Source organism: Malus sylvestris, chromosome 9, assembly GCF_916048215.2.
Source record: "Malus sylvestris chromosome 9, drMalSylv7.2, whole genome shotgun sequence".
Classification (NCBI taxonomy): Eukaryota; Viridiplantae; Streptophyta; class Magnoliopsida; order Rosales; family Rosaceae; genus Malus; species Malus sylvestris.
This window is the reverse complement of record NC_062268.1, coordinates 14,614,941-14,680,470: the sequence shown is the minus strand read 5'-3', so window position 1 is coordinate 14,680,470 and position 65,530 is coordinate 14,614,941. Positions and strand designations below refer to the sequence as shown.

Genomic DNA, 65,530 nt, shown 5'->3' with positions numbered 1-65,530 from the left:
CCCCCAAAATTTCATGGATTTTGAAATTTTATTTCCCAAAATTCAAAACCATCATCTTTTCCGCGCCAACCTACCTGAAGATAAGGAGGGCGGTGAAGAAAGTGGGCAGCTCCAACTCCAAGATCTAGAGTTGGACCATAGCCAACAATCTTTGAGCAACTACCTCCACCCTATCCTAGCCAACAATCTCATCTTCCCATTGCAACCACCTTCATCCCCCACCCATCGCATCCATATGGTTACCTTCGCCCCCATAACCAAAAAATGACGAACCAGTAGTGGTGTTGATGAAATTTGAGGCTATGGCAGGACCCCAACCCACTTCCTGCAAATTGGTTTCCAACCACCACCAAAACCCCAAATCCCTAGAATCCCCAAATTAGCCAGGGGTCATTTTTAAATTTGTTTGAAGTTTGAATGGGTGGTTTAAATGGAAAAAGAATGAGGAGATTGAGGTGGTTACCCTCAAACCCCAACCACCACTAACACCGGCTACGGCAGCCAGCAGTTAAGATCTGTGGTGCTCACTCTAGGTGGGTTCCGGCGGCTTCACGCCCACTACAGTTGGTGTTAGTAAGGTGAATAGGTGGGTGATGAGTGATGGGAGATGGGAAAAGGGGGTGGGCTCGGGTAAGGGTGGGTGATGGGTGATGGGTGATGGGTGATGGGTGATGGGTGATGAGGGATGAGAGATGGGAGATGGGGGTGGGCTCAGGGTAAGGGTGGGTGATGTGGTTGGGAGAAGAGGATGGGCTCGAGTGGGGAAGAATAAGGGGATTTTTGGTTTTTTTTTTTTTCCAAAAGATTCAAGTTTTTAAAATAAATTTTTTTTTGCCACGTGGCACACAGGTGGTAGCTATGTGGTACAAATGTGGCAGCCACGTCAGTTCTTAATGGATCAATGGATGGAAAATGTAACAGATGTACTATGTTGAAATATAATAGTAGGTGAGGTATGTAAGTGAAATGTTTTAAAGATATTGTATGAGATTGTAATAGACCTCAAACTTGAGGGGGTATTATGTAATTTACCCCTTTTTTTTTATAGACAAAACGTTAGTGGTTTTATGATAAAATTAATAACTCATACAAATGTTAAAGAAAACATTCACTATAACATCCAAGAGGTCATCAGTTCAAACAAACTTTAACAAAATATAAAAGGCTAACTTGGCAAAACTAGTTGTCACCGTACTATACTAATGGATTTGAGGGCGAGATACCCCTAGAATAAACAAAGGAATGATCCAAGTCTTGATATCATTTACACACAAACTCAAATGACTAAGATGACACTCCAAAACCAAAGGAACTTTATTCTTGATGAAAAAGTCAAGTACTTCATGAATTAGAATTTGAGAACTTCTACGCACTAAACTATGAATATAACAAACAAGAGGACACTATTTGAGAATGAGCAATGCTCACTCAGAATATAAACTGACAACAAACTAACTAGTGTCCATACTAACATTTTGGGGAGCTACCGTTTCACAGCCGCTCCTCTACAACTACTTTTCACCCAACATGATCACAAACGAAGACAGAAAATTGCATACTCGTGTGCAACATAATCAACAAAGGTATCAATTTCAGCAAAATAGACTCAGAAGGAGTCGATAACAAACCAAAATAAACTTAAAAGACTGATAAATAACTTCAAGCACTAATTGACGGAGATATTAAGACGAAAAATTGATATGCAACAATCCGTGAGAAGATGAAGAAAAAGGCTTGAAATTTGGGAGAGAGGTTGTCACCGGTCCAAAGTCAAAGCAAGGCCCTATGGAGTTTGTAGATTTAGAAATTGGTAAGTGTGACGTCTAGATTTTGTGTTTGGCTTTCTTTGTCAAAAATTGTAAATGGTACCACACATGTTGTAGTTAGATCTATGGTGCAATGTCACTACGAGATCATATTGCTGGAAATAATCTCTCAAGAGTTTATCTTCTCACCTCAAAGGTTTGTTCATGCATATGCATTTCATTCTGTCTAGTGGTTTTGTCTCGTCAAAATTTCTCACTGCTTTCCAAATTTATGGGCACACACTTTAAGACAGCTCACATGGGTCAACTAACACCTTTTTCCTGATAGTGAATTTTTCACCCGAGATCTTTGTAGATTGCTTTTGCACTTAGCACGTGTCCGTTGGTCATTTTTGTCTAAAACATTCAAGCCTTCCATAAAAATGTGGCTCTAGAGTTCATTTTGGAGCAAAGAGAAGGTTTATAATTTAGAGGGTCTTTGTTTTTCCTCTCTATCTCAGATCTCTCTAGGAGCATCAAGGATTTTCTGGGTAATGTTTTTCATTGAATATTTATAAAACTATCCATGAAAATGGTTGCTTAAATCTTATTAAAAGCTCATGTGTTTTTAGCTAGGAAGTTTATATTTTTCTCAAGAGTATTTATAGCTTTGAGCTGCCTTTTGTGTGCTTCATTAAAACCTAGCCACAAAACCATCTTCATGCATTAAACACCTAATTATTTCATAATAGGGTTGAATTGTCTTCATGGTTTTACATTAAATTCGTGGTCAAGTTCTTCAAGTTTTAAATCTGTTTATTGACCCCTTTTTGGATTCTCGTTAGTTTCTTCTTTCAACAGTTTGACTGGAGAAACTGATTGGCCATTGATCCAGACTTGCATATCATCATCATCATAACATCTTCTACATGGGTTGATTTGGTTCCAATGCACAAGGTGAAGAGTTCAAGAGGAGTTGTCACCTTGTGAAAACCGAAGGGATTCTCATCTCGTGCGAAGTAAGGTTGGACAAAGGTAAAATTGCTTCGTAGACTAGGTTTAAGAATTGAGTTTTGCTTGGTACTTTGTAAGAACCTTATTTGCATTAGTGGATTGGACTTAGTGGAGAGGCCCCCGGTTTTGTAACCCAAAGATGGGTTTTGTTTTTTTCGGTCAAAACTTGTTGTGTTTACTTCTTTATAACTTGCCTACATATCTCGTATTTTATATCTCAAGCTTCAATTGTTGTTTGATAACTAAACAGTTGTGTGATAATGCATTTGCTTGAGATTTTGTATTGTGAGAGATATATGGGTAGATTTTGACCTGTCAGACGTACTAGTCAAGTAAGTTCATTTTATTGGAGTTGTGTTTCTCGTAACTGGGAAACTCATATCTAGTTGACTGGTTCTATAACAAGTCAACCTTTCAGAGTTTAATTTCTTTGTGTTCTTTGTTACTTACAGTTGTCCACATATCATATTTATTGCATGTGTTACATGCATCATATGGATTGTTATTTGATATGTGTTTAAGACTAAATTTACACTGCATATTATGAGTAATGAACTGAATTCTTATTCATTCAAATAACTTGTAAGAAACTAAGTTTGATAGATTTGTGATTGGTTAACTAATGAATCTGTACTTAGTTGACTAATGAGTTTGACTAATCAATCCAACATACTTTAATTCACAATTGTTTTGTCATTGTTCTTTGCATAATGAACAGATATGTAAATGTGTTCAAATTTGGAATTTGTTGTTGTGAGACAAACCTAAGCAGTCTCTAACTCATTAGACGTACTAGTTAATTAAATTTAGTTCTTGCAACTGTACCTTCTGTTACTGACAAACTTGTAACTAGCTGACTAACTTATTTGACTAGTCTACTTTACAAAGTTAAAATTTTAATTGCAGAATATTTCACATGGTACCAATTTCAATAAGACATGAATTATTAGTCTTATTAGATGAATGACAAACTACAACTTGTCCGTTTCTTTTTTCTTTCTCGCGTCCAAAGTATTTGGTACGCTAATTCAAAACAAAGCTCAAAACCAAAACCAAGACCAAAACCAAGACCAAAACCATAGCCGATGATCAAAACCAGAATCAGACCTAAACCAAAGCTATACATATTTTATTATTGTTTAAAGTCACACGCTGATCAATTATAAATCTCATTAATTGAATGACTAACTACAAATTGTACGTTTCTTTTTTCTTTTTGGCGTCCAAATTATTTAGTATTCTAATCCAAAACCAAAGCTCAAAACCAAAACTAAAACCAAAGCCGATAATCAAAACCAGAATCAGACCAAAACAAAAGCTATACATATTTTATTATTATTTAAAGTCACAACGTTGATCAAATGACAAATTTAACACATAATCACATGATTAGTTTTTGCCCAACTCGGCATAATCCCTTTTATTTGTTTATTTTATTTCTTCATATTGGCACCACTTGAAGACAACTTGCATACCCAGTTGAACTATTATATATTTCGAATTGTCCTCTTTCAATATTTATACAACAGTGAATTGAAAGCCACCATGTGATCGGAGTCATGTTAATTTGGGAAGGTTCTCTCTAAAGTAACTAGTTTTTTATTAGATTTTAGGTCTTACCAACTTAATATAACCAATAATATGAGACCACCTACGTTTATAGTATACAAAAAATATTATTTAACTTCTTTTGTTCAATAGATGTTTTATTCACACATCCGAAGATAGTATCAAACTTAAGTGGCTATTAAGAGCAAAACTAAATTAAAAAACACGGAATTTAGTCACTTGTTGTTACGGTTTAGTCGTATTCTTTTTCACGTATAAGTAAGAGATCTTAAGTTGAATCTCGCGGATCGCGAGTTTGAGATCTATTTATTCTTTCCATCTTTTAGAGTAACTATATCATTGTATTAGAAAAAAAAAATTAAGGACCTATTTGGAGTTGCTTTTATAATGGCTTAAAGTGGCTTTTGATGAAGATGTTTTCGGAAACAATCTTTAGTAAAAAAAATGCAAGTGAATCATCCAAAAGCACTTAAAATACTTCTTGCAAATGAATCCTAATATTTTCTCTAAAATTTTTTTCAATTATTTAAAAAACACTTATAAATGAACTCTAAAACAAAAAACACGGTGACTGAAATATCATCACAGACAAAAACAAAACAGAAGTGACACAAAACACTGTCAATTCTATCTTATACAACGCCTACTAAAGACAAAGAAAACACCAAGCTATAGGTTTCACACTAACAGTGGCTCTTAGTAAAAGAAAAACACATGAAAAAAACTTTGCTTCTTTCTTTTTTGTAAAATGAAAATAGGAACCAATAACTTCAATTCAACGAAATAAGAATCAATTTAAGCGAGGGCATCCATCTTTGCCACTGACTAATATTCAGTAGGTCGGCACTGATTGGACAAATATACTTCACATATTATGTTGTATGTATAGATATGTGTAAGCCTCGTCCACATATGCTACTTTATTTTAAGGCAAGTGCATCCAAGTTTGTAACAACCATGACCAATATTAGTTCATCTTCTTGCGACTGCAACTCCCATATGCCACCCGATTTTCCTGCAACTGCAAGTTAAGTTGTCATCCCCCGAATACCATGCATATAAAGGGAAACCAAATTAAAAGATACACCTTACTAGGACACAAATTAGACAGACTGTTCATTTTCTTTTTCATTTATATGTCACGTTATCATTATTTTAATCAGTATGTTGGTTTATATAAAACATCGTTTGTAATATCAGATGTCTTAAATTTAAATATAATATGATGTTTAACTTACAGATAATTAGTACATGCATCTTGCATTTTTTTTAGGAAACTTTTATGAGAAGGGCTTGAATCAAGTTTATTTTAATAAAAAAACCATGTTATAACTTTATTTAATGAAAAAAATTTAAATTTTAATGAAAACTCCTTAAATTTTAATAAAAAAGACAAAAGAAATTAAATTTTAATGAAAAAGGTATAATTTTAATAGTAAAAAAAAATCTAACGCTGACTCATGCATCCTCATATTGTTTATGAAACTTCTACACTGTTTATGAAACTTACTGCGTTGTTTATGAAAACTTACGACACTATTTATGAAACTTACAACACTGTTAATTCAAACCTGCCACACAGAGTCTTCCAAAACATGGACATGGATATCATTTTGGGTCGTCGTCACCTTCGGTGATCACAAAATTGGTATGCGCTTTTGACAGGGGAAGAAAAGAAAGGAAAGCCTGTCGTAGTAATATTGGTGGGTGCACCTAGAACCGGCAAGTCGACCTTTTGCAAACTTATTTGGATTGTCTGCCCTCCTATTTCGGTACCCTTCCCGTGCCCTCCTGTTTTGTGTGGTCACGGTTAAGCCACGTCAATATTTTATATTATTTTTTTATAAAAATAATAAAACAAAAAGAAATAGTAATATAAAATGTTGACGTGGCTTAACCGTGACCACAAAAACAAGAGGGCACGGGAGGGCACCACAAATAGAGGGCAGACAATCCAAGTCCTTTGCAAACATGTCATGCGCTCCTCCTCCACTCTCCCTTTGGTACACGTTTGCAGGTATATCTCAGTACTTAGTATGACACTTCTCATTTCTGTTCATTTGGGTTTGTTTATACTGTTATATTTTTGTAGGAACTATAAAAAATGGTAAAGCCGAAACGAAAGCGCATTGTATAGCAAGAACAAAGGGATGAGTTTGTGAAGCTTGATGGTAGTGCCCAGGTTGATGTTCATGTTGTGGTGCTTGATCTGCCCGCCAAGCTTTGTATTTCGTGGTCTGTGAAGGGAACGGGCCATGAAGGAAACTTGCAAGGTGGGAGAGCTCCTGCGGTTGCTTAATCCTAATTTCGACCCCATCCACCTAAATCATTTGAATAAAAGATTTGAAATTGGAACAGAACTGAGGTCAAGATTCCCAACCCAACAAAATCCCTAAATCTAGAAAGCCCTAATATAATTTTCAATCCTAAATCCCCAAAACATAATACCTTAAAAAACTATGAATCTGAGTTAGACGGAGATGATGGATGATTAGTTCTTCGACTTTGTCGTTCGTCCCTTCGAGTTCGACAGAGGGACTGATTTCGAAAGAGTGAGTGAGAGGAAGAGACATAGAGCAGAGGTTTAGGGTTACATTAGAAATCAAGGAGCACCAGATCATCGACCATGATTGCATTTCCCATCTAAATTCAGTGCATGCATTCAAAAATTAAACCCACAAAACACGAAGAAATTCGCTATAAATTGATAGAAAAAAGAGGAGAACGGATTTCAATTACCTTGGATTGAGGTCTGATGATGATGGCGGCGAACGGAACTGGGATGGTGAGAGCAAGTCAGGAGGAGAGATCGCAGTGTGAACTGGGATGGTGAGAGCAAGTCAGGAGGAAAGGGAAACCAAATGACTATGTCTGAGCCTCTGCATTTGAGAATATTGAGATTAGGATAAAACTCCAATCCAATTAAATTCTAAAAAAACTAATGAGAAGGGTTTGAAAACTTTGAGTTTTAATGATAATGACAAAATAAAGGGTAAGGTGAATAGTACCAGGATTGACTTTTTAGTGTAAAAATGTGGTTTTTCGTTAAAGTGAACAGTATCAGGTGCTTTTCGTTAAAGTTCCCTTAATTATATGCTAAAAACAGGTCAGGGCGGGGGCCCGTTCCCTTCTATTTTTAGAACCGCCCCGCCCTACTAGTTTCATTTACCCGTCCCGCCCCGACCCATTTTGTGTTTTGAAATTTAGGACCCACCCCTTACCTGCCCCAAATAGCAATGGAGTTTTTTGGGGGTGGGTGGGTAACGGACGCGCGCACAGCGAAATTTTTATTTTTTATGTTTATTTTTTTATCTTTTTGTCCTTATTATTAAATAAATTTTGTGTATGGTTTTTTATTAAAGTGCAAAGATTTGAAACTATTTTCATTAATTTTTTTTTTATTTTTTTTATGGCCTCGATGGATAAGAGAGGAATATATATGATGGCGATCTTTTTTGTTATCCGAAGAAGGATAGAAATTGAGTTTACGCATGCGTCCCTGAAAAGCTTGGCCTTGTTATAGCTAGTAGTAGTTATGGACCACTCGGATGTTGGAGATATGTCAACAATCTGTGATAAAAATAAATAATAAATGCGAACAACTAATTAACATTAAATAATATTAAACAGAATTATTGAAGATCGAGGCTTGTATACCGCAATGTCCTTGAAACAAAAATTTCGTCCCTACTTAGTATTTGTAGTTCTACGGACGTTTGCTTCACCAGAATTCAACGATCAAGTCAGAATTCCAGCACCGAAAAACTTGACTTCTGGCGAATTTTTGTGTGGTTCTTTAAAAAATGATATTTGTGATTGTAGAAGAAGAATGTTGATTTTCTGTATCCTAAATGTCATGCAGATTGATGTATATATAGTAGGTGAATGCATGTTCGCAACAAGTATCAGAAATAGATGTGTCTGTTGGGAGATATCTTCTCCATAAGGGTGCTTTGCTCTCTGCATTCTTTCATCACTCTTCACAGACTTCATCTGAAAGAATGAGTTTGTTAATAAAAACTAATTAATTAATTAAATTTGAACATCGCATTCCTCGTAGTTCACACAAATGGAAAAGGTCTTGTTGAAGTAACAAGCATGCATGCAGAAATATCTATGTCAATTTCTTTGCATTTGGCAAAGGCTCAAAACCGACGTCAAATGTTTACAGGTGGGAGGGAACTGGTGCCGAAAACGACGGTACACGTCGTCATCTTCTAAGTGACAAGGTTTACAGTGACCTCCTATGGCTAGGTGGCCTGCATTTTCAATTTTTCAGCAAAGGAGAAGATGATTAGGCGTAATTTTGATATTTTATCATAGTCTAATCTTAATCAACAATCTAATCATATGTGATATGTCAACTTGGAGACACTTAGAACTTGTCCGATGCCTTTTGAAACCCTTATCATGTGGAATCGAGATCTTTCAGTGTCGAAAGGCGACAATGTTAGGTAAGTACCAAAAAAAGAAGGGAATTTTAACGAAAAGCACCCGGTACTGTTCACTTTAACGAAAAACCATATTTTTACACTAAAAAGTCAATCCTGATACTATTCATTTTACTCTTTATTTTGTCTTTATCATTAAAACTCAAAGTTTTCAAGCCCTTTTCATTAGTTTTCCTAAAATAGAAAGCCAGCTGCCGCCGAAGATTTAGATCTAATTACGTGGTCTTTTGCTCTAACGGTGAACTCTCTTTCTCTCTAGTTGCTCTAACGGTGAACTCTCTTTCTCTCTAGGATTCGTGCGATCTCTAGAAATTTCGTGGTTAGATTCCAGAGATACGGGAAGGGTTGTAGCGTGTAGCTCAGAGGATTAGATCTCATGGCTACGAGCGGCCCAAACTTGCTAGTACTACTATTATTACTAATTGAGCAGAGAAACTAAGTTAAAACACATCACTGGAGGAAGTTATTTAATTCTACTTAGTGAACCTTTTGCGAGTCCAGTTTGGCCCTTTTTCTGGACGTGTCTGGCCATTCTGAAATTGAAGGAAATTTGGGATGGGCCTCCAGGATGTTTTTTAGGCCGAAGTAGCTGGGTCACAAAATTCGAAACTGCTTCACATCATCACCTTCCGTCTCTTGAACTCTCTTCCCTCCACAAATAGAATAAATTCATAGGCTGGATTGGAGTATGATTTAAATTTACAAATTGTAGTGCCAATCTATGTTCCTGCACAAGTAGATTCAACATGTAGAGATGGTAATGACCTACCTAATATGGTGTACAAAATCATTTTATAACACAAAGAGCTTGGAACTCAAATTACTAAGAATATTTATGTTGCATTCAAGTTTTAAGTTCGATTCTTCATACCTCAATATTGCTTTTAAATAAATAAATAAAAAAGAACCATTTTGGAACGACGTAGTATAAAATTACTTGCAGATCAACATTGGTATCAACCAGGTCAATTGACCCTATGGTGGCCTAGAAATATTATTGGAGCATGCCTCCGATGACCCCCTAGTCGTCTGGGTGGTAACTACTTTGTACACATAAGGTGTTCGACCAAATGTTTGAGTGAGACTCGACAACATTCGACATCGCTTTGTGTGCATTGTTGTTGGCCTCTATCGACGTACTTTCTTGCGTATGTCGACACTCGTTCGGAAGTTGTCAACATCTGTCAACATACTCCCTCGGAAGAGTTGGCAGCATCTGTCAACAATCGCGCAATTGATCGACAAATCACTATAGCCCACCAATCGTTCGACAAAAATATGGCATTGAAAATTTACGTGTCATTTTCGTCCAAAATGTTTGACACCCAAGAATTTTTCTGGTAAGTGCACGTTACAAATGATTTGCTATGTTCGAATAGTTACCCAACCAATAATAGAACAATAACAGTCACGGATAGTGCTGTTCATATTCCTCTTGCTCCCATTAGGTGTAAGGTCTGGCGGGAATGGCGGGAAAATTGCCATCCCAAACAAAGTCACTTTGGTAGTTCTCCAAAAGACAAAGTCGCATTGGTCCAAAAAAACAACAAACACAGAAAGAAAGACTAAGTTGAAATGACAAATGCCTTGCAGTTGCAGAGACCTAGTGAGACATGTGAACCATGCCCCACATTTATATGGTATACCTGTCTCAATGGGAAATGCCTCTGTGCAATTTATAGACTACCCGGTCTACTGCTAAACTCCTGAATTCTAATTATGTGGGAAGCTTGGGAAGGCATTAAACGTGGATCCGGATTCTCTCCTCTCCCATTTTTCCTTCTTTCCAGTCATCTCCTGTTTGAACGCTTATGATTAAGTCAAGTAAATATCTTGTTGATTTTTTTATAGAGAGAGACAAGAAAAAGTGAGAAAGGAGGAGATGGGAGGGGGTTAGGTAGCTTCAGACTCTCTGTTCGTGTAATTTGATGACCATTATCTGTCTTTGCCTTTCTAGCTTGTGCATGTATATCTCTTCAAATATGTATTTTTTTTTTTTTGGTGAACTGGGAATAACATTACCAGGCAAACGCCAAAGGAATAACGAAGGCCCACAGAGTGGCGAACAAAAAGAAAACTTCAAATAAAAGGCAGTGCAGGGGTTACAACTGGGAAGGACGTTGCAATGATTGCTAAGACGTCACCCCATGCACCACCAACTGAAAATTAAGGAGGACATGGCAGCCTATCATTGTTGAGAACATGAACCAACGAGGATGGGAGCCGATTGACCCAAGTGAAATCGCATATCTTCATATTAGTACGTGACGCCAAATGATCCGCCGCCATGTGGGATGATCTCGGAATCCAAGGCAAGCCACAAGCTTGGAAAGACTCCCTAAATCGCAAGATTTTAACCAGGGTAGGAAAAGCCTCCCAACTGCCATTCAAAGGATAACCACACAAACATGAGATAGTCTCATTTGAGTCAGACTCAATTATCGGCATGCCAAAGCCCAGCTGCACTTCAGCTACTGCCACTCCAGGTGTCTTAATTCTTAACCTCTTAACCGCAACAAAACACCCATCTTGATCCCTTGCAACAACCCCAACAAACCTAATGGTAGTGGCCGGATCCCAGCTTGCATCAACGTTAAACTTTACAAAAAAGGTGTAGGGAGGAGTCCAACGAGAAGTTGGGGAATTTGCAACCTGCACCACTCTTAGTCCCACATGCACCTCCCTGTTGGCTTCCAAGAAAGCAGCAGACGAGGATGAGATCGCAAGAAGGACATGATTTGGAGAGATGGACCCATGGTTAAAAAGGAAATTACACCTGGCCTTCCAAACGTGCCAGCAACTGAAGGCAACATGCGAAAGAATAATCTCCTTATCCCGAGTGGATCCCAGGTCCAAATTAATAAGAGAGAGCAGCTAAGTACCCAAAGCGGTAAACTTAGCATGATCCATTCGAAAGTTAAGGATGCCTCCATACCATACAGGCTTCACCCAAGGACAAAGAAGAAGCATATGTTCCACAGATTCCACATGATCCAAACAAAGAGGGCACATTGGGGAGAGAGATGGTCTTTTTGGAAAAGGCCTGCCATGGCAGCCAGGGCCCTATGCAACGCCCTCCACATGAAGTGACGAATTTTTGGAGGTGTGTGAAGCTTCCAAATAAATTTCCAAACCTGATTGAGGACGAAGATGGAGGAAGAGGGCCGACGTCTGATAATGGCCTCTGATCAGGAATGCTTCCAGTGATAACCAGATTTGACAGAGTAGATGCCCATTTTTCTTATCAGGCCACTCCAATATATCCAATCTCATGAGCTCACCATTACCAATATGGGTATCAACAATCATAGAGAGCTCACAGCCGGAGATGAAGGGCCTTAGGAATTCCACGTCCCAATTCCTAATGGTCTGGCAAATAAGAGAGTTCACCCTCGTGTTCTTGGTAACCGACCCATCACAGATTGGCATAGGGTGACCACGCGAGAGAGAAGGCTGCCATTCATAATTTGTCAGTGGGCGCCCTCTAACAAAATATCTCTACGGGCTAGTAATCTCGTCCAAACCCAAGAAGCCCGAGAACCCCGTGTTGCATTTAGGAATGAAGAGTTGGGGAAGCATCGAGCCTTAAGCACTTCAGCCCATAGCGAGTTGGGCTCCTGAATAATCCTCCAACATTGTTTAGCTAGGAGAGCATTGTTAAATGCCTGAAAGTTGCGAAACCCCATTCCACCACTTTGCTTCGGTAAGCCCAAGATTTCTTCGCAAACCTAGTGAATACGATTCTCTCCATTACTTAGCCCCACCAAAAACCAGCAATAAGAGAGTCCAAATCCTTACACACGACAACAGGGAACTTGAAAATATTCATAGGGTATGAAGGGATTGCTTGCTCGACAACTTTTATCATAACCTCCTTACCGGCTTGGGAAATGGTACTCTACTTCCATCCTTGGATTTTCTCCAAAATTCTTCCTTTCACGTAGGCCAAACCTTGCCACTTGGACCTTCCCCAGATTGCTGGCAGGCACAGATAGGTGCCGGGGTTCCCCATCTTAGGAATACCCAACGTATCCCCAAGCTCTGCAGCAAGATCCCGTGGGACGTTAGCCCTAAAAAAGACACTAGATATTTGCATGTTTAATTTACTTGTTGGCCTGAAGAGGTGTAATAGGAGATGAGGATTTGGACAAAATCGCTACAGGAATGGTTGTCAGCCCGAAGGAATAGCAAGGTGTCGTCAGCAAAAAAGATGTGAGAAATAGTAGGTCCATTGGGAGGGAAATTTTTTAATTATGACGGGAACATGAATGGTACATCACGTGTTTTTATGTAAGTGGTGGAAAATTTTAATTTTTAAGTTATTAACTTTTTAACACATATTCAACCATTTATATCGAAACACGTGGTGTACCGTCTCGTATGACGATCACACTGAAAAATCTCTCTATTGGGAGTTGGGACTCATTTGAATCCCCTCGAGTTGTCTCGACTCCGCAGCCCCCTGAATGAGCCTTGACAAAACCTCGCTAACAAGGAGAAAAAGGTATGGCATTAGTGGGTCACCCTGTCAAAGGCCCCGCGAGGGGTAGAATCTTCTTCCCGGTTGGCCGTTGACAATAACCAAGTAGTCAACTGTTTTTACACAGTTCATCACAAGTGTTGTCCAGTTGCCATCAAACCACATCCTCTCCATCACTGCCTCCAGAAAGTTCCATTCGACTCGATCATAAGCTTTTTGCATATCAAGCTTGATTCCAAGCTTGAACTTCTGTTTAGTCTGAGCTTAAGAAAGTAGAATACCTCGTGAGTAATGCCAACATTGTCATAAATCTGTCTTCCTGCCACAAAGGCATTCTGCATAGGAGAGATTAAACTTGGCAGGAGAGGCTTGAGACAGTTTGCCAGAACCTTAGATAATATCTTATAAGAATAATCTCTTAAGTAACTAATACATATATTCCATACAATTCACATGCCTCTGAGATAAATGAGATTCATTGAGGCTTATCATATTGTCTGGCATTCTATGTTCTTCTTTAACTAATACTTCATGCACTAACTAGCTGTTATGTCCCTAAACATAAAAAGGAAAAAAAAATTTGCAGGATAGGGGCCATGACTATTATGGTCCCTTAATGGCTCTGCGACTGCATGCAAGGTTTCTTCCTTCCCGATATAGATTCATATTCTCAACCCAATATGTTCACCAAAACTCACACCTATTTGCTCTTATTGATATTGCGAATGGAGAATCAAACACATGACTTCAAATCAGAGACGAAAAATGCCATTATTTTTATCACTTTAGATAAAAAAAATTTCGGGGGCACTATGATTTTATGAGGCACGAGAAACAAAATAACCAGTGCTAAGAACCGCGCTATATCATCCCCATGGGTGCAAAGCACTTTCCTAATTAGTGAAAGTTTTCCAGCTAAGTTGCTTTTATCAAACGGATTAATTACCTGAGTACATAAACATTGGTTATGCTTCAGTTTTAGGCAGACGGATCCTCATCGTGCTACTGCTTTTTGGTTTTATGTCTAGAAGCATCGGCTAAGATACGTCAATGGATTGAAATTCAAACAATCAAGAGGAAACTTTACAATGGATCAAGTCAAATTGATCATGATAAAAGCCAAGACAACTGGCTTGCTGATATTCTCATTAGGCTTGCATACATGTCAATGTATCAATGCATGCGACATTTTCTTTTTCTTTTTCAAATTAGTATTTAAGTTTAAACGATCTGAATGAAACAATCATATCTTACGGTCTAAAGTAAATTTATGCATGCGATGGTTTTTGGTTAAATATTTGTTGGTCCAATCCCTTTTCATTAAAGTTCAATTTTCAATATGATTTAAGGAAAACGAATACCACAGAACAATAAATACAAAAGAAACAAACATCAAAGTCAAAAAGACATGGCAGACTATGGAGATGGTTTCTAGTGACACTTAAAAACATTTTTGCATCCTTTACAAAATGAAATGATTAAGAATTTGAGACGACATGTCATTGGCATGCCATGGTCGACATTTTGCGAGGCTTGGCATGTCATTGGCATGCCATGGTCGACATTTTGCGAGGCCCGGATAAAGGAGGAGGGGGAGGGTGTCAGGTAGTCGACAGCCGGCACTCCATGATCACGTCGAATCTTTATGAAAATGAATCCAGAACGAAATCGTGCTAAAGCTAGGGCGTCACCCGTAAGTGGCGCGCTGTGTGACCCGAGCACAGTGATAAGTGAGCAAGGGTCGCTGTATCTCCATCGGCACCCGGATGCAGTGTTAAATGAGCAAGGGGGCTATAGAAACTTCTTTTCGAACGACTCCACTCAAAGTTGTTTGGGAGCATATGCTCCTATCAACTTTACACGGGACACACAAAAGAAGTACTTTGATCCTATTAGACGGGGAATGGTGAAGAAGCTAGGACAGAAGGGTAGAGTTCAAGAGAGCAAAATGCGTTTAGGAACGTGGAATATAGGAACCTTGACGGGAAAATCTATGGAAGTAGTAGAAGTTATGGTGAGGAGAAGGATAAATATTATGTGCCTACAAGAAACTAAGTGGGTTGGTCGTAAGGCAAAGGATCTAGAAAACTCAGGGTTTAAACTATGGTATTCGGGCACAAATAGAACGAGAAACGGTGTTGGCATCATCGTGGACAAGACCTTGACACAAGATGTTGTAGATGTCAAGAGGGTAGGAGATAGAATCATGGCAATCAAGATTGTAATAGGACAAGAACTTATCAATGTGATTAGTGTGTACGCACCTCAAGTAGGGTTGGATACGAGTTCGAAGGAGAAATTTTGGGAAGACCTTGGAGACTTGGTGCAAGGAATTGCTCAGACGGAGAAGTTATTTATAGGAGGAGATTTAAATGGACACGTGGGCAGGGAGACAGGCAACTATGGAGGTTTTCATGGTGGCCATGGTTTTGGGGAGAGAAACGAGGATGGGGAAGCTATCTTGGATTTTGCAATGGCATATGATCTCTTCTTAGCCAATACCTTCTTTAAGAAGAGAGAAGAACATGTGATCACCTACAAGAGTGGGTCGTCAAAAACACAAATAGATTTTCTTCTAATGAGGAAAGGGGATCGTATAACTTGTAAGGATTGCAAAGTTATACCAGGAGAGAGCGTGGCTAATCAACATCGCTTGTTGGTGATGGATGTACATATCAAAAGAGTGAGAAAAAAGAACAAGACTTGGAAGTGCCCAAGGACTAGATGGTGGAATCTAAAAGAAGAAAAACAAGCCATTTTCAAAGAGAAAGTAATCACCCAGTGTGTGTGGGATAGAGAGGGGGAAGCTAACCAAATGTGGGATTCCATGGCTAGTTGTATCCGAAAAGTAGCAAAAGAGGTATTAGGAGAGTCCAAGGGCTTTGCCCCACACCAAAAGGAATCTTGGTGGTGGAATGAGGAGGTACAAACAAAGGTGAAGGCTAAGAAGGAATGTTGTAAAGCCTTATACAAGGATAGGACCGATGAAAATGGTGAAAGGTATAGAAAAGCGAAGCAAGAGGCGAAGAAAGCTGTGAGAGAAGCTAAGTTAGCGGCTTATGACGATATGTATAAGCGATTAGATACCAAAGAAGGAGAGTTGGATATCTATAAACTAGCTAGAGCAAGGGAAAAGAAGACAAGGGACCTAAACCAAGTGAGGTGCATCAAGGATGAGGATGGAAAGGTTCTTGCTACAGAGAACGCGGTTAAAGACAGATGGAAATGTTATTTTTATAATCTTTTCAATGAAGGACATGAAAGGAGTGCTTCTTTAGGGGAGTTGAGTAACTCAGAAGAGTGTAGAAACTACTCTTTTTATCGTAGAATTCGGAAGGAAGAAGTGGTTGTAGCTTTGAAGAAGATGAAGCATAGAAAAGCAGTAGGCCCAGACGATATACCAATCGAAGTGTGGAAAGTTTTGGGAGAGACAGGTATAACATGGCTCACTGACCTTTTCAATAGGATTCTGAAAACGAAGAAGATGCCAAATGAGTGGCGAACGAGCACTTTGGTGCCTATCTACAAGAATAAGGGCGATGTACAAAATTGCATGAACTATAGGGGTATTAAGCTAATGAGTCATACAATGAAGCTCTGGGAGAGAGTCATTGAGCATAGATTGAGGCAAGAGACACGGGTTTCGGACAACCAATTCGGGTTCATGCCAGGGCGTTCAACCATGGAGGCAATCTATCTCTTACGAAGATTGATGGAAAGATATAGAGATGGGAAAAAGGATTTACACATGGTCTTTATAGATTTGGAAAAAGCGTATGATAGGGTCCCAAGAGACATTCTTTGGAGGATTTTAGAGAAGAAAGGAGTACGAGTAGCATATATCCAAGCTATACAGGATATGTATGAAGGAGCAAAGACTGCCGTAAGAACTCATGAAGGACAAACCGAAAGCTTTCCCATAACTGTAGGATTACATCAAGGTTCATCCTTAAGTCCTTACCTTTTTGCGTTGGTAATGGATGAGTTAACAAGACATATTCAAGATGATATTCCTTGGTGTATGCTTTTCGCAGATGATATAATGTTGATAGATGAAACTCAGGAAGGGGTAAATGCAAAGCATAACCTTTGGAGAGAAGTGTTGGAATCTAAAGGTCTTCGCCTAAGCCGATCAAAGACAGAATATATGGAGTGCAAGTTCAGTGCAAATGGAGGCCAAAACGAGTTAGGGGTGAGGATCGGAGATCAAGAAATAACAAAGAGCGACCGTTTTCGTTACCTAGGATCTATCTTGCAAAAGAACGGAGAATTAGATGGAGATCTCAACCATAGAATACAAGCTGGATGGATGAAGTGGAAGAGTGCATCAGGCGTGTTGTGTGACCGCCGTATGCCACTAAAGCTCAAGGAAAAATTCTATAGGACGGCAATAAGGCCGACGATGCTGTATGGCACAGAATGTTGGGCGGTGAAGCATCAACACGTACATAAAATGGGTGTAGCGGAGATGAGGATGCTTCGTTGGATGTGTGGGCACACGAGAAAGGATAAGATTAGGAATGAGGATATCCGGGGTAAAGTAGGAGTAGCCGAAATTGAAGGAAAGATGAGAGAAAATCGGTTACGGTGGTTTGGACATGTGCAAAGAAGGCCTACTGACGCTCCGATTAGAAGATGCGACTATGGGACAGAGGTTCAGGGCCGAAGGGGTAGAGGAAGACCTAGGAAAACTTTGGAAGAGACTCTAAGAAAAGACTTAGAGTACTTGGATCTAACGGAGGACATGACACAGGACAGAACACAATGGCGTTCTAAGATTCATATAGCCGATCCCACTTAGTGACTTGGATTTTCCAAGTCTCCAACCGAGAAGTTTTCCTCACTCGGGAAATTAAGGGAACACTACCTCAACCTACATGCTCCACTCACAAAGCTTCAACATACAAGCTTCAATAAAAGAAAATTCAAAGAACTTAGCGAAGAAGGCTTTGGTGTATTTAACACAATACGTTGAAATGAAGGAAAGCTTATTTATTGATATCCCCGATAAGTTACATATATGTACATATACTTGAGTCAAAATAAACAAACAAGAGGGAGCCTTCACAAAGGTTGCTTAGGAGAAGTCTCAGCAGTCGGTAGAGCCCCAGAAAGAGAAGGCACCGGAGGGGGATCATTCGGAGCCTCAGTACTGGACAAAACCCTAGAAGGAGGAGGCATCAGAGGTTGATCATTTGGAGCTTCATTAAGCGGTACAGCCCCAGAAGACGAAGGCAATAAATGCCTTTGGAACAAACCCACAAATCTCTGATGATCAAGTAAAACCTGACCATCAGATTCCTTCATCTGGTCAAGCTTCCTCTTCATGTTTGTAGCATAGTCATGTGCGAGCCGGTGCAACTGTTTATTCTCATGCTTGAGCCCTCTAATCTCCTGTTTGAGACTCATCACTTCAGCCGCCAATGATTCAACTTGGCGGGTTCGAGCAAATAGGCGTTGGGCCATATTAGACACAGAACCTGCACACTGAACACTGAGAGCCAGAGAATCCTTAACAGCCAACTCATCAGACCGTTTGGAAAGTAGTCTGTTATCTTTGGGAGTGAGAAGGTTTCTGGCCACTACCGCAGCGGTCATATCATTCTTCATTACGGAATCCCTAACGGTAAGAGGACCAGTAGGGGAGACGAAGGATGGGCGCCATATGTTGTCTGGAGAAGGCGAGGCTGCCTCTTCAACAAGGTTCAAGTCAAAACGACGGTCGGAGGGGCCAGACATTTTCAAAGGTCTTGAAGAGAGAAGAGGTCGGACAAATCAAGATCTTAGAAGTGCAAGAATGGAGCTTCTACTGGTGGATATTCAAGTGTGCTTTGGAACTTAATGTCAGCCCCTATAAAAATCTGCACTCGACGAAGCTTCAGAAATCGAAGAGGCGCCTGCTCAGAAATAGAAGAGGCGTTTGCTTTCTCAAAAGCTGGGCTGCTCAGAGACCACGAGGGTCGATCTCAGAAATCGAAGAGGCGTTTGCTCTCTCAAAAGCTGGGCTGCTCAAAGACCACGAAGGCCGATCTCAGAAATCGAAGAGGCTTGCTTTCTCAAAAGCTGGGCTGCTCAGAGACCACGAGGGCCAATCTCAAAAATCGAAGAGGCACCTACTTTTCCAGCATTGTCAGCACCTGTCACACGCACACTCAGCTTTGCGGAAATTATGGGCATTCTGTCGAAGACTTCTGGCGAAGTAGAAAGCACATGAATCGTACTGTTCAATCACCCACTTCCCACACGCAACAGTAGCTCATGGGTACCACAGATAACTTTGCCAAAGTTCTCTGACAAAGTTGAGACACGTGAAGCTTGCAGCTCCCACTACATCGCTCTGACCAAGAAGGGTAAAAGAATAGCAAAGAAACAACACTAACAAAGTTTAGACACATAAATTTTGAAGGTCTAGCTACCATATTATTACCCACAAGGGTAAAGGAACAGTACCACTGCTGGATAATTGGAAAGTCCCGGTGTGTCAACCTCTAGCAAACATGCCCAACCTTTACTCACATTCGAGAAAATACTCCCAACAAGATTGCTTGCTCCAAAATCGAAGAGGCACCGCCCTCCGAATCTCGAGAGCCAGACTCTCAACATGATTACTTTCTAAAAAATCGAAGAGAGGGTAAAGGAACAATACCACTGCTGGATAATTGGAAAGTCCCTGTGTGTCAACCTCTGTGCTTCGTGGCAAGGTAGACTAGCAAACATGCCCAACCTTTACTCACATTCGAGAAAACACTCCCAACAAGATTGCTTGCTCCAAAATCGAAGAGGCACCGCCCTCCGAATCTCGAGAGCCAGACTCCCAACATGATTACTTTCTCAAAAATCGAAGAGACACCGCTATCCGAATCTCGAGAGCCAGACCCCCAGCAAGATTGCTTTCTCAAAAATCGAAGAGGCATCGTTCTCCGAATCTCGAGAGCTAGATCCCCGACAGGATTGCTTGTTCAAAAACCGAAGAAGCACCACTTTCCCAACTTCAAGAGCTGGATCTCCTTGGATAAAGCTTGTCTGTAATCTTCACACGCAACATCAGCTTTCGAGATACTACAGAGCACTTTTTCAAAGTGCTCTGACAGAGTTAAAACATGTGAAGCTAGCAGCTCCCACTACCGTGCTATGACCAAGCAGGGTAAAGGAATAGCATTATTACTTGATGTTAGGGAGACTCCTATATATGTCGACCTCCATCCCCAATGGACAGGCAGACCTACAAAAATGCTCAACCCTTCCTCTTATCTGAGAGGGCACTCCCAACGAAGCCTTTCGAAATATTCAGCTTTCTTTCCCCCCGATAACACCTCTGTAAACAAGCTATACTAGAGCAAGAATATCTCATATCATCAGGGTTAAAAGCAAGAGTATCCCATATCATGCTTTTTCCCTGTCTTTTCCTTTAGCCTTGTTCTTACCTGCAAGACAAGGAGAATGAGAGCAATCAGTCAGCACTTGGAATCAAGCTTCCAGCCAGGAACTGACTGCCTGGAACCCCTTACCTGATTACTTACCTGGCATTGCTCTCGAGTACTCATCTTCAACATCTTATGCTTCCAGGGAAGATACCGCATCTGCCTAAGGAACAGATAGGGCAAGTGAGAAGGATACAAGGAAGCATGTGGAGACAAGCGTAACAGCACACGTGCCGATACATCCACTACTCTGTCAAAAGCAAAAGTATCCCATATCAGCAGGGTCGAACGTACTCTAGATTTGATGGACTTGTTTTGACCCTCAAATTCTTCAGTCGGCCTTATACTCTGGAGGAAACCAGAAAACCCTCCAGCCCAGTTCAAGAATAAGCATGTGGAAAGTTACTTCTTCAAAAGCAAAAGTATCCCATATCATCTCTTCTCATTTTTCTTCTCTTTATCCTTCATGCTGCCTGCAAGATAAGGAGAATGTGAACAATCATCCAGAGCTCTGATTGCTTACCTTGTCTGTCACCTCTTTCAGCAGATCCCCTAGCTCGGCGACTTGGGGGACTCCTACTACATGGTTTGTATCGCGCTTGACCAAGCCTGAAACTACAAGTAAGCTTCAAGTGAAATTGATACATTACCTTGTGCATCTCCACCAGTTACAGATACCACCCCTGGATGGAGGAAGAGTACTTCCAGAGAAGATGCCACATCTACCTATGAGACAGATAAGGCAAGTCAAGACGATACCACACTCCGGTACTTAGAAGTTTCGTGGTTACGAGATCATTCTCCCACAATATTTCCTAATGTCATTTGTACTAAATCATTCACTTGTACTCACTAAAGGAGAGCTTGAACCTATGTACTTGTGTAAACCCTTCACAATTAATGAGAACTCATCTATTCCGTGGACGTAGCCAATCTGGGTGAACCACGTACATCTTGTGTTTGCTTTCCTATCTCTATCCATTTATATACTTATCCACACTAATGACCGGAGCAATCTAGCGAAGATCACAAAAAGTGACCGTTTTCGCTACCTAGGATCTATCTTGCAAGAGAACGGAGACTTAGATGGAGATCTCAACCATAGAATACAAGCTGGATGGATGAAGTGTAAGAGTGCATCCGGCGTGTTTGTGTGACCGTCGTAGGCCACTGAAGCTCAAGGTAAAATTTTATAGGACGGCAATAAGGCCGCGATGTTGTATGGCACAGAATGTTGGGCGGTGAAGCATCAACACGTACACAAAATGGGTGTAGCGGAGATGAGGATGCTTCGTGGGAGGTATGGGCACACGAGAAAGGATAAGATTGAGAATGAGGATATCCGAGGTAAAGTAGGAGTAGCCAAAATTGAAGGAAATATGAGAGAAAATCGGTTCCGGTGGTTTGGACATGTGCAAAGAAGGCCTACTGACGCTCCGGTTCGAAAATGTGACTACGGGACAGAGGTTCAGGGCCGAAGGGGTAGAGGAAGACCTAGGAAAACTTTGGAATAGACCCTATAGGAAAAGACTTGAGTACTTGGATCTAACGGAGGACATGACACAAAACCGAGCGCAATGGCATTCTAGGATTCATATAGCCGACCCCACTTAGTGGGAAAAAGCTTTGTTGTTGTTGTTGTTGTTGTTGATAATGTATACAATACCTTGATGTATTGCAAATTGTCGCTTTTTTATTTGGTCTAAAGTACATAGTTGTTTGTGGTTAGTGTACTCTATTTGCAAATACGGAAAATTATAATACACACACATATATAGGTGATCAACACATGTTTTTGACACACGTTTTTATGAAGTTCATGTTGCAATATATTTTAAAGATCCGAATCGTCTATTTTTTAGTATATCATTCAAAGACCATTCTTGCAAAAAAATTAGATCCAAAACCACTAAGACATTCATTTGTCTTGAAAAAAAAATGAACGAATATAGTTCTACAAAAAAAAAAAAAAAAAAAAACACTAAATTTAATCTAACATTCATATGGTATCCAATTTTGGTGATTTTGGTAGACATGACCTTTGAAGTAAGACATGAAAAATAGATGGTTGGAATCATTGAAATAAATTACAAAATAAGCCTAACAAAAACATGTGTCAAAAGCACGTGTCTCTGGAGCCTAAAAGATGCTAGGCGCTAGTTGGGCGGCGAGATGGGGCCTAGTGACTAGGCAGCTAGGCAGACTAGGCAAATTTATGTAAATCAATTATATTTCTTGTAAATAAGTGTCAGTTTATACTTAAAATATAAACAATTTCATCAAAAACTACAAAATAGAATGACATATATATTATGAAGTATTGGAACATAGTGAAAACATAGAGAACAAGCATATAATGTGTGTTCGTTTAAGTCTACAATAAGTCTCTTACAATTTATTGGAACATATAAAATGCAAAATGAAAGTTATCTATTTTCTATCTAAGTGAGTCGTAACCTAGGCAAGAGCCTAGGCGAGCTAGGCAGGCTAGGTGTCATTTCTTAATTTTCAAACGCTTAAGTATTTATCGGGTCTGTGGCCAGCCGCCTAGTGCTTAGGCGGCGCTAGGTGGGGATTTTTAGAACAGTAATCCTAACCAATATATATGTAGTTCAGAGTGTAGATATTTAAAAGAGCTTCAAAACTTTGAATTTTAACCAAAAGTCATGTACTAACTTTATTTAATGGTTAGGACAAAACCCAATACCAAACCAGCCCAATAAAGTTGGCCTAAGCAAAAAAAAATGGGGTTTTTGAACATTAGTCCTTATAAAAGATTAAAATTTTAAAAAAACCTGGTGCTAGATTAAATATTCAATTTAATCCCTTGAATAGTGTTTTTATCAAAATTTACATTCAATTTTTGTTATTTAATGTGTATTTTTATTTAATCTCTCCATATTAAATTTTAATTTTATTAATATGCACATATTTAGTTTTTTAATTATAAATGAACGTAAATGAGAAAATATTAAAAGACATTTGTGATACAAAAATATATAAATACATAAGTGTACAGAAATAACTATGCCGAAATATATAAAATTGACTTTTTTTGTACCGAAATATTTGTACCTACATGATTGTACCGAAATATATTATAATGAACCTAAATGTATGTACCGAAATGTATTATTGAATTAATGTACCTAAATGTCATTACAGAAATGTATGTACCAAAATGTACGTGCCAAAATGTATGTACCTAAATGTCAATACCGAAATGTATGTACCTAAATATCAATACCGAAATGTATGTACCAAAATGTACGTACCTAAATGTATTTACCGAAATATAATATATTGAATTAATGTACCAAAAAGTCAATACTCAAATATGTGTACCAAAATGTACGTAACGAAATACATTATATTGAATCAATGTAACTATATGTTTGTACCAATGGATATACCGAATTATTCAAATATATTAATGTACCTAAATGAATAACATACAAAATTGTAATCGGAATATATATTATAAAAGAATTAGTTACCTAAATGTAGACATTAAAATATATTATGATGAATGAAATAAAAATTAAATTTAAATGTAATTGATACATTAAAATAAAAATAAATAAATAAATAAAACATCAAAATAAAACTAATAAATGATATGATTAAATGTACTAGGGACTAAAATTGGATTTTAATCTTACACAAGGTTAAAATCTAAAACTCATATTTTTTAAGGATTAAAATGAAGTTTCCTAAAAAAAAATTATTGAGCTTCCGAATTTACCGCTAACGTCAAGTCTTGGCCTATTTATTTGGTTAGTTTCCTTTGCATCTTCTTCTCCGTCAAACTCTGAAACTGGCGGAACAATATCTTCTTCTTCGTCCAAATACCAAACCCTACCTCAATCATCCTTCAACCAACCAGAGCCACCTCAAGATGCTCAAACCGCAAACAAACCTTCACCAAATTTGCAACCCCCAAACTTAAGCTAGAGCATCTCCATCCCTTTCTCCGATATCGCAAAGGTAAGAATTTGCCATCCTTCATCTTTAATGTTATGTTTCAAAGAATTGGAATGAAAAGCTCAATATATTACTCATGCATGTTGTTGCTGTGTAGGACTTTGATTTTAGGCCATGGCTTCAAATTGGATGAACAAACAAACGACGGAGATCTCAAGGTTTGCGAATTCATGAATGAAAAAGGTAAACAGAAAAACTCTATCCCCTTCCTTCTTTTGTCGGTGTTGTAGCTTCGGATTCACTTTTGACTTTGTCATGTAATCTATGTCATGTTTATGGCTAAGAGAATAAATGCAAAATTAGTAGTGCTTCATTGATGTAAATTCATCCATGCTAATGAATTGTTTGTGGTCTCTGTGTATTTCTGCATCCATGTATTTTTTATTTTTTATTTTTTATAAATGGGGGATTGTATTTATTTATTTATTTTTTATGAATTGGGAGTGTATGATTTCTCTTTCCAACATGTTCATCAACAACATCATGACGGTGATATGCTTGGATGATTACCATTCCCTAGACAGGACAGGGAGGAAGAAGAAAGGAGTGACGACGCTAGACCCACAAGCTATCAACTTTGATCTTACGCTAGACCCAATAGCTTACTTGTTTTCAGTTTCATAAATAGGTAGTTTCAAAAATAGCGTACCCATTTTCAGTTTCATAAATAGTTAGTTTTAGAAATAGCGTACCAATTTTCAGTTTCATAAATAGTGTACTCATGTTGAGTTTCATAAATAGCGTACCCGTTTTCAGTTTCATAAATAGTATACTCATGTTGAGTTTCATAAATGGTCAATTTCATAAATAGTGTATCTGTGTTGAGTTTCATAAATAGTGTACTCGTTTTCAATTTCATAAATAGTGTACCTATGTTGAGTTTCATGAATAGTCAGCTTAATAAATAATGTACCGTGTTGAGTTTCATAAATAGTCAGTTCCAAAAATAGTTTATTACTTGTGTTTAGCTAACTAGATTAAAGCATTTGTGACTTTTGCATGTCTTTTTTCTTCTTCGGCATTCATTATTTTCATTCTCTTTTACTTTATTCAATATCAAAATTAAAGTTTTTTTTTTCCAGCATTTTATACTTTCATTCTTCTTAAATTTATTCAATTTAGAATCAGAGATAAAACCACAAAAGAAATTTTCCGATTAAAATAGGCTAAATAGCCAAAATGGTCCCTGAAATTTGCATAACTCATCACTTTGGTCCCTAACATTTCAAATCGATAAAAGTGGTCCTTGAGATTGTCCACCATCCATCATTTTGGTCCTTCCGTTAAAAAACTTTGTTAAGTGTCCTGGAGCTCTTGGCCGGAAGTTTGGGCAATTTTCAAAGCTTCGTAACTCAATCATTTCTTAACCAAATTCGACCCATAATATATCAAAATGAAGATAGGAAAGTGCAGAATAAGATTATACCTATTTGAAAGCCCAATGGCTGCTGGAGATGTCCGGAAAATAGCCTCAAAGTTGACTGGTCCGATAGAAAACTGTAAAATTCACCGGAAACTAGGTAAACTTTAAACGTTCATAACTTCTTCAATACTCAACGAAATCAAGTGATTCAAAAACAAAAATCATACTTCTCAATGAAACGAAGAGAATGATACCTTTTTCAATGGCTAACGCACCATGATTTGGCCGGAAAACAGCTCAAAAGTGGCTGTCTTGGTCTCGAGTTAGCCACTTTCAAGCCATGTTCGGCCAAACCACGGAAATTTAGCTGTCTAAATAGGTACCATTCTCTTCGTATCATCGAGAAGTATGATTTTCGTTTTTGAATCACTTGATTTCGTTGAGTATTGAAGAAGTTATGAACGTTTAAAGTTTACCCAGTTTCCAGCAAGTTTTCAAGTTTTCTCTCTGACCAGTCAACTTTGAGGCTGTTTTCTGGCTATTTTTGGCAGCTATTGGGCTTTCAAATAGGTATAATCTTATTCTACATTTTCCTATCTTCATTTTGATATATTATGGGTCGAATTTGGTTAAGAAATGATTAAGTTACGAAGTTTTGAAAATTGCCCAAACTTCCGGCCAAGAGCTCCGGGACACTTAATGGAGTTTTTAACAGAATGACCAAAACGATGGATGGTGGACAATCTCAGGGACCACTTTTATCGATTTGAAATGTTAAAGATCAAAGTGATGAGTTATGAAAATCTCAAAGACTATATTTTGTTATTTAGCCAAAAAAAAAAATGAGCTAGAGTGCCACACGAGCAACTAGCATTGCTAACCTTCTCTCTCTCTCCTCATTCTCTCTAGGTGAGTCTGAAGATAAACAGGAATAGTTGGGGCATAAGATCTTGGAAGCTCCACCCTTATTTTTTTAATTATAATTTCAAATGTTGTTAAACAATTATAAAAACAAAAAAAACAAAAAACAAAAAGCCAATCGTCTTTCTCCACTTACTGAAAATCTGGTTGTCTCCTTTGAGATCCACTGCACAATTGCATCGCGGACACACTCGGCAAAGCGGCTTGGCTTTCTTTAAAGCGGAAGCGGGAATGTCTGCGCAAACATCGGTGAGAACGGAGAGCTTATTGCGGGAGATCCATAACATACTGCAAACTCAAATCATTCACTCCTGCCATCGATCCTCCAGAGGGTCCCAATTTCCATTCCATGTAGTTTACTTTCATCCTCATCTAAAATCTTCCAGTCACAATTTTCATACCCTTTATTTTACTTTCCTCCGAATAGGATGAGCATGAAATCGAAACAGATTCGAAATTCCCTTTATTTCCATTCCATACGCTTCATCTGAAATTGCCCAGCTCCTGCATGACACCTCTTGGGGCTGGTTTGGTATTGCTGTGCTTTGAAAAAAAGTTGTTGTGAGAATAAGCGGTTGTGCTGTGAGAATAAGCGACTGTGAAATAAATTAGCAGAGTGTTTGATAAATTTTTTTGTAAAAGTGCTTTTGGAAAAAAAAAGCAGTCTAATAGTGGGTCTTTTCATTAAAGAAGCACTGTAGCTCCGAGTGCTTTGAAAAAAAACCAGTTTTCCAAAGCTGCAAATAGCAGCTTCAGCTTTTTCCTTTGATTTCAGCTTATTCTCACATCAGCTTCCAAAATAAGCTTTTTTTTTTCAGTTTACCAAACGTCTAAAACTCTCACAACTTTTTTTCATGGGTGCTTTTTTTTTAAGCACCTCACTCCCAAACTAGGTCTTGGTCTTGGGTTTGAAAGTTGGTGTGCTTCTGCTGCTCTGTTGTTGCCTTTGAATGTATCATTAACAAAACCAAAAAAATAAAATAAAATATTCTAACGGCATTGGCTGACGGAATGGGTTTTCCGTTAGGGGCAAGAGTTGGAAACTTATTTATTTTGTGTTAAGCTTTTAACTCAGCCCATGTGTGTGTTCAATGTTTGTGAGGCCTTAGGAAGATTAATTTTGTCCTCATAAAGATTAATTTTGTCTTTACAATTAAATATGAAGTCTTTTTGGTTAAATAATATTATAGAGTGGTTTTTGGTTAAATTAAACTTAGCACAAGTCCATTTATTAAAGTTCTCTTAATAAAAGTTAACAGGGTAAAGGCTAGGTTAATGTGTGGACACCAAATTGGGGACAGAAGACTTGTGGCTCAAAACACCTCACCTCCAACCAAAAAAAATAAAAAATAAATAAAATTACCTAAAACACATCTTAATTATATGATTCATAACCAAATCACTGATTTCTTACCATTATATTTACTAGCATATGGGTACATACAAATGTGTGAATTTTTTGTTTTTGAAGTAGAAAGAGAGAGAAAGAGAGTGATAATGTGACACACCCCGACCTGGAAAGGTCGAAGCATGCTGGCCATCACCGTGAGGTGACGTAACCATAAGGGTAAGTTATGTAAAAAGTGAATAAAATTAAAACTAAACAGTGAAAGAGTGCGCAATTCGTGGGTTGAACCCACTACAATTATTCAGAGCATAATAGACAGTGAGACTACGAAAAAGTAGTCAAAGCAACCCAAAGTACACTTATTACATAGTAGTGATAAGTTCGTACGTCTAAACAGAAGGAAATGTCAGAATTGCCGTGATTCCTCGATTGCCACTGAGAGTACAATTATTTAGGTCCTGGAGGGGCGAAAAACAAAGTTGAGTGGGTCAGCAAAACAATGCTTATAAGAAAACCTTTATCTTTGAATATACTAACCCCTCGCCGTAAAACAAGTATAGTTTCCTCAAAACATACTACGTAAGTATGAAATCCAATATATATATATATCAACCATATAACCAGAATTATGCCAAGTCAATGATGTATCATATGCCACAATAATAATCAAGTGATAATCAATATAACTAAGTGCTCATCCATCTAAGCTGACACACAAGTTCGGACAGATGGTTTCTGACACGAACATGACTGGGTGTAATCAATATGCTCTAGTACTACGATCACGTGAAGACTGGTGCAAAAGCACATCACATACAAGTCGGATTGCCTGATGCAATCTACCCGACAAGACTGGCACCTAAACTTGGATCCAAGGTGAGCAAACGGTGCGGATGTGAACATACACGTGAAGGACTGGCCCTGGCCCTGGGGCGAGTACTAACACCGGGTGCAGCAAGATGAGCATGTACACAAGTATGTATGAATGTCATGACAGTAATATCACAACCATATGGCAGTATTTATCACAATTTATTTCACAATAATGATACTAGGCAATATAAGCGTAAAAATGAAGTAAATACGCATTTATGGAAACTATAAATATATATAGGTATAAAACAACTGCCCACTCACAAGTACGTCGTTGGGTCGTAGCCCCCGAGCCTAGCTTGGCCTCGAAAATCCTCGGAATAAGTTTCCCCTATATGTGAAATAACTAAATATCATTAATTAACGTACATAACGGAAACCTACATAAAATGCCCATAGTTTGCTCAAAACTAAGGTATAAATATATGGAATCGATCTACTCGACGACACGAACGCGTACGTACCAACCACGCGCCGGTCAGAGGCTGGACGCGCCCCCACGCGCCGCCCAAAGTGTCGGTCCACGCGCGCCCACGCGCATCTTCTTCCTCGGCTCGCCGGACTGGTTTCGCCGGTTTCTGGGCAGTTTTTCAAATTGCCATAACTTTGTCATTTCTTCACCATTTTCAACGTAATTTATATAAAAATGAAGATATTGACGAGACGAACACATATATACATGTCTTGACCCTTAAATCGTCGGGAATTCACCGGAAAAAGCCTCGAAAGCCGTCGGACTCGCCGGAAACTGGGTAAGATTCAAATGAGTATAACTTCTTTAATAATCAACTAAATTGGGTGAAACAAAAACAAAAGTTGTAGTTCTAGAAGAGACGAAGAGAATGATACCTCACACGACATCTAACTCTCCGTGGTTTGGCCGGAAAACGCCTCGAAAGTTCCGGCCAAACTTTGAACTTTCCGATCTCTGTTTTTGCGTCCAAAACTTCCAACGAAGCACTCCGAGCTTCCTAAGAACCTCCTTAAGCTCACTATGAGCTTAAAAACTCCTAAAAATCAACCAATAATTATTGTATGAACAGTGACTCAAACGGAGGTAAGTGGTTCGACGTGAAAACAGTGGAAATCTTACCTGAAACTAGTATGGATGAACTCGTATTGACGAGATGAACACGATGATGTAGTTGTTTTGTTCGATCTATGAGTTTTGGAGCTTGCTCATGGAGTTGCAGAGGGAGAGAGAGCTCACGGGATAGAGAGAAAGAAGAATAAGAAATATGGCGTGGGAGAGGGAAAAGAGAAAGAGAGAAAGATGCTTCTCTGATTGAGGTGGGGGACAGAACGTACAGAAAAAAAAATGGGATAGTGGAGACCGAATGATGAAGGGAAGTGCACGGGTAGGATTTTACACTTTAAAATTTTACGCACACACGTATTAGCGTGTACAATTTAAATGCGATAGCGAGACATAAAATGGAAAGCGTTAAGAATAAGTCCACGTCTCTTGCCAATAAGGGCATAATCGTCAATACATATACTCGGGGAGAAATTACATAGGAAAATTTGGGACGGGTCGTCACATAATGTGGGAATGGGGAGGCTTTATTTATTTGTTTTTTTTTAATTAGAGATATGTTAGAATTATATGTAGGTGATGCTTTGAAAAAAAAAACAAAATTTTGATTGTGTGAAATTACATTTCTACCAATATTTCTTATTCATATTCAGTTTTAATTAGAGGGTTAAATTGGTAATTTCATAGGATTTTGGTTGACTATGAGTGTTTTATTAATATGTAGGGGTGTATTCAATTGGAATTTTGAGGGATTCATGTTTAGTTTTAATTAGAGAATTAAACTGGTAATTTCATAGGATTTTGATTAACAGTATGTGTTTTCTTAATATGTATAATTTAGATATACTCACTAACAGTCCATAACAAAACCTAGAGCTTTACCTACCATATCCATGCCAAGACTGCAAAACAATATTGTATAAATACTTTCCTTCTATCTAGGGTTTGCTACTAGACTCCATCCCTCTAGGGTTTTCCCTTAGATTTCTTCCCTCTAGGGTTTGCCATTAATATCCTGCCATGGCTATGACTGCTGAGTATCAGATAAAAAAAAAGGCTAGCAAAGGTCGAAGAAAGATTGAAATCAAGAGAGTTTAAGATAAGAACAAGCGTCTCGTTACCTTCTCCAAGCGCAAAAGGGGTATCTTCAACAAAGCGGCCCAACTCAGCGTTTTGACGGGTGCAGAGGTAGCGGGGATTCGTGCCTAGCCACGGCAAAGTGTTCTGCTTCGACAGCCCTGCCCCTTATGCTATCATCAACCACTACCTTGCCGACAATAATGCCTCCTTATTGCCCGCAGATCAACCAGATCATCCTACTAATGCATCGCCTGTTTTTATAATCCATAGTAGCAATAAACAAGTAGAGGAGTACATGGAAGCTAGGACGCGGATGGAGACAGAGAAGATCAAGCGAGGGAATAATAATAACAATAATATTGATGGAGTAAGAGAGAAAGAGGAGGATTTTGGTGGGAGAAGCCGATTGTAGCGATGACTATTTTGGAGGAGTTGGAAGAGTACATGGCAGCCTTGCACAAGTTGAAACAGTGTGGATGTTCGAACTAATGAGATGCTTAGGAATGTCCGGACCGGCCCAACCGGGTGCAACTTCTCCTCCTTGATGACTATGGATAATACATACACTACCTACTACGGTTGAGCAATTCTCTTAGTAGCATGTAAGTTTTCGGAATTCTTCAGAAGTGACTCCTGGTTAGACTAGCCTATTTTTGTTTTTAGGTTGCCAAGAGCCAATAAATATATTATGAACTATTTTCAGTCTTTAATTTGATTCCCAACAGTGTCAATTTCTTTAAAGTGTAGAATCATAACGACAATATTGTTAGCGATAAAGACATCCGAAAGTAAACATCCAAGAGGTTTATGAATATAGGAAAAGAGATTAGAACGGAACCCCTAAATATGTGTGATTGAGAGGCCAAGCGTTCGTCCATGTCTTTTACTCATCGAGCCACTCACATCATATGAGATCCTATAAGGCAAATGTTCGTACAATGAAACATTATAATACTTTCGTCGTCATAGACCCTCTTATTCCTAATTAGACTGTAATTAGAGTTTCTCAAGATATTCTTATTTCATAATTTCTTTTTTTGGTCTTTCCCACTCCTCATTCCCTTGATCATATATATGTTCAAATAATCTAAATTAGTTTTTCCAACAAATTCTACAGTTTCTTGTACACCGCAAATCTCAAAATATAGTTCAATATTCTCCGCAAATCTCACAGTACAGTCAACGTTTCAATCACAAAATATTCAAAGAAAATGAGAAATATAATCATCAATTTGAATCCGACCCAGTACATTTTGGTAGGATCCTCGTTCATTATATGGCCCTTCAAATTTTCAAGTTGCTGATGAACATGTATGACTCTGAAAGTGGCGCCAATATTTGCCGCAAGCATAGCAAAATTCGTATCCACACCTATATATAAAAATGCAAAATAATACAATCACATATTCAATTTTTCATGGTAAACATGAATATTATCATATTGATGCCTGATGAAAATCCAGTAATGTAAATTCTCTTGCTCTTTGGATTGAGTAGTGTTCACGAACTTCACATATTTTCTTTCCGTTTTCCAGTTTTATAGATATTAATCAAAGAAATAATAAGTAGTAAATACTTTGCCAAAGAAATAAACAAAAGCAAACAACTAGAACAGGCCAATATGTAATATATATGAAACAATCAGCAAGCAATAATCCTGAGCTAAAGAATAAATGTAAGCCATGTTTGAAGAACTGCATACAGAAAAGCATGCACTACTAAGCAAGAAAAAGAACGAAATAAGTGAAAAAAAGAGAACTCAAATCCAAAGATAATAAAATGGGTATTTGAAAACTACATTAGTCAATATGAGATCAAAGACTTTACTATAACCAAAAACATAAATTTGTAAAGAAAAACCATATAACAAAACAGGAATTAAATATGAATGGTTTGATAACCTCACGTGACCTTGTGACAGTAAAAATGAAGAATTATATATACTTGAAAAAATGATTGCTAACCTGCAAGTTATGTGTAAGCAGCCCTCATTCTTTTCCACAATGAACTTGCAAGTAGGACACCTCCTCCATTTATTCTTCTTAGCAAGCTCCAACACCATGATATCATCCCTCTCTCTTTCATCCTTATTCAGATTCTGAAACTCCCAGCACTCAATTCCTGCATGCCATGCAACCTTGCACTGAGCACAGAACATTCTCCAGCAATGCGGGCACCAGGTGACAGTCACCACCTCTTCTCCATCATCCACCAACATGGCGGAGCAGTCCTTAAAAGGGCAGTAAACCTTCTGAGACCCCAGAAACATTGATTCACAAAGTGCATTTTGCCACCTATCAAACACTTCCTTAGGAATAATTGACTTGCATGACTGTGGCTCCAACTCACCTTTGCACTTCACGTCAGGACACTTCACCACTGAAACATTTTCCTGAATTTTTGTCCCAACATATCTCCCAATGCAATCACAGCAAAATGTGTGGCTGCAGCCACTGCTTCTGAACATTTCTCCGGTCGATTTTACGTCCAAGCAGATCCCGCAAAAACCTTCAGAGGATTGTCCAGTTTCTTTTTCCTTCCCCTTCAACATTTTCATTAGGGGTTCAGCACCACCTTCCCCGATTTTCGGGGGCTGAGTAGTAATATGGGGGCTTAATGAAGCAATTGCAGAGGACATTAGAGCCTCTTGAAGCTGCAACTCTTGTGCATATTTCTCATCTGAGATGGGAAATACTTCATCATCATCATGGAGAGCTGAAAAGTAGAACTCATCAACCGAAAGAAGAGTGTTATTATCAGAGCTTGGTGATGATGTTCCCTCCATTACTAATTCTCTTTCAGATTCTGGCTTACGTTTCAACTCATAAACTCGTTATTTATTTGTATGCATGTAACTTGTACAAGGATTTGGATAGTCTCTCATCAGGTTCCAAGTACTTGGATAAAGGCATTAGAAAATTAATGAGTTCGGCTGTTGATTTCTTCTCGATTTCCCAAACGACTGGCACTTTGCTTCATGCGGTAACAGTTATATTTTTGTATTCTGTGCTTCTCATATGTACAAATGTGTGTAAAAGTAAATATGCCTTTAATTTTTTCGTAAACAATTTAATGAATAAGTTTTTCATCTATAAGAGCATTTTCAATGGAGCGATGCAAATTTGAGATATAAAAAAAAGATTGTTTTATTGGCACCCCACACTTAAAATTATTCTTTTAAATTCCAATATTAACCTTACTTCTACTGAAGTCATCCCACCTGTTCAAAACAACAATAACATTTCACCTAACTGACATCTCGCTCACCCTCCACCACTTCGTCGATCCATGCTAAGCACTCCATTCCCTCATCACCTTCCCCTCCCCCTTCCCTCCCTGTCATTCTGCGAGGCCTTTAGCAATTTGTAGAAACTGTAATTTCAGACGCCATACTCAAGGATGTCTACTTGATAGCTATGGGCAAGAAAACATATGGAAAGTGCTTCTGTAATATAAGGTCGGCATATGTTTGGGTAAATAAAGTTATCAAGACCATCTTCTTGTAACAATTGAATTATTGAGATCAATGGAATTGCGTTGATGGTTGTGAAATCCCATTCCTGGATTTCACTGTTATAATCTACGTATTTGTACTATTGAAATTTTATATTATTTCTTGAGGATTTATTTTAAATTGTTTGGATTTAGATTTTAATTAAATTAGTTACGAAGAGTGAAGTTTGGAAAATAATTATTTAAAATTTGTTGACCTTTTGAGGTCACAAGTAACGTTTTCGAATAGGTCTTGAAGCCACGAGAGCATAAGCGAAAGCCGTTTGTGAGTCTGAGTTATAATGGTATAGTTACGGGTGTTTGAAGTTGTGATACTATAGATTTTAAAAATTATTTTGACTCTCACTTTGTGGGAAAGACAACCAATCAGATTTTAAAAAGATTAGGAGCTGCCCAATCAGGAGAAGGGGAAGGAGGGGAAAGGAGGGACCCGAAATGGGTCATTTTTGACCCTCGAATCATCATTTTTGACCCGGTCATATCTCCTTCATACGAACTCCTTTTTGGGTGATCTTGGTGTCCATGGAAAGCCCTTGATGAGCCCTACATCCTTGTAGTGTTAGATTTTCCAATTTCTTTCCCATTTTTCCAGTTCGAAGCCACAAACCCACAGGTGTTCCGGCGGCTTTATCCCTTTTCCCGGTGGCTCCGGCAGGTTTCACCATCCATGACCACCACCAAAAGACTTCCCTCAACCCCAGGAACAAAACCCAAGCAGTTTTGTAGGCGTCGAAGTTCGATTGGAAGCCGAATCAAAGCACACCATTTTCTAGGGTTTCGACGGGTTTGAGTGAAATTGAGGTGTTTCGCGGTCAAATTGGACTTGGCCACAGGTATAAATTTTATCTACTCTTTAAGATATTAATTTATATAATTTTTGGTAATTTTTAAAAATAGTTGAATTTTCCGGCAAGTCGAGGTGGTCGACCGCCACCCGCGGCGGCGGCCTGGCCAGTGGGCCGACGATGTCCTTTTAAGTTCAATTAGATGCCCTGATATCATAATTGATATCCTTATGATATGGATTTATTGTTTGAACCTAATTTCATTACGATATGTGGTTAGGTCAAAATATGATTCGACGATCTGACCGTTGGATCGTCACCAAACCTTAATGCGTGATAGAACATAATATTTTTGGATCATAGAAACTTATGGATCGATAATCCAACATACAAATCTTCCCTAATTGGATTTCTAAGTTGGTAAAATTAAATGTCGACCGCCACTTAAATTTTGAAATTGGCGGAGATCTGACTGTCGGATCGTATTGAGATTTTAGTATGTTGTTATTTGAGCATAATTTGGACTTTGGAAAGTTATGGATCCGAAATCCAATGTGTGGATCTTCCGGATTGAATTGTGGACCTTACCTTTGGCCGAGAGTTGACTTTTGGTCAACATATCTTGAAACGTCATAATTACTAAAATTAGTACTACGGGGGACTAAGTGAAGTCTAGTGGGCCTACATTGGTTAGAGAGTGACTTGAATATATGTGATATGGTTATTACCTTAATTTCCTATGTTAGTATCCTTTGTGAAGATGAATTGGTTTTATAAATGTGACTTCTATTGAAATGTGATTTTTATATATTTAGCGAAAGGCCAATGATAATTAAACATGATTTGGCTTGGTACTGATGATGGTTGTGACATATGTGAGTTAAATTATCTTTTTAGTAATGTGATTCATGTGTATGATTATTTTTACTAGCCTCTCTGCACGCACTAACGTGCGTGCGAGAGGCATTTTTGCATCACGGGCGCTACGTGCCCCAAAGATGTGTTGTTTTAGATATTATTACATTTCTTAAGTGACTATTTTATAAATTGTGGGTGTGTGTCCATCACAACAATTTCTTACTATTTTCAATCATCTAACTTAGTATTTTTTGCACCCGCCCATTGTACAGAAAAAAATGAAATTTATGAATTGCACATTAACCATTCCTTTTTTTTTTTTTTTTTGCTTGCTGATTATTATGGTATGAACAACATGGAGGTTGAACCCAATAAGTGAAATAAAAGGAAAAACACAAAATGGAGAACATAATAAATCTCTCCCTCTCTCTCTCTCATGCAAAATGTCAAATATCTACCCAAGTCCTTAAATTAAAAATTTCAGATTCATAAGTTTTCAGTCAAAGTTATAGGCTAGCTAGGGATGAACTCCTAATATATGAAGCAAATCAAAATATGGACAACATGTACATATGTAAACATAATGTCTACGTGTGAAATCAAAGCCATGCTTGCCACCCATTTGCTTGCACTTGATGCTTTAGATTTTCATGGTTAATCTGCAAGAAATGATGATAAAATAAGAAGTCTAACTATAATGCACAATCCCAAATATAATGGTTGTAAGCAATTCAACCTAAATACCTTTAACTTTGACAATTTTCCCACAACAATACTTTTACTCCAGTTACTTTTGGAATACTGAAAGATAAATAATTTGTCAAGTTTGAGGTAACAAATTGTAATCATGTTTACAAAATTAAATAGTAAGAAATGTTACCTTAATCTTGTACTTCAACCTTTGTACTTTGAGACGGGTGTGATGCTTGTAAAACTGATCAAAAAATGCAATTTTATTTGCATTTGAAAATTGAATGCAATTTGAATTTACAATATACTTCCGTATGAAAATAAGAGAATACTTACTGTATATAGAAAAGTTGTTTGGCAAAAAAATGCAATTTTATTTATGTTTGAAAATTGAATGCAATTTGAATTTACAGTATGAAAATAAGAGATACTTACTGTATTTAGAAAAGTTGTTTGGTCACTATTAATCTTTTTCCTGCACCCATAAATTGTTTTTTTTTATAATTCGAGATAATTAATTTGTAGATTTTTTTTTAATTTTATAATTTGAGATAATTAATTTTTAGAATGATATAGAGAATGCCATTAAAAATAAATAGGTAAGAAATGGTGTTGTACCTAATTTGTTGGACTTTATTCCAAATTCGTATGATGCGAGGAGTTTTTGAAGATTTTAATTCTTCTACAGCCTTTTTCATGTGTCACCTATATATTGAAGGTATATATAATGTTGGAATTTCTTGTAACAAATTTAATAAAGAATTTAGATTACATACTGCTCATGCTTCTTCTTTTTCCACTCTTTGAGAATCAATTGGCTTAGATCAGTAGCTTTTACTCCGACAGATATCTCCCAACCAGGTGTAAAAATAGAGACACGTCTGCTTGGGATCTTATCAATAGGTAGTTCATTTTCCATTTTTTGTGGGTATTCTTGTAAATATCCTGAGAATGAAAACAATTTTTTTTTTTAAATTTCCATAGCACATGTATAGCACATTAAGATAATCAAAATTGAAACTCATAATCTGACCAAAATTTAAAAAACGCACAATGAAAATTTCAAAGAAAGAAGTTTAAAAAAAACTAAAATTGACTTAGAAATACTAAATACAAACTCATATATACATCCTGAAAGATGTCGTAGAGCGCATCAAATTCATCACCTAAAAGATGAATGAAAAAAAAAAACTTAAAAATTGAAAAGTTAAATTTAGATTGATATTTACCCAAAGAGAAAGAAAACATTTGTCATTGGAGAGATTGGGATGCAAGCATGTGATATGGTTGTCCCACTGCAATAAAAATTCAATCACAAAATTGTTAAAGGTGTGTCCTTTTTACCCCATAATTCATAGAGTAAAACAACATATAATCCAAAATTCGAAAGCTTGCAGAAGACCTGCAGATGTTGCTATAAAAAAACAAACAAAAAAGACGGACATACATACACACAAACAAAGAGACTGCATAAAAAGAAAACTGAAGGACTTGAATTTTTTTTATTAGCAATCATCACAAACCCCAATAGAAAAAGGAAACTGAAGGACTTCTGCTCTTCCACCGCAACATATAAATTGGGGAAAAAAAAGGAACAAATATAAGTTGGAAAGAGTACAAAGCAAGAAATAATGAAGAGAAAATACCTAGAAGGCAATGGAAGAGCAGAAGTAGGATTGTAGTGCCTTGCCAAAACTGGAAGAATTTCACAGCAGTTCTTTCTACCTGAAAGAATTTCAAACGCCCTCCTGCAGATACATGGGTTGTTACATTTAGGATTTAATCATGAGATTAGTGAAGAGGCTGAAGTGGAAATGGAGAAGGAGGAGGAGCTTCAAATTGCAAGCTGGAGACTTCCATACCTCAAATCGAAGGTGGCGTGTTGTCTAGTAGTCCAAACCTTGATTTCACAAACACCTAATAGGCAAGATCCAGCGAAAATGTATGCCTTAGCCTTTAACGTCATTGTTTGTTCTTTAAATTTTATTATTACTTGTCTAATTATTGGCATCATAAAATGCAGGAAAATTGAAAACAAAAATGCAGGAAAATCAGTTAACGTTAGTGTGGTTAGCTGATGGTAGCATTCATGTGTTTAATTGCCTAGAAAATGCAGGAAAATGTAAGAAAAATATCAAAAATCTTCACAGAATTGTGCTAATATACTTCCATGTATGTGTGCGAGTGATTTTCTTACCGATTTGTGTAGATTCTTAGCATGCAAATGGGTGAAACTGAAACCTATAGAGAAAGAGTAGGGAAAGAAGAACAGAGAATACGTAGTGGTAGGTAGCGGTCAGAAAACAGAAAGAAAAGAGTTGGACGCGGAATTGTGGCAGGTTACAGAGTCTGTAAAATGAACGATTGTATAGAGAGCTTTATGTGAGGAAGAAGTTTGATCATAAAATGGGGGAATAAAAGATAGACGTGGGTGGGTGGGTTGGTTTCCGCTGCGAATTAGTGAGTTTGAAAACTGTACGGAAACTGCTATGCAGTTTGAAAACTGAACGTGCTAATCCAGCGACGATTCCGAGAAAGCCGCGGCGCGGGCGCAGGAGCGAAGCGGCGGCGGTTGAAGATTACGTATCCAACACCATGGCAAACTCTCTAATTATTCTCCAGCCTTTCCCCATGTTTGAAATTCTTTTTTTTTTCCTTTTTTTTGTCAATTTTTTTTCTATTTTATTTACACAAATGCCCATGAAACATTTAGTTTCATAATTTACTTCAGTTTTAATTTTTTTTGTTTCAAGGGCTTTTGTGTCCAATTTTTTTTGGTGAAGCCTTAAGACACCAAAACAGACTTCTGGCATTCTATTAGTAGAGATGATAATGTGATCCTAGAATCCTATTAGAAGTGTATTGTAGCACTTATATGCTTGGGTGACATATTAGTGGTGACCTTAAGAAGTTGATGGTGTAGATGATTACGTTGTAACTCATAGGGGTTGAGATGTGGATAAGTTGAGGTGTTGGAATTTACTACACCATTTAGTACTTGTACATTGATGGTCCTGCTTGGTATATCCGCGTTGGGGGACCATATGCATTCTAAAAGTGAGGAGGATTAGTTGTACTTGGTACATTTGATGGGGGAATCATATGCTTGTTTGGATTCTGTTGAGTGATGTTCCGGAATCGTATCCTAGTTCGGATTCTGTTAAGTGATGGTCCGAAATCGTATCCAGCTTGTATCTCATCGAGTGGTTCGGTTATATATGCATGGTACTTCGAGATTCCGTTGAGTGATGGTCCGGAATCGTATCCTGGTCTGGATTTCGTTGAGTGGTCCGAAATCCCTTTGGTGTCTTGTCTTGGTTCCTTGGATTTGTTTTCAGCTTCAGAGATGTAGGCTTCAGCCGAACTGTGTCGCTCTAACCCTACTTTTCATGGTGTTATATGAGATTATGATTATGAGCTGTTGTGATTTGTTTCAGACGAACCGTTGGATGTTTGGGTGACTCCTTCGGAGTTGTTAGAGTTCCTTGGTTAAATTTGTAAAATGATATGTTACTGCATTCATTGATTAAACAATTAAATGCTAAGATCACGTATCTTTGATTCATGATTAATTAATTGATGTGATTGTGGAATGAAGTTGTGTATATGATTGAGATTATTATGATTGGAGTAATTGATTAATGTGACTTGAGAATAACATTGTGCTTCGTTGGTTCTTTGATATGTTACATACTATGATTTGAGGTATTATGTGAAACAGAGTGATTTATATGATGAGGGAATTGGAAAGTATTTGTGTGAGAATGGGTTACATGCGTGTATGAAAGATGATAATTGTTGTTTGACGTAAGGTTGATGTGTAATATGGTGCATTATCATTTTTCTGTTAGAAGTATTTTATGGAAAGAGTAGAGTTGACGATTGGTGAACTACGAATGGCTTGATCCCTTTTGAGGGTACGTAGGCAGTCTAACGAGAAGGTTAGATGCAGCCATAAAGTATAAGAAAATTTATCACGAAATTCGAATCTTGAGTTGTGCATTGTCCATATCCTGGAGGCGGGGTATGTGAGTGATACGGGTATTTGGTAACGTCACGTGTCAATCCTGGACGTATGTGGAGATCGGGGTGTGACAATGGTGGTGCATGTTGTTTGACTGTTGCGAAGGGAATACGTGATGCATTTGTGGGTGCTGGGTTTGTTTGCTTGTTTTTTTTTTTTTTTTAAATTTAAATAAGGGTAAATGAAGTAGTTCAACAAGAATTAAAAAAAAAAAGCTAAGATTGTGGAGTGTTAATAAAAAAAATCATATTTGCATCTTTTTTACACTAGAAGATATAAAAAATTATTTAGATTTAGGTTTTTATTTACCTTTTTCAACCAAGATGCATATTTTAAATATTTTCATTGGAAAATTATCCGGCCAACCAAAAAAAAAACAAAGTACACATTTCAAAGTGTTTTACATCTTCCGTTGAAGATGCCCTAATGCCACTGACTCATTGAGCTGATAGAATGTTGCTGTGAATTTCATTATAGTATTAACTTTGAAGAGTATTTTTAATCAGCATATACAAATTTGAGATAGAAAAACCATATTTACATTTATGGAACATGAATTATTCTTCAATGGAAAAGATGTAAATTTGCGATCTCGTTTACTTTTATCTCTTTAACAAGCACGACCCAGCTCCTAAAGATATAAAAGAAAATTAAATTTACATTTTTCGGCCGTGCTAGGTATTTTACATCATGTTCATTAGAAAGCTTTCAGGACAACATGAAATATGTAGGGCTGGTTTGATATTGTTGTGCTTTGAAAAAAAGCTGCTGTGAGAATAAGCGGCTGTGAAATAAATCAGCAAAGTGTTTGGTAAACTTTTTTGTAAAAGTGCTTTTGGAAAAAAAAAAAGCAATCTGATAGTGGGTCTTTTCATTAAAGGAGCACTGTAGCTCCGTGTGCTTTGAAAAAAAGCCAATTTTCCAAAGCTACAAATAGCAGCTTCAGCTTTTTCCTTTGATTTCAGCTTATTCTCACAGCAGCTTCCAAAATAAGCCTTTTTTTTTTCAGTTTACCAAACACCTAAAACCCTCACAGCTTTTTTTCATGGGTGCTTTTTTTTTAAGCACCTCACTCCCAAACCACCCCGTAAAATGTCCATCCCAAGACATGCTTGCGTATCCCATTGAAGGTGACCTACTGTTGCCCGGAGCTTGTGTTATGTAATGAACGGTAGGCTTGTTTGTGTGTGTTCGTGTTCCATCCAAGTAACTAGGCCAAGATGGGATACTCAACACCTTTTAGGGTGTTGATTCTTTTTCCATGTATACAATCCAATGATTTCCCCGTTAAAATCGGTGGCACAGGCGGTATAGGAGCGAAAACCCGCCATGACCGGGCCATTGCCATACGATGCAGATCCAACAGTTCACATATCTAAGCCTTCATATGAAGAAGAAAAACTCATCGAATCAGCAGATTAGAAAGACAGAATGTGTTGATAGGTCAGTATAATCATAATCTTTCATTAAACGCTACATAAAGTCGTATATGTTCACAGAGATAGCGGCATTATATTACAACGACCCTTTCTGAATGATGGGATTTCTTAACTGTCCAACCTTAACAACCCCAAAGGGGAAACAGAAACAGACTGACACAAATGGTAGAGCTAAAAAGGGACAGAAATTTCCCACCCGAAACGAAATACCTACGCTAACTAGTATGCTCTACTAGACTTGCTGTTTTCTACCGTTGTCCTCCCCCGGTCTCTGGTCTCCTATTTTAGCATCGTGCAATTAAGGCCTAATCAGCCGTACAAATCAACTTCTCGTGCCAGATTAGGGAGGGAAGCAACCTCCAAATCAGAGAGCCAAAAGGAAGATGATATTAATTATGATATTGTAGGAGCAAAATTGAATTACAGTGGCCGTGATACTGTTGAGCCTTGGGAAAATCCATTTGCAATTTTCTGTGGTTTCTTCTTGAAATTGCTGATGCTGCAATGTGGACATATGTACTCCAGTCCATCTGTTTTTGCATAATCCTGCAAAGTCGAAACAAAAATTTAACATATAAAAGCCAAATGAGTTGCTTTCTCAGCCACAAGGTGCTTACAAATTTTGGGATAGATACCTTAAAAGCACCAAGACCCTGCCTTCTGTCGCAGCCAAAGTGAGCCCACTCACCGCATATTCCACAGTTTACCCAATCCCCTGCTGCACTACTGTAGAACAATATCCAATTTCATGAAAGCAGGCATTAGCTAATACAATCATTTTATGCCAATGGAGAATAAAAAAAAAAAGACGGGATAAATGCGAACCTGTGACACAATAAGCAGCACTCTCCATCTACATCATCATGAGCCAATTCGTATTCTAGAAGGTAAGTTTCGTAGTGTCGTTTAAGTGTATTTCCAACACCCTGTGAAAACAAGAATCAGACTCACCTGTATCAATTGACCTGTTACAAGCTACTGAGTCTTCCACATAATACGTCCCTATTCATCCGGTCATAATTATACACTATTTAGGTGTAGAATATATATTTGGAAGAATCCCCAATTATTCTGAGGTTCAAGTACTATTCTCCCATAAGCATAAACCGTCTCACAATTTTGGTCCCACCCTTTCATTCTCTCTTACCTCTTTGCAGATGTTGTAGCATAAAATACTTCAAAACTGGAAAACAAAACCAAAGGGAGATTACAGACATACAGTCATTCTATTGGTCATTGTGTAATTGCGCATTTTTGAGAAGATCTGTCCTTTCCAGTTGATGCCATTGCCAACATGAAAGCCTCCTCTCGTAACCACCTGACAAACACCTCAACTTTTCAATTACAAATTTTACAAAATTCCATCGTTAGTTATTTTAGTCACAACGTCAGCCCTAATCCTGGCCAAGGAATTTGATGATTTCACCTCTTTATATAAGTTGTACAGGTCAAGACGCTTTCCATTGAGAATGGCATCTGGAAACTCAGCGAGTCCACCTTGGGGAATGAGCCGATTATGTCCTCGGAGAATTAGAAACTGCATTACATCCTTCAAAAACTCCTCCTGCTCAAAGGTGAAGTAAAAAAGCTAAACGGATTATGTGAAAAAGAAAGTAAAACCCCACAGGTTAAGCATATAGTTAGAGAAACATTAAATAAAAATTCATATTCATTGTACTATTATAATAGTGGAATTCCTCTCATGTTCGCACTTTACTTTTACTCCACAACATCGCCTTTATACCTTTACTAATACTTATTTTCCAAGGAAAACAACATCTTTGATACAATTTTGGAAAAACAAAAAAAAGAGAAGAAAATTCTCGCTGCCAATTTAAAACTACCTATTTCCCATTTTGACTTCCCTATTTACGAACCTAATTACTTTCTTGACGGCTATTTTATTCTATGACCAACATGTATATTATTTTCTTATCACATGGTTACAACCTACAGGAGAAAAAAAGATCTGCATCACATGGAGAGCATGGTAGTGCATGTATGTTGGTTAACACCTACAATGTGGATATATAATATAGCTGTGCATGTGTGTGTATAATATATAGACTTGTTCAACACCTACAAATTCATTTAACACTTTAAGCAAAACATAGTTCACCTCTAAGCAAGAATGTATTGGGCTTCTACCACAACCATGTTTCTTTAATGGCAAAGGATTCAAGGAAATAATCTGCTTAGCCTGAGAAGAGCTTGAGTATGATTTTCGTTGTGTTGTAGGAGTTAATCCAACAATACTGAGCTTTGTGGGTGGAGGAGGAGGAGGCATATGAGCCTTGACTTGGCCTCCTTCATGCCCATCTACCTCAGACATTCCAGAAAAGGGTGTCATTTTAGGACGACGAACATGAGGAATGGGCCTCATTGCGGCTATTTTCAATCTTTGCCTGGCTGGAAGGAAAGATGTGCTAACCCCATTCATTGCTCCAGCAACTCTGTTGTCTTCATCAATTTTAGAAGCAGGTAAACGTGGAAGCCCCTGGCCGTCAAGAGAACCCAGGCATGTCTCTTGGCATGGTTGAGATCTCTTCCTACTAGGAGGAGGTGGTCTCAACCAAGTAGGAAGGCTGCTGAGACTCAAGTCGTTTGATTTACCATCTTTCCCCAGACTGGAACTGAAGAAAAGAAGGCGATCAGCATCATCTTTTTCAAAAGAAGCCACAGGTAATCCCTGAATGCTGGCAATGCCCAGTGCAACTAAACTGTGATAAGAAACATCAGGTGCGAGCTGCCTCAAAACCTGAAATTGTAGCCACAACAAATACAACAGTTGCATTGTATTAGAAAAAATGGTCCATTTTTCTTCAACATAAAAAAAAGTCAACACTGAAGATTCCAAGCAACAACAACAACAACAACAACAACAAAGCCTTTTCCCAATAAGTGGGGTCGGCTATATGAATCCTAGAACGCCATTGCGCTCGGTTTTGTGTCATGCCCTCCGTTAGATCCAAGTACTCTAAGTCTTTTCTTAGAGTCTCTTCCAAAGTTTTCCTAGGTCTTCCTCTACCCCTTCGGCCCTGAACCTCTGTCCCGTAGTCACATCTTCGAACCGGAGCGTCAGTCGGCCTTCTTTGCAAATGTCCAAATCACCAGAGCCGATTTTCTCTCATCTTTCCTACAATTTCGGCTACTCCTACTTTACCTCGGATATCCTCATTCCCAATCTTATCCTTTCTCGTGTGCCCACACATCCCACGAAGCATCCTCATCTCCGCTACACCCATTTTGTGTACGTGTTGATGCTTCACCACCCAACATTCTCTGCCATACAACATCGCTGGCCTTATTGCCGTCCTATAAAATTTTCCCTTGAGCTTCAGTGGCCTACGACGGTCACACAACACGCCGGATGCACTCTTTCCATCCAGCTCGTATTCTATGGTTGAGATCTCCATCTAATTCTCCGTTCTCTTGCAAGACAGATCCTAGGTAACGAAAACGGTCGCTTTTTGTGATCTTCGCTAGATTGCTCCGGTCATTAGTGTGGATAAGTATATAAATGGATAGAGATAGGAAAGCAAACACAAGATGTACGTGGTTCACCCAGATTGGCTACGCCCACGGAATAGAAGAGTTCTCATTAATTGTGAAGGGTTTACACAAGTACATAGGTTCAAGCTCTCCTTTAGTGAGTACGAGTGAATGATTTAGTACAAATGACATTAGGAAATATTGTGGGATAATGATCTCGTAATCACGAAACTTCTAAGTATCGGAGTGTGGTGTCGTCTTGACTTGCCTTATCTGTCTCATAGGTAGATGTGGCATCTTCTCTGGAAGTACTCTTCCTCCATCCAGGGGTGGTATCTTTAACTGGTGGAGATGCACAAGGTAATGTATCAATTTCACTTGAAGCTTACTTGTAGTTTCAGGCTTGGTCAAGCGCGATACAAACCATGTAGTAGGAGTCCCCCAAGTCGCCGAGCTAGGGGGTCTGCTGAAAGAGGTGACAGACAAGGTAAGCAATCAGAGCTCCGACTGATTGTTCACCTTCTCCCCATCTTGCAGCAGCATGAAGGATAAAGAGAAGAAAAATGAGAAGAGATGATATGAGATACTTTTGCTTTTGAAGAAGTAACTTTCCACAGGCTTATTCTTGAACTGAGCTGGAGGGTTTTCTGGTTTCCTCCAGAGTATAAGGCCGACTGAAAAATTTGAGGGTCAAAACAAGTCCATCAAATCTAGAGTACGTTCCACCCTGCTGATATGGGATACTTTTGCTTTTGACAGAGTAATGGATGTATCGGCACGTGTGCTGTTACGCTTGTCTCCACATGCTTCCTTGTATCCTTCGCACTTGCCCTATCTGTTCCTCAAGCAGATGCGGAATCTTCCCTGGAAACATAAGATGATGAAGATGAGTACTCGAGAGCAATGCCAGGTAAGTAATCAGGTAAGGGGTTCCAGGCAGTCAGTTCCTGGCTGGAAGCTTGATTCCAAGTACTGACTGATTGCTCTCTTTCTCCTTGTCTTGCAGGTAAAAACAAGGCCAAAAGAAAAAACAGGGAAAAAGCATGATATGGGATACTCTTGCTTTTAACCCTGATGATATGAGATATTCTTGCTCTAGTATAGCTTGTTTGCAGAGGTATTATCGGGGGGAAAGAAAGCTGAATATTTCGAAAGGCTTTGTTGGGAGTGCCCTCTCAGATATGATGAAGGGTTGAGCATTTTTGCAGGTCTGCCTGTCCGTTGGGGATGGAGGTCGACATATATAGGAGTCTCCCTAACAACAAGTAGTAATGCTATTCCTTTACCCTGCTTGGTCATAGCACGGTAGTGGGAGCTGCCAGTTTCACATGTTTTAACTCTGTCAGAGCACTTTGAAAAAGTGGTCTGTGGTATCTGGCTCTCGAGATTCGGAGAACGATGCCTCTTCGATTTTTGAGAAAGCAATCATGCTGGGGGTCTGACTCTCGAGATTCGGAGAGCAGTGTCTCTTCGATTTTTGAGGAAGTAATCATGTTGGGAGTCTGGCTCTCGAGATTCGGAAGGCGGTGCCTCTTCGATTTTGGAGCAAGCAATCTTGTTGGGAGTGTTGTCTCGAATGTGAGTAAAGGTTGGACATGTTTGCTAGTCTACCTTGCCACGAAGCACAAAGGTTGACACACAGGGACTTTCCAATTATCCAGCAATGGTACTGTTCCTTTACCCTCTCTTCGATTTTGAGAAAGTAGTCATGTTGGGAGTCTGGCTCTCGAGATTCGGAAGACGGTGCCTCTTCGATTTTGGAGCAAGCAATCTTGTTGGGACTGTTTTCTCGAATGTGAGTAAAGGTTGGGCATGTTTGCTAGTCTACCTTGCCACGAAGCACAGAGGTTGACACACAGGGACTTTCCAATTATCCAGCAGTGGTACTGTTCCTTTACCCTTGTGGGTAATAATATGGTAGCTAGACCTTCAAAATTTATGTGTCTAAACTTTGTTAGTGCTGTTTCTTTGCTATTCTTTTACCTTTCTTGGTCAGAGCGATGTAGTGGGAGCTGCAAGCTTCACGTGCTCAACTTTGGCAGAGAACTTTGGCAAAGTGATCTGTGGTACCCATGAGTTATTGTTGCGTGTGGGAAGTGGGTGATTGAACAGTAAGATTCATGTGCTTTCTACTTCACCAGAAGTCTTCGACAAAATGCCCATAATTTCTGCAAAGCTGAGTGTGCGTGTGACAGGTGCTGACAAGGCTAGAAAAGTAGGTGCCTCTTCGATTTCTGAGATCGGCCCTCGTGGTCTCTGAGCAGCCCAGCTTTTGAGAAAGCGAGCGCCTCTTCGATTGATTCGAAGAACGGTGCCTCACCGATTTTTGAGAAAGCAATCATGCTGGGGGTCTGGCTCTCGAGATTCGGGGAGCAGTGTCTCTTCGATTTTTGAGAAAGTAATCATGTTGGGAGAGTAGCTCTCGAGATTCGGAGGGTGGTGCCTCTTCGATTTTGGAGCAAGCAATCTTGTTGGGAGTGTTTTCTCGAATGTGAGTAAAGGTTGGGCATGTTTGCTAGTCTACCTTGCCACGAAGCACAGAGGTTGACACACAGGGACTTTCCAATTATCCAGCAATGGTACTGTTCCTTTACCCGCTCTTCGATTTTTAAGAAAGTAGTCATGTTAGGAGTCTGGCTCTTTAGATTCGGAGGACGGTGCCTCTTCGATTTTGGAGCAAGCAATCTTATTGGGAGTGTTTTCTCGAATGTGAGTAAAGGTTGGGCATGTTTGCTAGTCTACCTTGCCACGAAGCACAGAGGTTGACATACATGGACTTTCCAATTATCCAGCAGTGGTACTGTTCCTTTACCCTTGTGGGTAATAATATGGTAGCTAGACCTTCAAAATTTATGGGTCTAAACTTTGTTAGTGCTGTTTCTTTGCTATTCTTTTACCCTTCTTGGTCAGAGCGATGTAGTGGGAGCTGCAAGCTTCACGTGCTCAACTTTGGCAGAGAACTTTGGCAAAGTTATCTGTGGTACCCATGAGCTATTGTTGCGTGTGGGAAGTGGGTGATTGAACAGTAAGATTCATGTGTTTTCTACTTCCCCAGAAGTCTTTGACAGAATGCCCATAATTTCCGCAAAGCTGAGTGTGCGTGTGACAGGTGCTGACAAGGCTGGAAAAGTAGGTGCCTCTTCGATTTCTGAGATCGGCCCTCGTGGTCTCTAGGGAGCCCAGCTTTTGAGAAAGCGAGCGCCTCTTCGATTTCTGAGATCGGCCTTCGTGGTCTTTGAGCAGCCCAACTTTTGAGAAAGCAAACGGCTCTTCGATTTCTGAGATCAACCCTCGTGATCTCTAAGCAGCCCAACTTTTGAGAAAGCAAACGCCTCTTCGATTTCTGAGCAGGCGCCTCTTTGATTTCTGAAGCTCCGTCGAGTGCAGATTTTTATAGAGGCTGGCATTAAGTTCCAAAGCACACTTGAATCTCCACCAGTAGAAGCTTCATTCTTGCACTTCTAATATCTTGATTTGTCCGACCTCTTCTCTCTTCAACACCTTTGAAAATGTCTGGCCCCTCCGACCGTCGTTTTGACTTGAACCTTGTTGAAGAGGCAGCCCCGCCTTCTCCAGACAACATATGGCGCCCATCCTTCGTCTCCCCAACTGGTCCTCTTACCGTTGGGGATTCCGTGATGAAGAATGATATGACCGCTGCGGTGGTGGCCAGGAACCTTCTCACTCCCAAAGATAACAGACTACTTTCCAAACGGTCTGATGAGTTAGCTGTTAAGGATTCGCTGGCTCTCAGTGTTCAGTGTGCAGGTTCTGTGTCTAATATGGCCCAACGCCTATTTGCTCGAACCCGCCAAGTTGAATCATTGGCGGCTGAAGTGATGAGTCTCAAACAGGAGATTAGAGGGCTCAAGCATGAGAATAAACAGTTGCACCGGCTCGCACATGACTATGCTACAAACATGAAGAGGAAGCTTGACCAGATGAAGGAAACTGATGGTCAGGTTTTACTTGATCATCAGAGATTTGTGGGTTTGTTCCAAAGGCATTTATTGCCTTCGTCTTCTGGGGCTGTACCGCGTAATGAAGCTCCAAATGATCAACCTCTGATGCCTCCTCCTCCTAGGGTTCTGTCCAGTACTGAGGCTCCAAATGATCCCCCTCCGGTGCCTTCTCTTTCTGGGGCTCTACCGACTGCTGAGACTTCTCCTAAGCAACCTTTGTGAAGGCTCCCTCTTGTGTGTTTATTTTGACTCATGTATATGTACATATTTGTAGCTTATCGGGGATATCAATAAATAAGCTTTCCTTCATTTCAACGTATTGTGTTAAATACACCAAAGCCTTCTTCGCTAAGTTCTTTGAATTTTCTTTTGTTGAAGCTTGTATGTTGAAGCTTTCTGAGTGGAGCATGTAGGTTGGGGTAGTGTTCCCTTAATTTCCCGAGTGAGGAAAACTTCTTGGTTGGAGACTTGGAAAATCCAAGTCACTGAGTGGGATCGGCTATATGAATCTTAGAACGCCATTGTGCTCGATCCTGTGTCATGTCCTTCGTTAGATCCAAGTACTCTAAGTCTTTTCTTAGAGTCTCTTCCAAAGTTTTCCTAGGTCTTCCTCTACCCCTTCGGCCCTGAACCTCTGTCCCATAGTCGCATCTTCTAATCGGAGCGTCAGTAGGCCTTCTTTGCACATGTCCAAACCACCGTAACCGATTTTCTCTCATCTTTCCTTCAATTTCGGCTACTCCTACTTTACCCCGGATATCCTCATTCCTAATCTTATCCTTTCTCGTGTGCCCACACATCCAACGAAGCATCCTCATCTCCGCTACACCCATTTTGTGTACGTGTTGATGTTTCACCGCCCAACATTCTGTGCCATACAGCATCGCCGGCCTTATTGCCGTCCTATAAAATTTTCCCTTGAGCTTCAGTGGCATACGGCGGTCACACAACACGCCGGATGCACTCTTCCACTTCATCCATCCAACTTGTATTCTATGGTTGAGATCTCCATCTAATTCTCCGTTCTTTTGCAAGATAGATCCTAGGTAACGAAAACGGTCGCTCTTTGGTATTTCTTGATCTCCGATCCTCACCCCTAACTCGTTTTGGCCTCCATTTGCACTGAACTTGCACTCCATATATTCTGTCTTTGATCGGCTTAGGCGAAGACCTTTAGATTCCAACACTTCTCTCCAAAGGTTAAGCTTTGCATTTACCCCTTCCTGAGTTTCATCTATCAACACTATATCGTCTGCGAAAAGCATACACCAAGGAATATCATCTTGAATATGTCCTGTTAACTCATCCATTACCAACGCAAAAAGGTAAGGACTTAAGGATGAGCCTTGATGTAATCCTACAGTTATGGGAAAGCTTTCGGTTTGTCCTTCATGAGTTCTTACGGCAGTCTTTGCTCCTTCATACATATCCTTTATAGCTTGGATATATGCTACTCGTACTCCTTTCTTCTCTAAAATCCTCCAAAGAATGTCTCTTGGGACCCTATCATACGCTTTTTCCAAATCTATAAAGACCATGTGTAAATCCTTTTTCCCATCTCTATATCTTTCCATCAATCTTCGTAAGAGATAGATTGCCTCCATGGTTGAGCGCCCTGGCATGAACCCGAATTGGTTGTCCGAAACCCGTGTCTCTTGCCTCAATCTATGCTCAATGACTCTCTCCCAGAGCTTCATTGTATGACTCATTAGCTTAATACCCCTATAGTTCATGCAATTTTGTACGTCGCCCTTATTCTTGTAGATAGGCACCAAAGTGCTCGTTCGCCACTCATTTGGCATCTTCTTCGTTTTCAAAATCCTATTGAAAAGGTCAGTGAGCCATGTTATACCTGTCTCTCCCAAAATTTTCCACACTTCGATTGGTATATCGTCTGGGCCTATTGCTTTTCTATGCTTCATCTTCTTCAAAGCTACAACCACTTCTTCCTTCCGGATTCGACGATAAAAGGAGTAGTTTCTACACTCTTCTGAGTTACTCAACTCCCCTAAAGAAGCACTCCTTTCATGTCCTTCATTGAAAAGATTACGAAAATAACCTCTCCATCTGTCTTTAACCGCGTTCTCTGTAGCAAGAACATTTCCATCCTCATCCTTGATGCACCTCACTTGGTTTAGGTCCCTTGTCTTCTTTTCCCTTGCTCTAGCTAGTTTATAGATATCCAACTCTCCTTCTTTGGTATCTAGTCGTTTATACATATCGTCGTAAGCCGCTAACTTAGCTTCTCTGACAGCTTTCTTCGCCTCTTGCTTCGCTTTTCTATACCTTTCACCATTTTCATCGGTCCTCTCCTTGTATAAGGCTTTACAACATTCCTTCTTAGCCTTCACCTTTGTTTGTACCTCCTCATTCCACCACCAAGATTCCTTTTGGTGTGGGGCAAAGCCCTTGGACTCTCCTAATACCTCTTTTGCTACTTTTCGGATACAACTAGCCATGGAATCCCACATTTGGCTAGCTTCCCCCTCTCTATCCCACACACATTGGGTGATTACCTTCTCTTTGAAAATGGCTTGTTTTTCTTCTTTTAGATTCCACCATCTAGTTCTTGGGCACTTCCAAGTCTTGTTCTTTTGTCTTACTCTTTTGATATGTACATCCATCACCAACAAGCGATGTTGATTAGCCACGCTCTCTCCTGGTATAACTTTGCAATCCTTACAAGTTATACGATCCCCTTTCCTCATTAGAAGAAAATCTATTTGTGTTTTTGACGACCCACTCTTGTAGGTGATCACATGTTCTTCTCTCTTCTTAAAGAAGGTGTTGGCTAAGAAGAGATCATATGCCATTGCAAAATCCAAGATAGCTTCCCCATCCTCGTTTCTCTCCCCAAAACCATGGCCACCATGAAAACCTCCATAGTTGCCTGTCTCCCTGCCCACGTGTCCATTTAAATCTCCTCCTATAAATAACTTCTCCGTCTGAGCAATTCCTTGCACCAAGTCTCCAAGATCTTCCCAAAATTTCTCCTTCGAACTCGTATCCAACCCTACTTGAGGTGCGTACGCACTAATCACATTGATAAGTTCTTGTCCTATTACAATCTTGATTGCCATGATTCTATCTCCTACCCTCTTGATATCTACAACATCTTGTACCAAGGTCTTGTCCACGATGATGCCAACACCGTTTCTCGTTCTATTTGTGCCCGAATACCAAAGTTTAAACCCTGAGTTTTCTAGATCCTTTGCCTTACTACCAACCCACTTAGTTTCTTGTAGGCACATAATATTTATCCTTCTCCTCACCATAACTTCCACTACTTCCATAGATGCCAACAAGCTAAATTTGCTTTTCCACAAAGAATGCTCCTTAGATAACCAGATTTTAGAACTATGCTTCGTAAACACTGATGTTGTCCCAATAAAAATAGAATCTCCATTTTCACGAGGCCCGTTCTTGGGCATGAGAATTAGATACCTCCTTTAACCAGTTAGCCTACCCCCAATTTCTTGAATCCCCTCAACTAAGAGAGAGGAGAATTTGATTACAACTGCAGAATGGGCAAGTGAGTGGTGACTAGCAGAATCAAAATTAACAAAAGGGGGCATCAAATTTTGGTGTCCCCGCAGTTCTTCAATATCATGCTAGCAAAGACCAAGATAGAGGAGATATAGATCAAACCTGTGAAGCCCATGCAGGAACCTTCATGCTAACTTCAAATACTGTAGCCCCACATGCAATTGACGCAGACTTTCGTGGTTCAGATAGAGGTGCTTTGGTTTCGTCATCTTTGGGCAATGCACGTACAAGTTGACTCTCTTCGATAATTTCATGCTTTATATGATTCTCTAAGAGCTGAAAGTAAACAGGTAACAAGGTGTAAAGTTGAACAGCTCCCAATAACAGAATTTTTCCACACAAGTCCTTTAGGATTACCTGATCATCAAAGCAAGTTTGAGCACTGCCCGACACAAGAAGTGATATGTGCGCAGAACTACAAGTTGATACATCACATCGCATAGTCACGACACCACGAGAAAAAGTCCCAGCCTGAAGAGGCGGTGGAGGAGCACTAAAAACATTAAAAAGCATTCATTCATTAATTTTATTCACTCTAGGGCATAACTGCTGAACAAGTCCACATGGGGGAAATAAAAATAGAAAAGTACCGGGCAGTTTGAAAATTTAATGTAAAGCCGTTTCAAATACCAAATTGCAATAATATTTAAAACCTTTCTTATAAGGAACAAAACCATTAGAAAATGGCAACTAGCCTTCCAAACAAAGTCAACAGCATCCTTTCTCCACATGAACAGTTAACATTTTAACCAATAAGATGATGCAAACTACTATACTATTAAATAATTGCAAAACCCCAATCAAGCTACAATAAAAGAGCATCCACCACCATAAACATCAACTGTATAAAGGATCCAACATACCTAAATTTTCCATGAAGCTTGCTCCCACGCATCTGGAGCAACATAAACAATAAAATGAAGAAAAATAAGAACTCCTTGCACCATGATGATACTAAGGGTAGTATGTTAGTTTTTGTTTAATTTTTTGATAAACATAAATAGAAAATTAGGAAAGTTATGTAAGGCAGTACTAATTATCATTTCTTCAATAAGTTTAATCAGGAATAAGCACTTTCTGGAAGGGCAAGAAGAAAATATTCCCCTAATTAGAGCTATAGTAAAAAGAAACACAAATTGACTAGCCAAAATCACACTTACTTCAATGTTTAAGAGGGCATTGAGACCATCCTCCAAAGGTTCTAATAAGCTTGCATCCTGAAAACAATTCATCCCATAAGTCTATGGATGATTTGGTAGTATGTTCATTCCTGCCGGCTTTTGTGTGCATGTTTTCCCAACTGAAGAATAAATATTTAAACACCGGTAAAAAAGAAATATATGCAAGCTTACCAATGTGGACGGCTCGCCACAAACAAGAAACCTCAAGGTCACATCATCATCATGTATCTTTATAGCAGGGAGAGTACCCAAGGAACCTTCTTCATCTTCTTCCATGTCTGCCTCAGGAAGATCAACGTTGATTTTTATACGGTCACCAAGAAGACATGGCCCCAGCTCCGCACTAGATTTATATATGTTAGCAGGAACAAGATGGTTGTTTTCTACACAGTAAAGTCTAAAGGAAGCGTATGCAAGTTGGAAAGCATCCCACGTATGAGTTGATGAACTGCAATCAACAAAACTGCAATTGTCAAGCCTGTTTAGTGCTTGTACAGAATATAGGAGCGTAAGATGTCTAAACTAACGATGATCATGCATATTGCACAGACAATCCATATAATCCAAATCAATGACGTTAAGTGTCTCTAGTGACAGTAACCAAACATTAACCAATTTCTATAAGTAACCAACATTACTGTGTGCAAACTGCAAATACATATACATTTGCACACCAAAATGTCATCTCTTCCCCTGTAACCAATCCAAGAAGCTAACACCCTTTATGCATATGCTCAGATAAATGAATAGAAGGAGAAGTACCTCTGTATCACTGAAAGTAAAGCATGTCGAAAGTGGCAAGCAGCAAAGGAAGAAAATTCACTTCTCCAATATATCACATAAGGAATCCCCTGCAGATGAAACTTCCATACTCAACCACAATTTTCAACAAAACCATGTTACGCAAAATAACGGGATTGTTCGGACGAAAAAAATAAAAATAAAAATGAACAGGCTTCAAGTTCTGAAACAAGAGTACAACACCCAAACTAGCCATTTCTCACTAATTCCTTGATAGTGAACTCCTGAGAGCATACTTAATAAACCTTACTAAAATTACCTTTGAGTGAATGGCTGCTGCCAATGTTGCACCATATGGAACCTCCAAATAAACCTGCATATATGTATTATATGAAGTTGAGCCCCATGTCAAATAAACTTCAAGCATACAAAGAACAAACAGAAAAGAGCATAGAAAAACAAAATAAAAAAGAAAGAAACATCAACCATAATTGGGGAAAGAACTGCAAACAGATTTCGACCACAAGAAATCATGCAAGAAACACTTTCCGCACACATCATAAGGCATTTCCCATTTACCCACTCCTTGAGTTTTTCAATGTCTCTTGTCAAATGACTAACCCGGAGTTAAAAAATCGCATGCCGCCATAAATATATACAAATAAGAAAGCAATTCCCACATCCCATGAAATATATTTTCCTTAATTCATCAATGCAAGAATGGAATAGGGGCATAGATCATGTATACAAACATGGGATTTTGCAAGTTCAAGAAATTTAATACATACAGTTGTGGGCAATGTGGCACCAAAGATCTCAGATATAGCTTCAGGAGTCGACAAGTCGACATCTTCCCAGACAAGAGAACCAATTTCATTATTGCCAAGCTGTTCTCCTTGCAGGTATACAAGATTCGGCTTATATGACTCAAGCATTTTACATAACTCCTCTTTGGTTGGCTTGGTCAGAGTTTGAACCTGCATTTCAAAGAGTCACATAGAGGGCAAAATTAGAAACTATAACAAAACCAGGAATTCAGCAAGTAAGTTAAGAACAAGAAGATATTGGTAACAAAAGCATGCGCAGCACATTTGATATTTAATATTCAGAAGATAATGGTAACGAAAGATTTTCACCTCCAAACGCCCTGAGGAAACCGACTCCGGAAACGGGTATCTGAGTTTATCATCTGCCGTGTCCTTATTACGTTTCTCTTCAGAAATTTCCGCACAATTGACCACAAGCAGACTACAAGGGTGCTTTGAAGCTCCCTGAGAATGAAACATTATTTCCTGCGGGCTTCCACACAGTTGGCAAAGCAAAGTAGCTCAAGCTCCTCACAGAAGATTTAAAACCCGAAAACCATTGAAATCCCCTAGACTATAACACTGAAGCCAGGCCACAACTTGGACCATAGTTCGGATTCCAATCACACCAACCTGATCAAATTTCACCTTGTAGCTAGCATTCAAGGAAGCAAACTTGGGGGAAAATACCTCGATTCCAACCCAAAAACTGTTGAAATTAGAAAAATTAGCCACGACCCAAATGAGAAAACGTGGGGAATCAACGAACCTGATAAAGAACTATGGAAAAATCACAAAATCCCACCGACCCAGATGAGGAAATTGAAGAACTCGAACAACCCAGATGAGGAATTGTGAAGAACCGACGACCCAAGTGAGTCCTTTAGCTTCTACAATCACAAAAAAGCACAAAATAGACGAGTAAAGTATGAAAAGAGAACCCTAGGCCCGTAAAATCCAAATCCCCAAAAAGAAATTCGTATAAAAAAACAACCCCAACTTCTGTTAGGATTAATTTATTTATCTTTTTCTATCTATCGTAATCTAACTCACCAAAAATAAAATCAAAATTCTCAGTCACCAAAAATTTTAATAAAAATTTAAAAGTAATTAATATTCTCATTTGTTAAATAAGGTGGGTGTGTCAGAAATATGCATTCAAAACCTCATAAAGGTCAAACCCAAGAGAAAAACATTGAAACCAATCAAAAGTCCTTTTGACGAACTTGACAAAGTAACAACCTTTGATTGGAACCCATGGTGATTAGTGTAACATTAAACCCAAAGACTGTAACATTCGACGAAATCGAACAGTAAATTTTCATGTCCCATTGGGATTTCATGGATTTTTTGTGTCATTACCCACAAAGATTCGGAATTTGGGGAGGTACAGGAAACAACAAACAACAATGTTTTTTGACGTGGTTGCGCATGCTCCAAAAGATAATCAAAGAAAAGCCCAGGATTTCTTTACTGTATTTGTTTTTGTTTTGTTGTTTTGAATTGGATTCCTGTTGTGTTGGGTTTTGATTAAGGTTTGTTTTCGTAATTCTTAATGTTTCTTTTGATTCCTTAACGTTGATTGGGCGGATGAGGGGCTGATGTTATTTGACCGACCGGAGCTTTCCTTGATCGAGCTCTCATCCAATTCCCAGTCTCCACGAACATCTCGCTCCCACGCGCGCGGGTAAGGGCACACTCTTGCTCCCTGAGAGCCATCCTGAATTCGAGCTAGCATGCACCCAGAAATATATCAAACAAGGAACAAGGAAGAAAATATGGATATTTTATTTGAATCCATGTAATCTCACTCTATACCCAACTTAAATTTTAGGGTTAATCTCTGTTTACTATCCTAAAATTTCGTGGTTTTCAATATTTGATACATGAAGTTTTTTTCATCTCAAAGTCATACCTCAAGTCTTAATTTTGGGACAGTTTCATACTTCCGTTAAGTTTTCCGTTAGAATTTATGTTAACTGATGATGTGGGGTTCATGTGGTCAATAATTGAGCACCACGTGTCAATATGGACTCACTTTAATATTAAAAAAATTAAAAAACAAATACAAAAAAAAAAAAAAAAACCAACCTGTCCCCTCACCCCCGCACCCACCTTCTCTCTTCTGCAAATCCCAGCACCTCTCGATTTCTTTCTCTCTCTCTCTCTCACTACCCTCATTCTCTTCCTCCGCCTTATTCGTCGTGAAAAGAAGACGACGAGAAAGAAAACCCACCCGCCCCCCCCCCCTTTTCCCCGATCCCTTCCTTTTCTCTTTCCCGATCTCTCCCACACCTCCTTCTTCACCTCTCTCTCTCTCCAAGCACATCTGAGCTTCTCTATGTCCATGTAGGTGTCGAAGATGTCGTCATCGGAGCTGCCCAACTCTTTGAAGCCGCAGGACGGGCCGTCGAATGGGTCCTGGAGCAGATCCAGATCGTCAGGGATCTGGAAATGGCCTCGGATTGGGTTCAACGGTGGTAGGAGCCCTGGAACGGGGTGCTCGGAGTCATGTCTGGAAACGGCGGGCGCCATGCATGGGTGGTGAGAGTCCTGAAAGCTGGAGCTCGGATTCGGTTTCGGGTTGGCCGGATCTTGCATTTTGTCGAGTCTGGCGCTTAGAGCTCTCTTTCTCTCTTTTCTACTCTCTTTTCTTGCGACCGTACTAGATGTGTTGACAGTGAGTGTTCTTCACTCAAGATCTAGATGGTCAGGGTTAGGGTGTGGCTCGGAGGCTTTGCCGCCGGAGGTCGAAGCTCTCGATTCGGAGGACATGGAGAACCAGAAAGGTTAGGGAATCGCAGTGAGAGATTGATTTGCTTGGTTTCTGTTGGGTTTTGTAGGGTGTGGGTTCAGAGAGATTGGCGGCGGTGGTGGGGTTTGCTGGATGTTTCTCGTCGTCTTCTTTTCACAGCGAATAAGGCGGAGGAAGAAAGTGAGTGTAGTGAGAGAGAGAGAGAAAGAAAGAAATCGAGAGGTGCTGGGATTTGGGTGGGGTGGGATTTGGGTGAGGTGCTGGGATTTGCAGAAGAGAGAATGGTGCAGGGGTGAGGGACAAGTTGGGCTTTTTCTTCATTATTTTTGTGTTTTTGTATTTTTTTTAATTTTTTAATATTAAAATGGGTCCATATTGACACGTGACGTTCAATTATTGTCCACGTGAATGCCACATCATCAATTAACATAAATTCTAACAGAAAACTTAACGAAGGTATGAGACTGTCCTAAAATTAAGACTTGAGGTATGACTCTGGGATGAAAAAAACTTCATGTACCAAATGTTGAAAACCACGAAATTTTAGGGTAGTAAACAGAGATTAACCCTAAATTTTAAATGTGAATTGTCATCTTTGCCTTATTGTATAATTATCATCAAGTACAAAATAAAATTAACAATAAAACTAAAATTTATTAATAAACCCACACTAATAATTGAATTCTTACCATCACGCAATCTTTCTTTTACGTTCTATTTAAGCTAAAACCCTAAGACACTCACATAGACAAAACCAACCTATTTTTTACATATGGACAAGGATTTTGAAGTTTTGGAACCTTCAACTAAGGTATGAATTGATTTATGTGAGTTTTTTTGTTTGATTTTAATTATTTTTGTTTAGGGTTTACACATTGTTCTAAAAAACGGCCTAGGCGGTGGTGAGCTGAGGCGTTTTCTTGCAAATTGATTGGAAAAATCGGATTGGCTCTAGGCGGGGTAGGCGGGGCTAGGCGGAGCTAGGCGGTTTTTTTTATTTATGAAATTAAAAAATAAAATAAAAAATCCTATCTAAGTCTAAGTGGTTTAAAATTGTGAACTTGTTGTACATTTGTCATCCTACAATACTCCTCACTATGGTTATATGACATATATGCTTAATGTGTTTTTAAATTTTGAACTTGTTGGATACTTTTTTTGCATTTTATCATTTTTTATTATCTTATCCAAGGATTTCATGCAAGTATAATTTTTTGTAAGTGTCAATAGGCACTTATTTACAAGATATACAAGAAAATTATCTAAATCCGCCTAGACCCCGCCTAGCCACCTAGGCGCTAGGCGCCAACCCGCTGCCAGACTAGCGCCTACCGTTTTTTAGAACCTTGGGTTTACAAGTGTATTGCTTGCAAAAAGTTCAATCACATTCATACATAAAGCTACAGCTCGAATATAAAATCATCATTAGCATCAACTTTTCTTACGTCATCTTCTTTGCATTGCGGACATGTTTAATTTTTAACAAGGTGCTAGTACTACTTGCATTCAGTGCACCTGCATCACTGCCCGGTTGCCCTACACCCCTGGGACAATCCTTTCAGAAAGTAGTCATCAGGCCACTAGCTAAATTTTCTCAAAGGCACCAGCAACTTTGGGATGCTCAACCGCTTTGGATTTCTAAGGTTTCATTCCATCAATCAAATAAACAATTCACATGAAGTGATTGTTGACTTCGTCTTCTTGATCAGGTCCAGTATGTGTACACTCATCCTCATATACTTCACACTGACTATTAATAGAAAAGTTTGACAAACCATGGACCGAATGAAGCATAGAATAGCGTAGACGGGCATATGATCGAAACAAAGCGTATTCACTCTCTCCAATTTTATTTTTCTTGATAGCTATACTGTTGGGGATAACTACTCCATTCATGATCCTCCATGCTACACTCTCAATCTTCGTATAACAGGTTTTCATTTAATCAATTTAGTTTTATTTTGAATGGGTGTAAAGATAAATTTATATTTTGAATTCGGTTTGTAAGGGTAGTTCAAGTAGTAAATGTGGGTTTAAAAAGATTTTGATAGTTTAATTATTTTTAATATGGGTGTAAAAAGTAAGTTAGGTGTAAAAAGATGTTATATGAGTTCAAATAAAATTCTCAAGAAAATATTCGTTTCAAGTAAGTCAGTCTCTGTTTTGAAAAGAAAGAAAAAGGCAGAAGAAAAGGAGAAGTCAATCTTTTATGCTCTCTGTAATTGTGGATATAATATTGAGAAAAAAACTGGATGGATTATGTACTCATAAGTCACAACTACTTCTACACATGCACCTTAACACGCCGAAGTAAAAAAACCAGTTTTTTTGTTATATGAGTAATGTTACCCTTATCGTATATTTTTGTATCTCTTTAATAGAAGTAGAGTCTATCAACACGTGTAGGTATCATCTCTATTAAAAAGATAGTACAACAAATATGTGGTTAGAGTAACGTTAATCACATGATGGCCCACCAATATATTAGAGATTTTCCCATGTAATTAGACAACATTAATCTCCAACTTTATGAAACCACTAATTAAGCCACAAAAGACAGAACAACAACACAGGAAGGGCAAACCCCAGGGAAAGCTTTGGACCAAAATTAACATTAGCTCCAAGATTTAAAATAAAAGAGCAAACAAAGTTGGAAAGGCCGGCCGGTAGATAGATCAACACAATCATGTCACCAAACCAACACAAAATATCCTTAATGCTGTTTTCATTTGTTTTGAAAGAGTTACGGTGTTCATTGATGCAGAAATTCATAAAGAAGGTAGAGTGCAATGTGGTCTCATTGAAATCTTGGCAGTACTTTTTAGTGATATTGTTGCAGTAGAGAATTAAACGCAAGAATTCGGGTTTGGCAGTATTTATGTTAGGAGTTTCAAAGTGTCAAAGATTGCAAAGAAAAATAAGGAAAATTGATGCAACAAAGAACGAACAACAAAATACTTGCGTAATGTGGTTCACCAAAAATTGGGCCAAATCCACGGGCGTTGACTGCAATTCTCTCAAATAATCACTCTCCTCTCAGCCGGAATCTCAATAAAGATTCTCAGTGCAAAATGTTGAGCTGGAAAGTATTGTGCATCGAAGCTCGTTTTAGATCATAACAAGTCAGTAACAGATAATATTGGAGAGCTGTCTTGACCTAATTATAGGCTCATTTTCAAAACCCACGTTAAACATGAGGACTTAATTTGTTTCTAGAGGCCGTGACGTTCTTTAGTTGAAAATCTTTTGAGGAACCACTGGAAAATGTCATGAAAGTTGAACGTTGAACGTTGATTGGCTCGTGTACTTTTACCTAATATATTACTGTAAATCTTCTATGATATATTAATATGCACACTCAAAGCACTAATCTTGAGAAGCCAATGAAACGAAGTAAAAGATGAATAACGAATGGCAGCAGCAAGCAAAGATCTTCGGCTCTCTCTACACGCCTTGTGCACTCCTATATGGAGTAGGGTTTTGTGCTAGAATTGTGTATGAAATTGGAACCTAAGCCTTATATTTACAAGTGGGAGTATTAGGGTTTTTGCCCATAAAAAAAGCCCATCACTACATATCTTTAGCACATCGAGAATCCACAACTTGATAGGATAGATATTCCCATTAATTATTGTTTTACTTCACCGTCAAGGAAATTCGGAATAATCAAATATTAGAATGGCTGAATAGCCAAAATGGTTCTTGAGATTTGCATAACTGATCACTTTGGTCCCTAACATTTCAAATCGATAAAAGTGGTTCCTGAGATTGTCCACCATCCATCATTTTGGTCTTTCCGTTAAAAACTCCGTTAAGTGTCCCGGAGCTCTTGGCCGAAAGTTTGGACAATTTTCAAAGCTTCGTAACTCAATCGTTTCTTAACCAAATTCGACCCATAATATATCAAAATGAAGATAGGAAAGTGTAGAATAAGATTATATCTATTTGGAAGCCCAATGGCGGCCGGAGATAATCATAAAATAGTCTCAAAGTTGACTGGTCCGAAGGAAAACTGGAAAACTCGCCGGAAACTAGGTAAACTTTAAACGTTTATAACTTTTTCAATACTCAACGAAATCAAGTGATTCAAAAACAAAAATCATACTTATCGATGAGACGAAGAGAATGGTACCTTTTTCGACGGCTAAATCACCGTGATTTGTCCGGAAAAAGGCTCGAAAGTGGCTGTCTTGGTCTCTAGTTAGCCACTTTCGAGCCGTTTTTCGGACAAACTACTGCGATTTAGCCATCTAAAAAGGTACCATTCTCTTCATCTCATCGAGAAGTATGATTTTAGTTTTTGAATCACTTGATTGCATTGATTATTGAAGAAGTTATGAACGTTTAAAGTTTACCCAGTTTCCGGCGAGTTTTCCAGTTTTCCAGTTTTCCCTCAAACCAGTCAACTTTGAGGTTATTTTCCGGCCATCTCCGGCATCCATTGGGCCTCCAAATAAGTATAATCTTATTCTACACTTTCCTATCTTCATTTTGATATATTATGGGTCGAATTTGGTTAAGAAACGAATGAGTTACGAAGCTTTGAAAATTGCCCAAACTTCCGGCCAAGAGCTCCGGGACACTTAACAGAGTTTTTAACGGAATGACCAAAATGATGGATGGTGGACAATCTCAGGGACCACTTTTATCGATTTGAAATGTTAGGGACCAAAGTGATGAGTTATGCAAATCTCATGGACTATTTTGGCTATTTAGCCTATTACAATTATATACCTGATTAAACTAATGCAGAAATCTAAGCTTGGTGAAGTTGAAGTGTTCATCGTTTCAGGCCTAGTCGCGTACCCAACACATATTTGATCACCTTTGCCTTCATAAAAAAATTTCAATATTTTCATTGCAGTCCTGCATTTTTTAGCAACCCTTATTACAGTTATTAATGAATCCTATTAGCATTATGAGCGTACGTATCATCGATTGACTTTCGTTCAACGCTTAATTAAAAGCATGTAGTCCAATATTAATAACTTTTGTATTAGTTCTTCAATCTGAACAACACACTTCGAGATCACAAAGCTTAACCATATTCTTGTAATTTTCAGAATCAAGAGTAGAAAATTGATGCAACCATAAATTGGATATAGACATACAGTGAAGTAAGACTACAAAGAACATAACCTTTTTTTGTTTTTTGTTCAATGGGTGATTACTACATAAAACAAAGTCCAAAAGGACGTCGTATATCGATCCTAGGCAGGTTTTAATAAGGACTAGCATACAGTCATGACACCACTTGACAAACAGAGTTGATGGATTCCACTACAACATTTACCAACAAATACAGATATTCAAACTTCAAAGAAAACAGAACATTATCTTCTTCCACTTCAAGTAGAACATTATCTTCTTCCACTTCAAGTAATATATACATAGGTTTGGTCTGTACTGGACAAAGCTGCCCATATACCAAAACGTTGATATCAAAATATCATTTTTCTGGTCAATTGATAAAATAATAAATCTGGTATGTAAAATATCTTAGGGTCCCAAACGTATTGTTGTTATTTTATTGCTGCTGCCTCCAATAAGAGTTTTCCATTTATCATAACAGACAAGAAAAGAAAGCGATAAGGCAAGAAAGCGAAGTGATATTTATCTCAAAACAGAAAGGGATACAAATCAAAATTAATCTCATGATAATTGTAATAATAATTCCTCTTTTACTTTCCTTTTTTTCGGTTACAAAATTAATCTCTACCTTTAACTACAAACAATCCAATTAACGACTCGTTCCATTAATTTTTCTCCTGCTTTGCTGCTTTGCAGTGTTAATTAACAAGAACAAGAAAGATCAAAATTTAAAAAAAAAAAAAAAATTAAACTATATATAGGACTAAAGTGCAAATATCTTTCTGTGATGTGTGGTTTTCTCTTGTTGTAGATGTGCATCTTCGAAGACATTAGTGTTGCGAGAGGCCGCGCCACGCCTACTAGTGTTAGTATTACTACTCTTAGGAGTGCTGCAACGATAAGGGTCACGCCTGTAAGATTTTAGCATTTGCTTGGTAGAAGCCTCTAATTCTCTCCTGTCATCAATAACAATCTGCCTGTTCCTGCACTCTATACTGCAAAAACCTAGATCACCTCTGCATTCAAATATTAGAGTCGCAAACTGTATCAGTAATTGATATCATAACCTTTATAAATATAGTAAAATTATCTTATGCCGGTAACAATATTATATGACCAGCAACTAAGGGTGTGCATAACATAATTTAAATATTAGAGTTTTTATTTATTTAAAGAATAATAATTTACGAAAAATAATTTCTACACCCCATTCTTCTCCCTATTTATTTTTTATTTTTGGATCGAATTAAGGGAGAGAAACAAATAAGAGAGTGCAGAAGGAGAAAAATGATAAGTAGAAGTCTTTTCTTACAATTTGATTGTTATTATGTCAGTTACCTGTACATGTAGACCTCTTCATCA

At 38.7% G+C, this 65,530-nt stretch overlaps 4 protein-coding genes, 3 long non-coding RNA genes and 2 pseudogenes across 10 annotated transcripts in view; 1 reads left to right on the top strand and 8 right to left on the bottom strand.

Annotated features, from left to right (window-relative positions):
• Positions 1-4,886: 4,886 nt before the first annotated feature.
• On the bottom strand, positions 4,887-7,402 carry LOC126581877 (uncharacterized). 2 transcript variants are annotated; one of them, XR_007609183.1, is made up of 3 exons: positions 7,068-7,270; positions 6,777-6,971; positions 6,297-6,649 (listed from the first exon to the last, which is right to left on the bottom strand). It is a non-coding gene; the product is annotated as an uncharacterized LOC126581877 (long non-coding RNA). The 2 variants fall into 2 exon arrangements; XR_007609182.1 differs by lacking the exons at positions 6,297-6,649; positions 6,777-6,971 and adding an exon at positions 4,887-5,349 and having other exon boundaries at positions 7,068-7,402.
• A 12,942-nt stretch (positions 7,403-20,344) lies between these two features.
• Positions 20,345-22,336, bottom strand: LOC126581879 (uncharacterized). Its single transcript, XR_007609184.1, has 3 exons — positions 21,204-22,336; positions 20,975-21,153; positions 20,345-20,843 (listed from the first exon to the last, which is right to left on the bottom strand). It is a non-coding gene; the product is annotated as an uncharacterized LOC126581879 (long non-coding RNA).
• Positions 22,337-24,495: 2,159 nt separating this feature from the next.
• Positions 24,496-31,868, top strand: LOC126633820 (agamous-like MADS-box protein AGL61; annotated as a pseudogene).
• Positions 28,521-30,495, bottom strand: LOC126581876 (uncharacterized). Of its 2 annotated transcripts, XR_007609180.1 has the most exons (6): positions 30,263-30,495; positions 30,019-30,179; positions 29,849-29,917; positions 29,634-29,747; positions 29,434-29,500; positions 28,521-28,754 (listed from the first exon to the last, which is right to left on the bottom strand). It is a non-coding gene; the product is annotated as an uncharacterized LOC126581876 (long non-coding RNA). The 2 variants fall into 2 exon arrangements; XR_007609181.1 differs by lacking the exon at positions 29,634-29,747.
• Positions 31,869-32,577: 709 nt separating the features above from the next.
• On the bottom strand, positions 32,578-34,070 carry LOC126633819 (E3 ubiquitin-protein ligase RSL1-like). The gene is made up of 2 exons (XM_050304370.1): positions 33,250-34,070; positions 32,578-32,656 (listed from the first exon to the last, which is right to left on the bottom strand). Exons 1-2 carry the CDS (start codon positions 34,068-34,070, stop codon positions 32,578-32,580), a joined length of 900 nt encoding a protein of 299 aa, XP_050160327.1.
• A 2,834-nt stretch (positions 34,071-36,904) lies between these two features.
• LOC126581875 (uncharacterized) lies at positions 36,905-38,050 on the bottom strand (annotated as a pseudogene).
• Positions 38,051-42,591: 4,541 nt separating this feature from the next.
• LOC126581873 (AT-rich interactive domain-containing protein 4-like) lies at positions 42,592-58,038 on the bottom strand. Of its 2 annotated transcripts, XM_050245804.1 has the most exons (16): positions 57,132-58,038; positions 56,653-57,031; positions 56,305-56,493; positions 55,836-55,889; positions 55,538-55,626; positions 54,947-55,223; positions 54,755-54,811; positions 54,458-54,489; positions 53,952-54,087; positions 53,697-53,870; positions 44,714-45,352; positions 44,021-44,158; positions 43,814-43,912; positions 43,420-43,520; positions 43,230-43,320; positions 42,592-43,140 (listed from the first exon to the last, which is right to left on the bottom strand). In XM_050245804.1, the coding sequence occupies exons 2-16, from the start codon at positions 56,800-56,802 to the stop codon at positions 43,015-43,017; spliced, it is 2,352 nt and encodes a 783-aa protein (XP_050101761.1). In that variant the 5' UTR covers positions 56,803-57,031; positions 57,132-58,038; the 3' UTR covers positions 42,592-43,014. The 2 variants fall into 2 exon arrangements, with proteins under 2 accessions (XP_050101761.1, XP_050101760.1); XM_050245803.1 differs by having other exon boundaries at positions 56,653-58,038.
• On the bottom strand, positions 51,806-53,340 carry LOC126581874 (uncharacterized). Its single transcript, XM_050245805.1, has 2 exons — positions 52,099-53,340; positions 51,806-52,067 (listed from the first exon to the last, which is right to left on the bottom strand). Exons 1-2 carry the CDS (start codon positions 53,321-53,323, stop codon positions 52,057-52,059), a joined length of 1,236 nt encoding a protein of 411 aa, XP_050101762.1. The 5' UTR covers positions 53,324-53,340; the 3' UTR covers positions 51,806-52,056.
• Positions 58,039-64,666: 6,628 nt separating the features above from the next.
• The window catches only part of LOC126634262 (FCS-Like Zinc finger 17-like), a 1,242-nt gene continuing 378 nt past the window's right edge, over positions 64,667-65,530 (bottom strand). The window contains exons 1-2 of the mRNA XM_050304770.1: positions 65,507-65,530; positions 64,667-65,184 (exon numbers count right to left, since the gene is read on the bottom strand). The exon at positions 65,507-65,530 is cut by the window's right edge and continues 378 nt beyond it. Coding sequence (XP_050160727.1) covers positions 64,932-65,184; positions 65,507-65,530 — 277 coding nt within the window. The 3' untranslated portion in view covers positions 64,667-64,931. The remainder of the gene's footprint in view (positions 65,185-65,506) is intronic.

Excerpts from the sequence above, each read along its gene's own strand:
- LOC126633819 (XM_050304370.1), bottom strand. The coding sequence starts at position 34,070 with ATGGAGGGAACATCATCACCAAGCTCTGATAATAACACTCTTCTTTCG. Across the intron at positions 32,657-33,249 it reads TGCTTACACATAACTTGCAG|GTGTGGATACGAATTTTGCT; the intron begins GTTAGCAATCAT and ends TTTTATATATAG.
- LOC126581874 (XM_050245805.1), bottom strand. The coding sequence starts at position 53,323 with ATGGTGAGGAGAAGGATAAATATTATGTGCCTACAAGAAACTAAGTGG.
- LOC126581873 (XM_050245803.1), bottom strand. The coding sequence starts at position 56,802 with ATGTTTCATTCTCAGGGAGCTTCAAAGCACCCTTGTAGTCTGCTTGTG. Across the intron at positions 55,224-55,537 it reads TTACTTTCAGTGATACAGAG|TTCATCAACTCATACGTGGG; the intron begins GTACTTCTCCTT and ends TGTTGATTGCAG. Across the intron at positions 43,141-43,229 it reads AGGGTCTTGGTGCTTTTAAG|GATTATGCAAAAACAGATGG; the intron begins GTATCTATCCCA and ends TCGACTTTGCAG.